Source organism: Siphateles boraxobius, unplaced genomic scaffold, assembly GCF_051911475.1.
Source record: "Siphateles boraxobius isolate OS27281-9 unplaced genomic scaffold, OSU_SipBor_1 22, whole genome shotgun sequence".
NCBI classification, from domain to species: domain Eukaryota; kingdom Metazoa; phylum Chordata; class Actinopteri; order Cypriniformes; family Leuciscidae; genus Siphateles; species Siphateles boraxobius.
Genome location: NW_027508833.1, coordinates 21,965,207 through 22,037,295, shown reverse-complemented (window position 1 = coordinate 22,037,295; position 72,089 = coordinate 21,965,207).

Here is a 72,089-nt window from a genome sequence, read left to right as displayed (position 1 = left end):
ACTTTTAGGCATAGTAATTTTAGTTATATTATTAACATTAACATTATTTACATAATTGTATGTTTTTTTGGCATATTTTTGCTGTCATTCATCTTGATTTCATATGATTCAATGAGTCACATTCAATTATCTTCGAATTGAATTTTGTAATGTCAATAATAATGTAATCATGAATGATGTAGTCATATTTATTAATTATACCCCATTATTTTGGTAACACTTTATAATAACTGCATGCTATTAATCATTAGTTAAGCATTAGTAAACAGTTAATTAATAATTTATAAAGCATTAATAGACATTAATAAGCAGTTTACAAAATACAGCTATAAATGCTTTATTCTTGATTTATAAGCATATCTAAAATGTATTTTCATACTTTGTTAATGATCAATTTATAAATTCTAAATGAAGTATTGCATTATTTACAAACCAGTTATTTGGGAGTTGATAAGTGATTCATAAGATCACTTAGAAAGTGTGAGTAAATGTAATAAATTCAGGTAGTTATAAAGACATCTTATAAAAACATTATTTAGACATATAGTAATAGTTACTTCGTGTGTTAGTAAATGCTTTATTAACATGTATTTAAACTGTAATTCAGGGTTAATTCTGGTAGTTATAAAGCATTTAGTAGTGCTCAGTTAACTATTTTTGTGAGCTCATCTAAAGTGAGGACTAGTTATGCCCTGTAAAGCATTTACAAAGGAGATTTAAAGACCTCACTTTAGATGAGCTCACAAAAATAGTTAACTGACCACTACTAAATGCTTTATAACAACTTGAATTAACCCTGAATTACAGTAGAAATACATGTAAATAAAGCATTTACTAACACACTAAGTAACTATTACTATATGTCTAAATCATATGTATGAATGTACATTTTAATGGTTTTTTAATAATTTACATACACTTTCTAAGTGATCTTATGAACCACTGACAGTTCCTACATAACTGGTTTGTAAATAATGCAATACTTCATTTAGAAATGATAAATTGATAAATAATAAAGTATGAAAATACAATTATTAAACATTATAGATATGCTTTTAAATCAAGAATAAAGCATTTATAGCTGTATTTATAAAATATGTTAATGTTTTATCACAAAATGTATGAAATGCTGTTGCATTTAAGTGTTGGCTGAATTAATCTATTTACACAAAAAAAATGTTGATTGAGACGTTTTTAACGATTTAAAAAAAGTTTTAGTATTTCTTACTTTGTATCAAGTTTGAGTGTTGGAAAGAAAAATGATACCGAGGCTGGTTTTCATGGTAATCCTGAACAATATTGCAGAATGTCCTTCCGTCTAACAGTATGTCATTCTGGCTAACAATGACACAGGAAATTAATTTAACCCGTATTTGTGTGTAAGATCACACAATTCAGTTGTTTTGTTGAGTTAAGGATAAAATAAGTCTTATTTACTTTATTGGAAAACATTTTTAAACATTTCCCAGCTTTTTTTTTTTAATTTGGTTCTGAATTTTGAGTTATCAGCAGCCAAAAATGAGCCCATGTCTATATGAAATCCCAAATTGATTATATTAATTATTATTAAAATGTGGTTTTCCGAGCACTAATTGTTTGTTGAGCTACAATTATGGATATCAGTACATTTGTATATGCCAACAATGGTAGCAATGTAATTAATTTAAAAATTCATTACGTTACCCAGGAATGACATTTTCATGGGGGAAAATATCTGATTCACCAAAAAAAAAAAGGTTAATTACATTCTTGAAATGTGTACATGTCATTGCATTACATACACAACACCCTAATAAGTATAGAAAGTCCTAAAATGTAAATTTTTTGCCAGATTTTTTTTCCCCACATTTTAAATCCTTATCCGTCATTCACCCTTTTATTTGAAATGTAGATCTTTTGTAAGATTATAAATGGGTTTACTGTCAATTTGATTGATTCCTGTCATTCCAATTCAACATCCAGTGGGGTATTCAATTCAAATGTATACTCATGGTTTGAAAGAAAGCCATTTCTTAAATTCTGAATTTCACCCAGTCATGCCCAATGTGCATTGCATTGAAGCTGACACTCTATTATATGTGACTGATGTGAATAAAAGATTACAACACGACCACGTCTCTGATGCAGACAGTATAGAGCTGAGACTGTACAGGGATCTTGAACTGTCATCGTCTCCCATCTGCTGTCCCACGATGCTGCAGGCAAATTAGAAAACCCTTCCCTCTCCGTATTGACTTTCTATACAGCTATACAAATGAGATACTTAATGAGATTGTAGGGAAGGGTTGATTGTTGAAATCAGATTCTGGGTGAAAGGATGTGTGGAGAGGTTATGTATACTAATTATAAAATCATTACGATAGGAATAATTGAACTATTGGATGTTTAACACACATAGCACACAAAGATGTTTTGGGAACACAGAAGTGTTTGCCAGTAACCTTTTTGCTTTAGTAAGTTCTGGCACTCCACAGATGGGATCAAACAATTAGCATAAATGTCAGTGCAGCAGGTGAACCGGTGCTTTCGTCACTGTGCTGTGTGTTCTCTACAGCTCTCAGTGTGTGTTGCTGTTTTCACATTATAGGCACTTTAAAGGCTTCCTTTTTCAAGAAAGCACAGAACACAGATTGATGCAGCATGCACGTGTACCTGCCTTTTGTATAGGCCTACTGAAGTTTTTTATAGAAATGTCAAGTTCCTTAATTAATTGTGCAGCTTTATCAATTTGTATTTTATCAACAAACCTAAAAAGGTTCAGTAATATAGCTTAATTTTTCATTTTCTAAAACAATGTGCGTGGTGCTTTCCATCTCTTGGATATGCAGTTATGAGAATGTTGTCAGTCCATTGCAATGCGGTTGCTATAGGGTGTTTTGGGCAGTCACCAGGATGTAGCTAAGTGGTTGCTTAGATTTTAGGGTTGTTGACACTGATCTATATAAATGACTGGATTTCTCATTGTGTTCTAACTTGCCAGCAGGTGGCTCCCACCGAGAGAGGGTATTGATTTACAGCCAAAACATTGAGGTAAAACCCCCCAGATTTGCTGTGTATCAGTCGCACATGAATAGTTTTTAAGCTACATGTATGTACATTCATTGATAGTTTGAACGCTATCTGTAATGTTTATAGTCTTTTTGGGCAGGATAAGAAATCATTAAGATGAGTTTGTCTACTGCACACTGCCAATACAGGTAACTGAACTAACACAAAATAGATTTCTTTATGTAGCCTATGTAATTATGCAGGAAATATTAAGCATGAACAGATATATGGGATTGTTAACTTATTAACAGAAATGTATTTGAATATACATTAAATATGACAAAAGGCTACCTTCAATCCCCCATTACTAAATTGCATTATAGGCTAAATTAAAAAGGTTTACCATGCACCATTTTGCTCGGAGCAAATGCTTGAAAATAGAGCTTCATTCCTTTAAATCCATACATTTAGATCCATCAGCATCATTTCTCTGAATAAGTTGTGAAGCGTGTATATTATTTTCCAATTTCTTTTTGTTGACCAACATCCACTTCAGACTCCAGGAGATCTTGGCAATTAATTGTTAAAAAGCCACAAGTCAGCTCAAATTCTATGGCTTTTTACTGGCATGACAGTTTGCATATGAATTAAGTGTTGTTTTTCATATATTGTAGAGGTAATAATTCATGTAACCAACATCTAAGTCGTTATCTTTACTGCTTCAAAATACATGCTGTTAACGAAAACACAGTTTAATCATTTACAGTTACTGTAATAAAAACAGTATTATATTACACAACATAAATACATAATCACAGTGAATAACTGTATGTGATGAATTAAGTTATAAATCTGTATTCAGATTTCAGAAGAATCATTTTGACATTTGTAATACAAATGATGAGGTATCAGCTGATCTGATATTCGTCACTGTAATGAAGATTAACGTTTTAATAAGCAGGGGAAATTCCTGACTTAACAAATGATTATTTAAATGTTCAGGACGTTTGCATTGCAAGAATATAAAGGGAGACTTCAGATATAAAAACACATTACTTAAAAGACTAAAAAATCTGATGATTTCCTATTAATACAATAGAATGTGAGGGGGAATACTAATACCAATATGGTGATGCGGCGGATTTACTTTTTATGATGTCATGAGCAATCCAGTCATTTATATAAATCAGTGGTTGTTGGAATGGCAAAGCTAAGGGGTGTGAGAGTGTTTTGGATAAGGGTAGTTCCTTACTAGTCCAAAGTCAATATTCTATTGATAATAATAATAATAATAATAATAATAATAATAATAATAATAATAATAATAATAATAATAATAATAATAATAATAATCTTTATTTTATATAGTGCCTTTAAAAGTTGCATCTCAAAGCACTTTACATAAAAACAATGAGGTTAAAAGACACACACAACAGTCCAGGCAGTGAACATAAGTCTTGATATGAAACGACTTCTTTTGGTGACGTATGTCGTACTTCTCCAATCATTTCGTCCGCAAAGACAAATAACAGTCCCCCTCCTACATTTTTTCTTTTCTGTTAATACGTTTCACTAGGTTGTAGGTCACAATAGGGATAATAATGTCGCTTGCAGCCATAGTAAATAAAAAGAGTGTCAGGATCCAGTGTATGGCATGCATCAGCATGTCAAATTGCTAATTTGTTTTTCATGAATGAACTACTTCATGTGAAACCATTGCACAGTTTGCTTGAGGCTTCTATCAGGAGAAAGAAGTAACCCTTGTAGACTTGTTTACCTGCTTCTGTTTCAGATGCATGCCATGTGCAAATGTGGTTCTGAGTAAGTTAGACATACACAAGGCTGTCTTTATGACATCAGACACTACAATAATCACGAGTTCCGCTTTCCGCAGTCACCGGGAATGGCTATGTGGGCTTTGCTGTTTGCTACCAGATATGCTGTTCACTTGATACATTATTGAGCCTCTTTCTAGAAATGGGGCCTGCATAATGCATGATGTAGTAATAAATACCACACTTCACATAAACTGCAGATTCCTTGCTGAAGAGACACTCTAGTCCGTGGGGAATGGCGAGTCATTTTGTGATCTGTTTGGTGAAAGAGAACGAGAGATGTCGACCAGGGAAAGAGTGATTGTGAATGATGGGAGTGAGACGACACGTGAATGAGTGGACAGATTGGGGAGTGAGGGATTGACACAAAGCTTTGTGTGCGTTTCGAAATGGCAGAAGCTTGAATGGAAAACCCCCCTGCTGGCAAGAGAGGCTCCCAAATTGTAATTGGTGCTGGAAGTCTCTGTGTGCCTGTTGCCAGTCTAACCCAAGCACCAGAGGTAATACATCATCATGTCTCTCGCTCGGATAGCAGAGCTTATGTGTGTAAGAGCCTTTTGTCCGATGTCCCGTCTGATCAGAGCTGGATTCGTCCCTTCGGCCAAGTCCTACTTCACCTTCCTGGAGAAGACCACAGGACTTTGACATATACCACAAAATCACAACTCAATTTAGTCCTTAACGAGTTTGTTTGACACGCTTTTCTTCACGGTGTATGGTCGAGATTTATGAAACGTCGTGTATAAGTGAGGAAGTACTTGCTGACAGTGAGGTTTTGCCAACTAGTGTTAGTACAGCAGCTAAATCAGCCATGTTTTAGGACTTTTTCTGTCAGGACACCCTGTCACCCAGAGGCACAGTAAATGACCCGCTCTGGGAAGAAAGAACAAAGTTGTCTTCCTCTTTGAACACACTTTGTGCGCTCACCTTACCTTGACCACATTCTGCGCCGGTCTTATTTGCTGATGCTTGCTCTTCGGTGGCCCAAAAAACACATTTATCACGTTGCAGATGGTCTCCCTTGCCAGATAAAAAACAACAACTGTTCTGTTGTCCTTAGAATTTCCGTGCTAGAGAACTCCTCAAATCAAGGGAGTCTTTACCTTGGACTTGTGTTCATCTGTTTGTTTTTTTCCCCCAGCATTTTGATGGACAGCAAAGTACACCAAACTCCAAGCGGCATGTTAATGTCATCTTGTGGGTAACGTAAAATCAGCACCAATTGATTTTCCGTCCTTCTGAGAGCAGACCTTGAATACACCTGGTTGTCAGAGCTCAACTAACAATGGTCGAATGACTGGAGAGACAGCACATATAGGCCATAATCAATGTCTTACACTTTTGTATCTGCGCAACTGAAAGCCTGTTACAAGCAAACAATGGCGTTCTGAGGGAAAAGCTTGGGCCATCAAAAGTGAACTGTCAAGCTAGTTGTCCTCAGGAGCGTAGCCATAACAGTTCTGCCAAGTCTAATCCTGTTTGTGTTTACCTGTTATACAGCCAAGTGTGCAGCTGCTGTCTGATTGCGCTAATAGCCTCACAGAACAACTGCACAGCCTGAGAGACTGAAAGAGAATGAGAGAGCGATTGTGTTCGAGAGAGAGGGAGAGGTTTTAAAGGGTGGCAGAGAAAGCAGATCAAATCCTGTTCGTTTAAAGCCTCTGTACACGTTCTTACCTTCGGTCCACCGTGTGCTCTTAAAAATCGATCGTCTACCTGATTCCAGACCTACAAATCCACCTAAAATGAATTCCTTTTGTCATTCTCAGAGTTGCCATTTTGTGTTGAAAGGAAATGAAGAAAATAATTGTTCACATATAGGGGTTTCATGTGGGAGTTTTGACCGTGATGTGCGTGAAACCAAAGGTTTATCAGGAACTAATGGCCTCGATATGCCTCCCCATCGTTTTATTACATTTGGCGCCACAATACATGAAAGGTAACTGTATGGAACCATTTTCAAAGGAACAACCACATTATATTTACCCTCACGTGGCTGGGTTGGTTAAGTGAGAAGATATTGTGTTGGCTTGAAGCATTTTCACTGTATTTTGTTGAGGAGTCTAAAATGTATCATGTTTTGTAAGACTTTTTATATATCATTGTTTGTGAAAATAGATATTTCAGTCATCACATGATGTATAATATAATATTTTATTGCGTTTCTATACTATCATTCGAAAGTTTGGGGTCAGGAAAATATTTACTTTTATTCAGCTAGTGACAATATAAGACATTTATAATGTTACAAAACATTTCAGTCACACTTTAGATTAGGGTCCAATTTTCACTATTAACTAACTATTAACTACGACTTTTGCCTCAGTAAACGCCTAATTACTGCTAATAGTTAGTAAGGTAGTTGTTATGTTTAGGTATAGGGTAGAACTAGGGATATCGAATATGGTCATGCAGAATGAGGCATTAATAGGTGCTTTATAAGTATTAATAAACAGCCAATAGTAATATGCATGCTAATAAGTGTTTAATAATTAACTAGTTAATAGTGAAAATTGGACCCTAAAGTGTTACCAAGATTTCTATTCCAAATAAATAATAATAAAATAATAATTCAGTACATTTATATATAGCTCTTTTCTGGGTACTCAAAGCGCTTGACATGGAAGGGGGAATCTCCTCAACAACCACCAATGTGCAGCATCCACCTGGATGATGTGACGGCAGCCATATTGCATCAGAACGCCCTCCACACACCAGCTTACTGGTGGAGAGGAGACAGTGATGAAGCCAATCAGTATATGGTGATGATTAGGAGGCCATGATGGACAGAGGCCAAGGGGCAAATTTGGCCAGGGTGCCGGGGTTACTCTTTTTGGAAGGACATCATGGGATTTTTAATGACCACAGAGAGTCAGGACCTTGGTTTAACGTCTCATCCGAAGGACTGTGCTTTTTGACAGTATAGTGTCCCCATAACTATACTGAGGAATTAGGACCCACACAGACCTCAGGGTGAGCGCCCCCTGCTGGCCTCACTAACAACTCACAAACAGCAGCAACCTGTTTTTCTCAGGAGTTCCAGGTACTAACCACAACCAGTCTTGGGCTACAGGGTGATATGGCTGGGCTACCAGCAGGCATAAATGTTGTTCTACTCTTCAAAGAATCATTTAAAGATGTATCATGGTTTCCACAAAAATATTAAGCTCAACAGCGTTCAACATTGATCATAATAGGACATTTTACTAAGCACAAAATCAGCATATTCAACGCGCCGGCTGTTACACAATCCAGCTGTGAAATCAGATGGTTGCTTGCAAAATATCCACATTTGCCCACCAGCTAAAATTGCCTGAGTAAATGGAGATGAATTTCCCTCTCGTAAGATTAATTATCCATCTTTCTTTATAACAGCTGATCCAATGTGGGGAAAAACAAAAATCAGAACTGCAGGGGTGCATCAGTACAAATGCAGAGAGTGCCGCATGATTTTACCATGAACAGTCTTTGTAGACCTCTGCATTTTACGATTTACATGATGATAATCTGTTGTCAGTGAAGTCACCAGAAAGTAATGCTTGTTATATCTGAGCCTATACATTTCAGATAGTTCTTCCTGAAACATTTCTCAAACCTGCTTAACTGAGTTTGTGTTGGCTGCTATTTCCTCTCTTGGTTATGGACCAGGTTTTTATTAGATTTTTCCCTCAAAAGGTCCTCACCAGTGCAGCATTAGATTTGAAACCTTAACTCTGAGTGTCTCCGAAGACACAACCTGTGGAGAATGTAGATGAAAAAGCTCAGTGCTGCAGCTGCACATGAAATAAAAGATGTGCTTTTACAATCATTTTGGCAGTGTATTCAGTACACTCTACGGGTAGATTGGTAACACCTCTGGGTAACTATTTTCTGTGTAGGTGTGGTTGTACAAGTACAAATCCTATGTACTTGAATGGATAAAGATGGAAGTCTAGAAAACAGCTCGCCAAAATTGTGTTTTGATAAAAAAGTAGTTTAGCCTCTTGAGAGCTCAAATCATGTTGCAAAACAGATTATTTTTGATGGCCTGTACATTCAGTACATTCAATAACAATTTGTTTTTCACACATTTGTTCTCAGTGTCCTTAAAAAAATGTTTTTATTCAATGATATTTTCTTTATAAGTAAATCAATACCTTAAACATACTGACCTCAGTGGGATATTGACTATGAGCTGGACTTTATATCCCGTAATGAACAGAAACTTCTATATGTTGCACATTTTTACTTTGCTTCTGTCTAAACTTGCCCAAATCATCCTTCTCCCAGCAAGAACCTATCATGCACTCCATGGAGTTCTGCTTAACCTGGAGAAACAATGGCCTCTTTGTTTACCCAACAGTAACAATTCTGTTAACATAGGTTCCCAGGGTAATGGTGAGCCGGTTTACAACATGTTGGCTCTTTGACCCAGGCTGAAACTAGATTGGACTTTATTCTCAAAAATATATGGTAATGAATAATGATGTGGATTTTTGGTATTGGTAATTGCATGAAAAACTTTGGCAATCGTTCATTAGCATGCATATTTCAAAATACCCTTAGTTCTGTCTTCTGATACCACCACTTTTTTTTTGGTAAGGGCCACATGCACAGATAAAATGAGCTATTACTCAAGTTAAATACTTGTTGATGTTTACTTATGAAAGAATATTCATCACCGCCATATGCAGTCTGTAACATCCCTCCTCCGTGTAGTTTGGTTTAGAATACTGTTATTCATATGGAACATGAGCTGACTCAGGTTAGGGGTAATTCTACCACATGGGGGCAGAAGAACATTAATTAATAGTGTGCGAGTGTGTGTGATGGTGGAAAGCTTTAGAGATGAAATCTTTCTTTCTGGAGATCTGTTACGGTTTTCTAAAGAAGGGAAACTCTGTTTTGTTTCAGGACATCATTATGGGATCTTCTACAATAACCATACTTAATTCCAGAAAGTGTAATCATATTTAACTTTGTTTGGACGGTACATGGCAATAGAGCAAAGACCATTTTTATGTGTCTGACTAGTCTTTCTTTAAACTGCCTGAGTACAAATAACAATGTGTGCAAAATTAATCTGGCAATATCTGCTGTGGTGCATAAGGAGGTATAATATAACAATATTAAGAGTTGAGAGTTTTGCTAATTGCATTTTGTACAGATGAACAAAACATCTGACAGGCGGTGTTAGCATCTGCTAAGAAGATGTTTGCCTCTGTGCGATGTTGACAGGAACTAATTTTCTGCTTGTGTCCTGTTGTCACGAACAGTGTACATTTTACACGTATGTAAAATGATGAGGTACCATTAAGAATTGCTGACAGGGAAATCCATCAGGTCGAATGACATGATGGTAGCAGAAAGGTGTCAAGGTTTATTTCAGAGTGTGAGTCAGGGATGTAAAGGCTGTCAGTGTGCTTGAATGAAAATCTGATTTACCAGTATTAGCTGATCTTACATCTTCATGAAAGTTTTTGTCTTTCAGTTTGTGTTAAATGGCTTTGATGCAGTTCTGTGCGGATGTTCTTGCTGTACCGGTGCTTAGGTGACTCTAGTAGCTGACTTTTCATGTCATCTGAGTCCCTGAGCTTCATCTCGGCCCCCAGCTGTGCTGACGGGGGCCTGTGGTTAAAAGCCTAGGCCCGCCAGTGCTGAATAATGAATAGATAATACAGTGTCACCGAACACCTGTGTTGAGCCTGGGAGATGCCACCTTGTCACTCTGAGAAAGATGGCTGATGGCCGTTCTGATTTACTCTGCCATGGCAGTAGGATAGAAACGGGTATGTGTGTTTTGTGTGTGAGGAGGACACAAACTTTTGACCATAACTGCCAACCTCATGCTGGCACAACATGTGGCAAATGGTTTACCATCTCATCACATGTCTATATAGTAAGTTTAGTTTAGTTTATTTTTCCTTCCAGTGTTGCTTTTGACTTAATACTTAATGCTTATTTTTTCATTACTTGTAATCATCCAAAATTATGGAAGAAATAGCATAATATATAGAGTGGGGTCCGAAAGTCTCAGACCACATTAAGTAACCATTTAAACATAAAAATAAATCCAGTTTTTGGTTCAAAAAATGTAAAACATAAAACTAATGACAGAACATAAAAAAGTAATAATTAATTTACTTGTAATTATTTTATTTATTTGTTTTGTAATTAATTGCTTGTATGTATTTGTTTTTATTTATTCACATCACATTGAAATTATTATTTTTTTAAAATTAATTTCTCATGTTTGAAATGATTAAAAATGAAAATTATTTAATGTGCTGGGAGGGAACGCAAAAAAGTTTGCGAGCGAACACAAAGTTTCTCGGGAGAATGCAAAACATTTGCAAGAGAACGCGAAAGCATTGACTTATTATTTTTCCTCCTATATCATATCCCCCCACCATGTGATCCTAGAGGGTTCGTAGTTTAAATTAGTTTAAAATAAATAATTTTTTTGTTGTTATTTATTTACTTGTTTTTAATGTTTATTAATTTTTTTAATGATTTTTTTATTTCAATTTATTTTCTACTTTGCATTTTTATGAAATAAAATTTGCATTACAATTAGCGATTTCAAACTTTTGGATCCCACTGTACAAAAAAAGTTTTAAAGTACAATAAGTTTGTGTATCATTACGCCTGTTTGATTCTGCAATAACCATTTTTCTAAAAACTTTTCAACACTACTTATTGCCTATGATATCATATTCCCTTTAATAGTTGAGTTTTTTTGTTCTCTGTTTTGATCAGTAAATCCTGTGTTGTGTTGACTCAAAGCAACCCTCTTGTATTTGGCTTCCTGTTGATGTTTGTTTATGCACGTCTTAGCTTGTGAAACAGCATAAAGGTGTTGAGAAGTTATTTGGCCATGAGGGTAAATACAAAACCAGTAGTGGAAATGTTTGCCACATAAAGCCACTGGTCTCGTGTGAGAGGACATGTATATCCGTCAGGACATAAATTGTTTATTCAAACCTGTTTGTGGCCTTTCAATCATACCTCATGCAGAAGAGCATCACTTTGAAGCTCTTGGGGTTCAGAAACAGTAACATTGAAATCCACAGGCAGTACGACACATTACAGAAAAAGACAGAAAGCCTGGCACATCCAAAGCAAAAGTTTGTGACTTCCATTTGATTTGCCAAGCTTCCCATGAGGAAAAGCAGCCCACATGATCTGTAGTCATCTATTTATCCGTCTGTGGGAAGTGAGAGGTAGACTCATTAAATCCTACGCTGCTGGATGTTCTAATTCCGTTCTATCATTTAAGTCGATGACTCAAATTTTGGACAGACTTCAAAAAGTGGATCTGTAAATGTGGCAGTTGGGAGGCTATTAGTTGTACTGGAGTAACAATCCCTTGCAAACAATAGCCCTCAATTCTTCTTCTTTTAAAGAAGCACACACATTAGAAACATAATAATTTTAGGTGCACAATATCTATTAATATAAAAAAGATCTCACTGCTATACACAAATGACTCATCTTGGATTGTATTAAATGTATTTTATGAGCAGTATTGCACTGCTTGCTTGAGCACTTATTATTTGTTCATGTTGGAATGGCGTATCTGTGGGTGGACGCTGCAAATTGTCCTATTCTAAATCAGATATTAACTGAAAAACAAGACAAAGATAGTACATATATTTAAAACTAGATAAATCTACCAACAAAGGAATTAAGACTTGTTTTCAGAGAATGTGTCTTGGATAATAATGATAAAAATAATTTTTTGGCATGTGAGAAATATTGAGGGGTGGCATAATTCTGGGTCACTGAACTTCAAGATGAAAAAATGTGAATTCAAGAAATTTGAACAAAGAGGATGATTTTTTTTAACCTTAATAAATCAATAAATATATTTGTAACTGGTTCTACTTGACCCGCTTCAAGCAGGATTCGAACCATTCTCTCCAGCATGGGAGACAAGCACGCTAACAAGGACGCTAAAGACTGCAGTCTCTAGTGTGCTCCTTGAGGCCAGGGGAGTGAGGTTTACTCTTACTAGCTTGCCCCAATTACACTCAACCCCTAAACATCACTCCCATCAGGGTCACGGCACCAAATATAACCCCTCCAGTTCTACTTGCACCACTCTGAGCGGAATTGAAACCAGCAGTGTCTCAGCATGGGAGGCGGGCGCGCTAACAAGATTGCTAAAGTCTAAAGCTTATGGAGTACCCTGGTCGACTAAAATATCTCCTCATCCTATGATAAACTGAATAGTAGGGATGGGCATTCGATTACATTTTCTTAGTCGATCGTCGGGAGAATTAATGATTAACTATCGATTAATCATTAATATTTTTATATTAAAATTCATTATTTAACTTTTTATAAATTAAAAATGCAATGAAAATTCAAAAATACAGCGTGTTTTTCCTTGATGAGATATTTTTATTACAAGATGATCAACTTGTGGCAGTTAAACTGGATGTTCGGTTAGGCTAAACTTGAAGATATATGTGCTGCGGTGCTCTAAAACAATGTAACCTGCAGCTGCAAGTTGGCTTTCTTAAACAGAGACTCGTTTGTTCCAAAATAATAAATAATAAAAATTTTTTTTTAAATCATGTTAAACAATAACTTAATACATAAAGCATAATAATACTTAGATCTGACAGGTTTTGTCAAAATGTAACTCAAAACTCTCCAAGGCACGGAGTCGAGAAAGAGGGTGAGAGAGATTAGCCTACCTGACTTAATTAGGCTACTTAACAAATTAGGCTACTTAACAAAGCCTCATAAAAAAATACTAGTATCTTACATACAACTTCTTCAACAGTTTACTGATTTTTGTTGTGAAAGATAAGCATGTTGAGATGATCTGGGGTCAGACGCAACCACAACCTGGTGACCATCAGTCCAGCCGCTGAAAACACCCGCTCTGAGGGGACTGACGTTGCCGGGATGCACAGGTACCTCTGCGCTAACTTGGCCTAGTAGATAAAACATTCTTCATTAATTGTGAGGCAATACCAACACTTCTGAGAAGCCAGTGAAGAGTCTTGTGAGATGGTACGATGGGGATCTAAAGGACACAGTTCGAGTGGGAGAAGTTAGACGACAAGCAGTGGAAGGGTTGAAGAGCATAAACAGCTGTGCTCTACCAGGCAAACTAAAACTCTGGCACAAGGCAGGCCCAGCTCAAAGGTGGATGCTGGTAGTCAACGAGGTGCGAAAGCAGGAGGAGAGGATGAGATGTATAAAGGCCATTTCCCAGGCCCAGCAGGGAGAGTGGATGAGATGGGAGAGTGTGTAACAACGCAAAATGGGCTGGCAAGACCTTTGGTCAATGGAAGAGAGTAGGATCAGTTTCCTTATTAGGTCAACATATGATGTTCTCCCATCACCGCAGAACCTAAAGCTCTGGGTAGGAGAGGATCCCTCTTTTCCTTTGTGTTCATCACCTGCCACATTAAGGCACATTTTGACAGGATGTAAGGTGGCTCTTAGCCAAGGTCGATTTACTTGGCGCCATGACCAAGTTTTGCGATGTTTGACTTTAGCATTGGAAGGCAAGCGTAGTATGACCAATCAGTTGCCGCCTGTTCTAGCAAAACACTACACGCAGAAAACAATATTCCTCCGCCCAGGCGAGCAACCACCAAGAAAAGGTGCTAACACCAATTCTCGCCCAGGACAACTGGAAGCTGCTAGTAGGAACTGGAAGATGCTGGCTGATCTTGATCAACGGCTTATTTTTCCACCTGAGGTTGCCACCACTAACCGACGACCAGATATTGTTTTGTGGTCTGGATCAGCACGCATTGTTCAACTGATAGAGTTAACAGTGCCATGGGAGGATGCGGTAGATGAGGCATATGAGAGGAAGAAACTGCGGTATGCTCATCTGGCCACTTAAGCAGAACAGCAAGGATGGAGAGTCCAGGTTTATCCAGTGGAAGTGGGTTGTCGAGGTTTTGTGGCACACTCTACAACCCGGTTCCTCAGAGACGTCGGATTCAGTTGCCAAGAGTTGCGTCGCAGATTAAAGAACTTATCTGAAGCAGCAGAAAGAAGCAGCAACTGGCTGTGGTTGAGACGGAAAGATTCTAGCTGGCTGTGTACAGGCCGCCATGCTACGGTTTCGTAGAATTCTTGAAAACTTGAAGAGTCTGTTGGTTTATTTGTATAGGTTGTATAGTATTTACAGTCATTACGTTCCTGTGTATATTGCGTGAATGACGGGTGGTTGGGCAGATATTGTGTTTTGCGGTAGGTGGTATGCCATACAAAACCGTTGCCACTGAAACTGCATATTAACGCACCAGTGGGGCTCGACAGCCTTAGTCAAACGGGTTGGCGCGTATGGTTGGGTTGCGGAGAGATTGTGAGATTGTTGTTAGGTCTCAGCAACAGGAGGGATGTAGAGGTCAGTAAGCTGGGCTGAGTTCAGTGGGGGACGGAGGGGGGTGACTCTGGGACGCCAGAGTCACTGTCGAGCCCTCTTGAGGTGTCGTGGGCAAGTCGACGAAACACTGAGGACAGAAGGTGCCCACTTGAAGACCCTAGAGATGTGCCCTACGCAGCTCAATCCAGACGGTTGTCATGGGGGGACCGCACTGTGGTTGCAGCCGTTGTGTGTGCTGACGCGTGTTAACACTAGACAGAAGGAGATTTACATCACCATATGGAAAGAAGCGTAAATGGATGGAGAAGCATAGGTTACTGTAAAGCTATGTCTTAGTTGGTGCTTATCTTGGCGAAAGCCGAGTACAAATCAGCATGAAGTTTTAACATCTACTCTCGTGTAATGGAAATCATGATAATAATAAGAAATGTTTCTTGAGCACCAAATCAGCATATTCTAATGATTTCTGAAGGATCATGTGACACTGAAGACTGGAGTAATGATGCTGAATATTCAGCTTTGTCATCACAAGAATAAATAGCAATACTAAATACTAAAACGCAATTTTTTAATGGTTGTGTATAATTTGTATTGCTGTAATTTTTCACTTGTGTTATTACATAGCAATTACGTTTCCTATTTACATTTTCTTACAGTGCACAATGTGGATGTTTCATGCTTATAGAAATTAGGTCTCCATCAGAAAGACACATTAAGGTCTCACGGCTATATTAGAACCTGTACCATGTGCATGTGTAATGACCGTTCCCTTTATATGACATGAAACCCCTGTGCATTTATTCCAATATATTAATTGCTGAAGTATAAAATGCTTAAACTCCTCACAATAGTCTCCAAAGGATAACCGACTCCTTTGTATTTGTAAAACTATTAATGAAAAATTGCTCACAGTAGTGTTTAGTGATATGAACTGCGTCGTCCTCTTGGATAATGAAACAATGAAACAATGAGCTCTCCAGATATCCAGGAGACCCAGCCCTACTCCTTGGCTTTGTGTCTAAGGAACAATGCAGAGAAGTTCTTTGCCATACAGCCATTGAGAACCCTATTGCCTCTTGATGGATGACTTTCTCCATCAAAATCCTCAGGAGAGCTGAGAATATGAGATAGCCCCCCCCCCCCCCTCCAATTACAGTGAATGGAGATCATTGAGTTAGTGAGTTGAACTTGAGAATTAGATGAGTAGTTCATTTATGAATGAATTGGTTCACCGAACTGAATCAATTGAATAACTGAAAAGATCTGACTTAAAAGTTATATTTGTACAGTGTTTTTTTAATCTTTATGTTGCCTTCCCTTTCATTAGAATGAAAACTAGTCAGGATATTCATTTAACTTTTTTAACCACAGAATGTATTTTTAATGACATTAGAGATTCCATTTTTGGGTGCGCTATCACTTTAAGTCTTAAGTCCCTTTGTTTTATCAAATATGAAATGTTAATTTTGAGATTATGAAAGGCACGCGGGTTAAGAAATAAAGTGAATCAAGAATTGTGTGTAATTAAGGTTAAATGTGTTTTTGTCTCTTTAAAATGAATGACTAACATTAAATGGGCCACTCACAGATGTGTGCTTGTTAAAGATAGCATCCTTTGAATGATTCATTTCATGATTCACACTGTTTTAATGCCAGTTGGGATCCGGCCACAAGCTGCATTCATACCTAAAGTTTGCAAATATGCACACACACAGACACCCATTATCACAGGAAGATTACAAATCAGAGGCTGTTTTGCTCATTTAGTTTAGATAAGAAGACAATGCTCTGTAGAAGGTCTAAGTGTGCTGATGAAAATATTATATTGAAGTATGAGTAATTTTATATCATGGTAATGATATATAACACAATACTTGTGTTTACTTTTGGAAATTCAACTAAAACTTTTTTTTATATATAATAATCATATAGTAATATAACCCATTTTAGGACAATCCAATGACATATAGATATCCAATATATAGGCTACTGTATTATTGTTTGTGCTCAGCACTGCTAATTATGGCCTTACCTTTCTGCATCATAGATACTGTATCATGACTTCAGTTTGTGACCGTATTGATTTTATCATGTTCCTCTGCAACAGTCCCCACAAAATATACTTTATGAATGTGATTACATTTTACTGTTACTATGAGACTGTCAAAGCACTAGTTGGCAAAAGTAGCTTTACACCTCGGTGTATTTTCCCATGAGCCTCCAAACAATAGAGGATGAGTAGGAGGGACAAACATTATAATGACGATGGTGCTAATCTAATTGTGCTGGCTGGCAGGAACTGCTGCAGGAGACAGTATAAGTAACGGGCTCATTTTTTCACAGGGTTTGCCCAGACAGTGTCTGAAGTGGCTGTAGTAAACAATGACTAAGACACATTTAGAGATGAGAACATAAGCTACCATTGTCCTTTACAGGGTACTGCTAAATGTCTTTGTTTGTAACTAGGCCTATACGAGATCTGGGAGAACCAAGGAGGTCTCTAATAACTTCATACTTTCATAGATTCTCCATAAGTGCACAATGTGATTGTCATCTTTGGTCTTGAGCACTCAGTTCTGGACAAAAATGTATCCAATCAGCTGACCCATAAATGCTGTAATGTTAGTATACTTTGACTAACATGAGCTGTGACATAAGACAGCAGAAATTTTACACTACCCTATAAAAATACCACTGATATAGCATTATACATGTAGTCTAATATAACAAAGTTCTGTCTGTCTAAATGAATGAATGCACGAACAAACACACACACGCATGAATGAATGAATGCATGAATGAATGAATGAATGAATGAATGCTTGGAAGAAGATGCTCAATGGAAAAAAGATGCTTTTTGCTCAGTAAATGGTCACTAAATGGTCACTTTTTGCTCACTAAAATAAGAAAATAATCCTATACTTTCGGTCTACTTTTGATGTACTTCTCAGAAATATGCTTTATGTACTTCTCAGAAATATACTTATAATTGCAGTGTACTTGAGTACACTGTACTTGACTATTCTTGACTTATACTGACAGAAAAGTCTAAGTATATTTGGCCTATACTTGTACTCAATCTTTTGTGTTTACTCTTTTTATTGAGTATTTTATTGAAAAGTATTTTATTAAATACTTTTCACATAGTTTTATATAATGTCTTATAAACTTACATTTTTTGAAAATATTGATTTATAAAAGAAAAGAGATATTCCTAATTCTGAGTTTGTGAACTGGTAGTTTTCTGAGTAAACTTCAAAGCGTACTTTCATAAACAAAAAACAAAAAAAAGTGCTACAAGTATTTAACTACTATACCTATAAGTTAACTTGTAGTATAGCAGAACAAACCAAAAACATAGTTGTAAACTAGTTTTGTGCTCAAAGTTTAGTACTGTTATGTTTACAGTTCTTTAAACTTAAACTTTTATACACTAAAAAGTTGTCCAATTTAGTCCCGAGTACATGGGGCCCAAACACATCACATAAAAGGGGTCACAATATGGATTATTTCAATATAGGTACCTTATGCTTTACTTATAATCTTAAACTTTTTTTAAAAGTAAATTTTATCAGGAAATCCATTGCATAGGAAAAGGTATCAATTGTTTTGAGCTTTTGAAAATATATTATTAATCAGAATTTGCAGACAAATCGTGAGCTTAGAATTATACAGTTCTATCTCCATTTAGGGTAGTTCTGAGATATTGAGCATCAAAGTTTTTAAATCCCTGCTGTTTTGTGAGATGGAACCTTTTTATTTTATTAATAACTACTAACAAAATATTTTTTTTTACAAAAATAACACCACACAGGCATTAATAAACACCTAATGGATAAGATTATGTCAAAACTCAATTTCGACCAAAAGTGGAGATAGAACCATATAATTCTTAGCTCACGAAATCATTATGAAATTATTTGTTTACATTTCGCAATCTACCTGCTGTCAGATCCAATATAGTTGGCAACTGTGTGACGTCACAGATCCCAGAATATCCAAACAAAACAATTTTGGTTAAATAAAAGCTTTGTTTATAATGAGGAGGACTTTCTAAGCTATGAAACTTGTTGGATGTTTTAATAGTACAAAAACCTCTTATACGTCAAAAGTCTATCCATTTCGAGAATATAAAACGAGCCAATGACAAGAAAATGCCATGTGTCTACGGAATTTGCATAGCGTAACTCCGCCCCACCTCGTGGGTATATAACGAAGGACGCTGGCAACAAGCAGTTATGTTTTCGCTTCGGAGCCAAGAGCATTCTTCACTCCACAAAGTTCTGAGATCATCCTCTCTTCACTTTTAGAGACGAGCTTCTCTCCAGGTGTTGGTGTGACGGCGATTCCCAGCGAGTTTCACATTGCCTGCTGATCCGTCCAGTGATTTGCCAGTCGTGTGTTTCTCGCTGGTCGCTTCAGCATCTGCAGAGTTTTCCCTCTCACAAAAGAACTTGCGCGTGGCCAGGGCTGGACTTGGACTAAAAATCGGCCCGGGCATTTTGGCCCAGACTGGCCCACTACATATAATCACAAACACAACCGATCTTTTCACGCCCCTGAATATGTATACTAACTCCTATTAAAACCACTAATGCCATGTAGCCTAATGAGTGAGTAGGAATGAGTAAGAGTTAATAGATGAAATAACTACTAATTGTAAAATACAATCGAACTTCTCCACAATGATGAATCCTAAAATAGCTATAAGCTGCATTGGCATAGCAATACCAGTGTTTGACACAGGATTTTTGGTAAATTTGTGGTGGGTGGACCTCTGTCCCTTTAGGGGGGTTCGGGGGAGCCCCCCCGTAAGAAAAATGTGGGCTTTTTAATGTTAAATTCATCAATCTGGTGCACTTTGAGAGTTAAAAATTAAGTGCTCCAACCTATAATCAGTGTGAAAATTCAATAATGAAAAACTCCAAACTCTTTTAGCTGTGATATAGTGTCTGTCTGCGTTACACTACTACATAATAATAGTTATAATATTAATTCCATGACAGTAATAGCCATTTATTGCAAAACAAATGCACTCATAAATAAAAGCAACTTTCATAATTAGTTTTGTACTAATTTCTATGCTTGAAAGAGATAAACACATGATCTTTTATTTTGGCGGAAAACATGGTTTACAAACGCGTCTCATTAAAATTCTAGTAAAATGAGTATGGTCAACTATGCAGATGTGTAAATAATGCGTAACTGGGTAATGGGTTCCTACAGTCATCGCTTTAGTGTTCTGAAAGTAGCCTAGTTTTGCTTACCACAGATCTCTACTCCCACTCATTCTCTCCTGATCCTCCTCAATATCCCCATCAGACACTTGAAGGGCCCATTTCTTTTTTTCACGCTATTTCTCTGCACATTCCTTGCGTTTCTTCTCCATCTCTAACTATTTTGACAGATTCATGGGCCGGTCTGTTAAAAAAAAAAAAACCTACGCTGACTTTTTTTGTCCAATGCATTACACCAGCACAAAGATCCCAGCCCCGCCAATTAAGCAAAACGAAACGAATGGGACGCCGATGTACGAGTATTATGGGCCGTTTAGACAAAAAAATTGTTTTTATATATTTTTTTAAGAATGATCTGTATCGGCCCAAAAAGCACGTCGCCCCACCGGGCAAATGCCCGGTATGCCCAATGGCAAGTCCAGCCCTGCGCGTGGCACGTCTTTTTAAAGATGTCACACCCGTGCACTTCTGGTTGCGGTCGAACTGTTTCTCAGTTTCATGGGCACAAACGCTGCCTTGCGTGTTTGGGCTTAGATCACGCTAATGTAGCTTTTGTGGATGGTTCATGTTCTCATTGCGGGAACATGATCATCGCGACACTGCGGTCGAGACTCGATGACCTCACTAAAGCGAGAGTCCCCTCATTCACACCCCGATCTACCCCCTCCATGAGATTGGTACTTCGGCTGGTGGCCAGGGTCACCTGAGGGGTACGGTGTGGAACAAAACGCCCACACCCCCCTCTTGCGTGCCGCAACCGGCGAGCGCTCCGATTGAGCCCATGGGACCGTCTTCATATGCTCCCCATGTTTCTTTTGAAGTGAAAGAAACATGGGGATGCACTCCTCATGCACTTTCTTCCCAGAAGTGCATGAGGAGGTCATGAGGTCCTGGAATGCTCCATTGTCTTCCCGTGATCGCTCGGCGACCTCCTATGCCTTTCCTTCCCTCAATGGGGCTGCGGCCAAAGGGTAAACTGGGGTTCCCCCGGTGCAACGTTCTGTTGCGATGCAGAGCCCCTCCAAAGCCTGTAGGTTCTCGTCGACACATGTTTGCAAAATCCTATAGAGCTGAGGGGCAGGCCACCGCCTCTTTGCATGCCATGGCCATCCTGCAAGTATATCAAGCACGGAGGCTCAGGGACATGGACGAGGGCGGGACTGACCCAGGGCTCTTTGATGAGCTGCTCTGCCACTACCGAACTCGCTCTCAGGGTGACAAAGGTGACCACAAGCTCCCTGGGCCAGGTGATGTCCACTAACATGGTCCAGGAGAGACATTTGTGGCTCAACCTGGCTGATATGAGAGATGCCGAGCTAACCCGTTTCCTCGACACTTCCATATCCCAGGCTGGCCTCTTCGGCGGAGCGGTCGAGGACTTCTCACAGTTCTCGACCGCCCAGAAGCAGACTGAGGCTATAAAACACATTCTGCCCAACAGCCTGCTGCTTCCTCCTCCCAGCTCCACGTCACGGCCCGGGTAAAGGCTGCTGCTGGAAGCTTCCTTCTTCTCAACTCCAAATGGTCATTGGGGAAAGAAGGGATAGAAAACAGTAAAGCAAATGTCTTTGTTCATTTCTAATATCTTGGATTATTTTCAATCCTACAAATTCCCCCCTTGGCACCGTTGGCCACTCACATGGAGTCCAAAGGTGGCACAGGCCTATAAAAACATGCTTTCTGTTGTGTGTAGATGTCATCTTCAGACTTTTCGTCCAGACTTGTTGCAATAGCAGTTGGTCAGTCTTCAGTCTTTGTTCTCCTTTCAGCTCTGCATGAGGAGGCTCCATCAAATGTGTTGCACCGTTCATAGATATGCAAATCATCCATCGAATACTTCACACCTCCACGAGAACAGACACTGAATCTGGGAGCAAACGAGTGAGACAGTGGGACAATATATAGAAAATAGCAGAGTTTTCCACTAAGGAGACAAACAAATTCAACATAGACACACATGCAACTTGAAATTGCTATGCAATTTTAATTCTACAATAATTCCAGTTTACACAAGATACATGGCCTAGAATGCATAGCATCTACAACATTTAAACCTAAGTGTTTCATACAAAACTTACAGTAAAGCATGTTTTTTAAAGAATAAATGTAATTAGACCATGTGCACATGTAGTAGCACAAACAACTATAAAGTGTGTTCTATGAGCACAATGTGTTACGCACAATTACAAATTTAAAAATACAAACAGGATCATTGCAATTCGGATATTAAACTTGTAGCTGTTGGGCTATTAACCCACTAGCAAGTGAAGTTAATAGCTATAGGCCTTGCATGAACAAAGCAGTTAACTCACTATTTTTCTGAAAATAAGGAGGAGGTCTACCCCTAGCCAGTGACCAGCATTTTCCCTCTTTATGGCCTATTTTCTGACAGGAACTGCAAAACTTGCTTTCTTTACCATAGGGTTTATTGCCATGTTCTCCTGGAGTTTGAGGATTTTCATGACTCTATTATGCTTGTACACCATGCGTTCTGGTACATGACTCTGTGCTATTACGGTGTTGCATCACCTTAAGAACTGAAATAGGCACACTTTCTTGAGCAGTTGCACATGCATTTTCTGAACTAAATGTTTCAGATTCATTAGAGCAAGTCACCTCCTCTAAGAAGTGAACGTCTCTGGTTACGTATGTAACCCTAGTTCCCTGAAGGGAACGAGACGCTGCGTGAAACCCTGTGGGAACACCCCTGCGTGAGTGCGTCATGAAGCACGTATGAAATCAATCCAATGGCGAGACGGAACGTCATAGGCGGGTGACGTCATCGACCAGGAAACTATAAAGCACTCCCAAAACACAAGCGCGTCAGCTTCTGATAGACTGAGGCAAGTGATCTCGGGCATGCCGGGAGTATGGCATAGACACTCAGCATCTCGTTCCCTTCAGTGAACTATGGTTACATACGTAACCAGAGACGTTCCCTATCAGGGAACTCGAGCTGCGTGAAACGCTGTGGGAACGCCAATACCGACGTGGCCATACGAGCAAGTGTCCGCCGTGTGAAGTCAGGGCGCACATTCAGACGAAAGCACCTGCGCCCCTGGAGTGGAGCTGAAGTCAAGATGGTAAAATCTGACGAATGTATGCAGTGAGGACCAGCCTGCCGCATCACAAACGTCCTGAAGAGAGACTCCTGACAAAAGAGCTTTGTGGACGTAAGCATCTAAAGCCCTAACTGGGCAGAGCAGATTAAGCTTCTCCTGGTCCGACGTCAGAAAAGGAGGAGGACAGAAGGCTTGCAGTACAGTAGGCCTAACCATATTAGTTGGGACCTTAGGAACATAGCCCGGTCTAGGATGGAGAAAAGCTTTTACCATGCCGGGCGAGAATTCCAAGCACGAGGGAGCAACCGAGAGAGCTTGAATATCCCCGATTCTTTTTAAAGAAGAAATAGCAAGCAGAAAGATAGTTTTGAGAGTAATACATTTCTCGGAAACCTCTTCAATGGGCTCGAAAGGAGCAAGGGAGAGACCTTCTAGAACGATGGCTAGGTCCCAAGTCGGCACCCTCGTGCGAACTGCTGGCCTCAGCCTCGAAGTGCAACGAAGGAAACAAGATATAAGTGGGTGTCTCCCCAGAGAGACTCCACTCAAAGGGACATCGTAAGCAGATAAGGCCGCCACGTACACCTTTAGTGTGGAGGGGGATAACCCTGTGGAGAAACGCTCCTGCAGGAATTCCAGCACTGCACCCACCGGGCAGTTAACTGGGTCCAACCGGTGCTCTCCACACCATGATGAGAAAAGTTTCCACCTTCAAAGCATATAATTTCCTAGTGGCCGGAGCTCTGGATTGGAGGATGGTCTCAACAACCTCAGTCGAGAGACCAGATTCTATAAGCTGGGCCCCCTCAGAGGCCAAGCCCACAGTTTCCAAAGTTCTGGGCGGGGTTGAAGGATCGACCCACTCGCCTGAGAGAGAAGGTCCCTCCTGATCAGAATCTCCAGAGGAGAGCCAATGAGGAGTGACACCAGGTCCGCAAACCATACTCGGGCCGGCCAGTGTGGGGCTACCAACAGTAGACTGACCCCGTCCCGGCGAACCCTTTCCAGAATTCCTGGGAGCAGAGCAATCGGGGGAAATGCGTACAGACGTGACCTCGGCCACGCCTGTACCATAGCGTCCAACCCCAGAGGGGCTGGATGGCTTAGAGAGAACCACATTGGACAGTGTGATGTCTCCTTGGATGCAAACAGGTCTACCTCGGCAAGACCGAAATGTTTCCATAGGAGCTCCACCACCTCGGGGTGGAGTCTCCATTCCCCGGGCCTCGGCCCCTGCCTCGACATGATGTCTGCCCCCTGATTTAGATACCCTGGGATATAGATCGCCCTCAATGAAAGAAGCTTCCCCTGGGACCATAGAAGGATCTGGCGAGCCAGCCTGTATAACGGGCGCGAACGCAGACCTCCCTGGTGATTTATGTAGGAGACCACCGATGTGTTATCTGATCGGACAAGAACATGATGACCTCTCAGGTCTGGGAGGAAGTGATTCAGAGCCTGAAACACTGCCAACATTTCTAGACAATTTATATGCCACGAGAGATGATGGTCCTGCAACAGACCCTGCCACAGATCCTGCCACTCATGATCACCCCCCAGCCCGTGAGGGAGGCATCCGTCGTTAGCGTTACACGACGACAGAGAGCTCCCAGCACGGGCCCATGGGATAGGAACCAAGGTTCTTTCCACATGGCCAGGGCGCGAAGACAACGTTGCGTAACCCTGATCATGCGGAGCGGGTTTCCCCTCGGGGAGAACCCCTTGGCCTTGAGCAACCACTGCAACGGTCTCATATACAACAGGCCGCAAGGAATAACGTTGGACGCTGCTGCCATCAGACCTAACAATCTCTGTAACTGTTTGACAGTGAGTGACTGGCCTAGCTTTGCTTGTTTGATGGCCGTGAGGATCGAAGCGATACGAGCAGGAGACAGGCGTGCCTGCATCGTCGTCGAATCCCAGATTACACCCAGAAAAGTGGTCCTCTGTAGTGGAGATAGAACACTTTTCTTGGCATTGAGCCTCAACCCCAGTTTCTTGATATGAGCGAGAACGACATCTCGATGCCGAGCCGCCTGATGCTCCGATTGAGCTAGAATCAACCAATCGTCGATATAATTCAAAATGCGGATGCCCTTGAGTTGCAGAGGAGCCAGAGCAGCATCCATACATTTCGTGAATGTTCGGGGAGAAAGAGCTAGGCCGAACGGAAGAACCTGATACGCCCCCGAAAGCGAACCTCAGGAACTTCCTGTGTTGTAGAAGGATAGACACATGGAAGTAAGCGTCCTTTAGATCTATCGTGACAAACCAGTCCTCGGATCTGATTTGTGACATGATCTGTTTGAGAGTAAGAATCTTGAACCTGAGCTTACCCTACTGTACGATTTAACAGGCGCAGATCTAAAATTGGACGTAACCCCCATCCTTTTTCGGAACGATGAAGTACCGGCTGTAATAACCTGACTCCCTCCTGGGAGGAATAACTCGCTCTATAGCCTCCTTCAGCAGAAGAGTTTTAACCTCCTATTCCATAACCATAGCCTGCTCGGGGCCCACCACTGTAGGCAGGACCCCCCTGAATCGAGGCGGAAGACCTGAACTGAATAGCGTAACCTTTTCCGATAGTCTGCAGGACCCAATGAGATACATTTGGAAGGCTTTTCCACTCTGAAAAAAATCTACTAAGGGTACCAGCCTCTCGAGGCTGGCCTCCGGAACATTTGGAACTGCAGACACAGTGCCCTGTAACGATGCACCGGCAGGGAACAACTGGTCTGACAGCTCTGGATCCCTCCTCAGAGGGAGCGAGCGCCCCTCGGGGAAACACTCGCTGGTGACCATCTATGCCCCGGCACGAAGGCGGGGTTGGCAGAACGGACCCCTGAGGGCACCGAGAGAGAATGGGCACCTTGTAGTGAGGTGAACTCCTTTCTCTCGCGGTGGAGACTACCCTCAGCATCCTGACACCAGCGGCGTCAGGACTTCTTGGACGAAGCCTTCTTGGCGATAATGACTGTCCTCAGATCAGCCCTACCCCTCGAAGACCTCGTCTGAGAGCGCCGCATCTCGTCCCAGTTTTGCTGAGGAGGTACACGAGACGCGCATTCTGTTTCTGTTGTGTTCGGTGGGAGGAGCTAGTCGACGGCCGGGGCTGCCCCCGCCCAGCAGCCCCAGAGACGTGAGCCCAAAGGGCAAGGCACAGGAAGGCAAAAATCTCTCATCTAATTTACTTTTTGATTTAGACTCCTGCCTGTCAGCTGGCCACTCAATACTTAATTTTTCAACAGTTCGAGTGAGCACCTCCATAAGCTCCTCACTAGCGGGAGACTGAAGGGACGAGTCCCCAGTCTCTACTGTCTCAACACTTTCAACATCCAGCTCCTCAGAGCTGGATAGATGAAGAACAGGTGCCTCAGCCTGGGGGGAAGAAACCGCAGCGCGCGCTTCCACACCCGGGACTGAGGCACTGGATCTAGCAGGTAAAAGTTGAGATAAGGCAGAGCCCGTCTGGTAGATAACCCAAACCCCTCTGTGATATAACGAGAGCAGGGGAAAACACACTTCCTAAGATGTTGCTCGCTCGCCATAATGATAAATGTTTATATACATATATATATATATACATATATATATATATGTATGAGATATATAAGTGAAAAACTCCTGCCTAGTATCAACTAAGGACAGACAAAAACACAGTATTGTCACAGTATACACATAGCTTGCTGAAGTAACAGCGCTTGTGTTTTGGGAGTCCTTTATAGTTTCCTGGTCGATGACATCACCCGCCTATGACGTTCCGTCTCGCCATTGGATTGATTTCATATGTGCTTCATGACGCACTCACGCAGGGGCGTTCCCACAGCGTTTCACGCAGCTCGAGTTCCCTGATAAGGAACATGCTTTTTAGTCCCATCGCTGTTAAGTATTTTGGGAGACATGGACTTTTTAGCATTTATCTTAGCCTTGAGATCTGCAATGGTCTCTTTGTGATTTTAACACTTTTCAGTCAGGTCTAACTGCTCAGGTAGTATCTAGATGTGATCTTGAATCTTTGCCCTCACACTTTTGTGCCTCTGCATTTTTAGATTGCACTTCTTTATATTTAACATCTATACTTGAAGATAGACACGTTGTTAACTCACTTATGAACTTATGAAGTTTAAAGCCTCAATTATTTCACCATGTTTTGATTTCTTTTGACGTTTGCCAATTATGTCCCACCATTGGAGCATTTCCTCATCTGGACATTTAATCCCAATGTACTCTTTCTTGAGTTTACACAAGGTAGGCTCAACTTTTTTGCTCCATAATGCAAACAATACGTCACTGTTATCAGAATTTTTCCCTTCCATCCCTGAGGAGATCTGAATATTCACGGATTGTACAGTAATGGGACTATTGAAGCTATAACCTTCTAAATTCTTTTTCATTCAATTCATGCAAATGAAGCATACCATTAAACAATGAAAACAGACTTACCCATTCCATGGTCAGAAGGTCAGCTTTAATCCATTCACAAAATCAACTGTGAAAAAATGTCCTCATTCTGATGACCTGAGTCTCGGATCCTCAGCATCAAAACATAACTGCATGTTACGCTATGTAAATTCTGCAGACCCATGGCATTTTCTTGCCATTGGCTCGTTTTATATTCTCGAAGTGGATAGGCTTTCTAAGCGAAACCCCATTCATCGTCAAGGTAACGTCTACATTCCCCACTCAGGGAATGAGGGTTATACGTAACCATGATGTTACTATTTTAATGTTTTCAAAGGACAAATGTTCGTTATTCATAAATATAGTTCTTTTTTTATTTGCTTACTCAATTATTTAAGTTACCTTAACTTGTTCAATTCAGTTTATAATTTATATTTCAAATTTACTCAGTCTTTTCTTTCCATTGAGCAGGCCTCTTTTCTTTGTAAATGTATATGAGAGTCATCAGTCTTTTGGAACCACAGCCAGGGCCACTCATTTGTTTGTGTATACCAGAGTAAGGCATTATTTTACTCTGTGTTCGAAAAGAGGTTGCTTTTGGTGGCATGACATGTGAGAAGCTGAGGGTCGGAATCATAATGTCGAAGATGAATAAGCAAATGCGTAAATCGATGAACTCGGGCCGTGGTTCTCTTTATGAAGCTTGTCTTAAAGCCATCATTTAGGATTTGTGTTGGCATAAACAACCTGTCTTCGCTTTTTATGGGAGGTATGGAGGAATTTCAAAGCGCCTATATTACCGAGACAATTTTGCGGATGACCTTTAGTTTAGTGGATGCCAATTTATCCTGCTGAGTGAAACAGCGAAAAGGAAAAAAATGTACGAGCAAATGTGCTCTGACAAGGCCGGTTTTCAGAGCAATCCAGAACGTGTTTAGAGATATCGCTCATTTAGCCGAAGTAGCTGTTTCAGGTTATTGCTGATGGACTGACCTCTCTTGACTTTGCCTTTCAACACTATTCTCAGGGGGGACCAGCACATTATTATTACAAATTTTGAGTGTGGTTTGCAAGAATGGGGGAAAAATGTCAAAGTTGCATCTATATTGATATTTTTGCTCCCTATCAGGTTTCTTTTCAGTTTTGCCATTGCAAAATAGGCTCATTGAGAGGGTGCGCACTTTTCCCGTAGCATAGCTGATGGAGAGACAGACATTTATGGACCCCCAGGCCACTGTTAGTCCTGGGAATTATGAAACTCATAAACCAGCTCGACTACAGGAGGAAGACATAATGAAAGTAGGGCCTTGAGACAGAGAAATCACCAGTCCGAGTTTGGAAATGTCACCCAGACTTACGAGATGATCAAGAGGACTGTCTCTGGTGCCCAAGGTGTCCTCTAAACTGAGCACTCTGCATACAGAATGCCATGATAAGACAATGACCGATAGAGACGTTTAACGTTTCTATACACTCCAATTTGTGCTTAGTCATCAGAAATAGCTAATTCATCCAAATACATTCTCTCATTATTCATTCACCCTCATGTTGATTTGTATAGCCTTCTTCCTTAGATCACAGAAAGAGAAATTTGGAGATTAAAGTAATTATGCTTGTTGCTCCCCCAAACCCCCAATTATAAGTATGTTGCATATTTTTGAAGGTTCAAAAAGCTTGCAAAAGTATCACAAAAGTAGTTCATTTGAGTCATTCAACATTTTTATGTGATGGACATTGAAATAGATGTTATCAAAATGCTGACATACATTGGCCTCCTTGGTCGCAATGAACGATTTGTTCTGTTGAGTCAGATCTTTCAAATTAATCAGTTGATCCAATTCACAAAATCGTTTTCAATTTCAAGTACAACTCACTAACTCAATGACTCTGTTAAGCAGTTCACTAGAGGGGAAGATTATCAGTGAATTTCAGTCTGTTTCTCATACAATACTATTGTAGTAGCCTTCAGAAGACTGAAATACAGCACAGACAATTTTATGATAATTTTATGGTATTTTGTTTTGTTTATGATGCTTGAAGTCTCCATTCATTGTAATTGCATGAAAAAAGAAAACGAAAAAAGAGACCACCACACTCTTTCGAATACGTCCTTTTGTGTCTCTCAAAAAGTAAGAAAGTAAGAAAGTGACACTGGTTTGGAACAACATGATTGCTAGTGAACGATTGCAGATTTTTTTCTATTTCTTTAAAATCTACTCTTGTAATTTTACTCTTATTAAGAAGATAAGAAGACTATTAAGATTAAGAAGACTAGATAGATGTATGAATGTAATTTTTCTAGCTGTATATTGTCTTAAATCTTGCTGCAGACTCATAATTAGATTAGCAATTATCACTATCATTATATTGATGGTGATGAGCCCCTCATCACCATCAAACACTCACTAAAGCACTTCAGCGAACAGGCCTTTTTAACAGATCTTGCCCAGGTACCCTGGAAGGACATTGACCTGATACCATATGTGAAGATGCCTGGTTCTTTTTTAAGGATGCTTTTACTTCTATACTGAATAAGCATGCTCCTTTTAAAAAGTTCAGAACTAAAAACAGATATAGTCTGTAGGTTTACTCCAGAATTGACTGCCATCAGCAAGCACAAAAACATTTTATGGCGGACTGCACTTGACTCAATTAGTCTATAAACATAAATTTGCTTCTTGCAGTACCAATTCTAAAAAGTTTTGGGACACAGTCAAATCAATGGAAAACAAGAACATCTCCATCCAACTGCCCACAGCTTTAAAGCTAGGAGACATCGTCACCACCAACAAGTCCACTATAATAGAGGGATTCAATAAGCACTTCACTATGGCTGGCCATGCATTCCACCTGGCAGCATCTACCTGGCCCAACTATACAGCACCTACGTTAGCATCCGGCTCTAACCACCCACAATTCTCCTTCGCTGAAATTCAAACTGAAGATGTCTTGAGAGAGCTACAAAACCTCAACCCATATAAATCAGCTGGACTTGACAATCTGGACCCCTTCTTTTTGAAGATGTCAGCTGCAATTATTGCCTTACCCATCACTAGCCTTTTTAAACTCTCACGTGTTTCATCAGAGATACCTAAAGACTGGAAAGTTGCTGCAGTTATCCCAAGGCACTGCAGACCCAAACTGTTACCGACCCATCTCCGTCCTGTCCTGCCTTTCAAAAGTCTTTGAAAGTCAAATCAACAAACAGATAATAGGTCATCTTGAGTCACATCATTTCCTCTCTGACATGCAATCTGGCTTCAGAGCTGGTCACAGGTGCACCTCAGCAACACTAAAGGTCCTAAACAATGTTATAACAGCTCTCGACCAAAAACAACACTGTGCTGCTGTTTTTATTGACTTGGCCAAACTTTCGATTCTGTCAATCACAGTATTCTTATTGGAAAACTTAAGGCCCTGGGTCTCTAAAATACGTGCCTTTCCAGGTTTTCTAATTATTTTACTGACAGATTTCAGTGTGTTAAGTCTGAGGGCCTGCTCTCTGAGCCTTTGGCTGTAACTATGGGGGTGCCCCAGGGCTTGATTCTCGGCCCGATGTTATTCTCTGTATATATTAATGATGTCAGTCGTGCTGCGGGCAACTCTCTTATTCATCTTTACGCCGACGACACCATTCTGTACACTTCAGGCTCAACACTGGAAAAGGTTTTAGAAAAAATTCAAAAGAGTTTTGAAGACATTCAATTAGCCTTCTGTGATCTTCAGTTGTCTCTAAACTCTATTAAAACAAAATGCATGATTATTAATCGTACACATTCTGTATCTTCGTGCCCAATAAACATCACCACCCTGAATGGGTCTAAGCTGGAATATGTGGAGTAATACAAATACCTAGGGGTCGATCTGGCTAGACCCCTCACTTTCCTTTCAAAGCCACATAGACCATCTGTCAAAGATCAAGTCCAGGATCAGGTATCTATTTCGAAATAAAGCTTCATTTACTCTTCCTGCAAAACAGGCCCTTGTGAAAATGACCATCATCCCAATGCGTGACTTTAGTGATGTTGTCTACAGAACTGCTTCTAATTCTTTACTCAAGAAATTGGACGTTGTTTACCACAGTGCTATTCGCTTTATTACTAAAGCCCCATATAATACCCACCACTGCACTCTTCACTAGTTGGATGGCCTTCGTTACACAATCGGCGCCTAAATCACTGGTATCAATTAATTTACAAGTCCATACTAGGCAAAACACCATCCTACCTAAGTACTTTAATAACCATATCAGTGCCTTTATTTAACCTGCGTTCGAGTAAATATATCTTTTTAGACTCTACTAAAGCCCGCACCTCTTTTGGCTGCTCTTTTTTTAAAATTTCAGCTGCAAATGATTGGAACACTTTACAAAAGTCTCTCAAATTAGAATCCACTGTTTCGATCGCTACTTTTAAAGTTTTACTGTCAAATTTATTGAGGACCACTGTACATGTTGACGTTGATGCTCTTTGCGAACAAAGACTTATGTATTTTTGCACATATTCAACTACATGGCTGTCACAGCATTTATTAGCACATTATCAATTTACCCATGTTGGACTGTACTATTATCCGACTGCTATTTCTTTTGCACTGCCATTTTACATTTTTAAACGATCAGGTTGTTCCATTTTTATTTTTATATATTGTCCAGTACCTTTTAACTGAATCTGAATGTTTTATATATACATGACTGTGTAATTGTATGTTGGTATGTCATGTGTAATTTTATGTCGCCTTGTATCCTGCGCCTTATCTTGGCCAGATCGGGGTTGCAAATGAGAACCTGTTCTTAACCGATTAACCTGGTTAAATAAAGTTAAAATAAATAAATAAAATAAAAGCAACCTTTGATTTAATAGAGGATACTAAAAAGTGATACAGAAAAGAATCGCATTAAAAAAAAAAACAAATCAAATTTATTATTACAATTCTGGCATGTATTAATTGAGAGCTGCACATAAGTACTGGCACAGGATGGTTAGCAGATGTATATATTTTTTTTCAAACAGTTTGTCAGGCAAGTGACAAGTGTTATAACATTGAAGCATACAGTTTAGTCCTGGAGGGCCACTGTCCTGCAGAGTTAAGTGGCTCTAAAGACACTTTAAATTTTTGTTTTTGTTATAATACTATCTTACATACTAACTTAATACAACAATTCCTCGGTTGATTCCTTGAAAAAAATCTTATACATATGTGCATTGTTCATTGTGTTTGAACCAGACCATCCTGATACAGCATTGTTAAATTCTGCTTTTTTATTTTGTTTTATTTTATTTTATTTTATTTTAAAAGTCATGTATACATTGTGATTTGAGCAGGGTCTCCTTGAGAGTAATGAAACTTATGCCACTAGATCACACATCTTCCCCTAGGGCACCAAGTGAGTCTAGACTGCCACTGAAATGACTGGTGATTATTTTACGAAGGTAAAAATTGTGTTGTGATGATTAAATTTAGCATTACAAGTGAACACTGTGGTAGAAAATCTAGGCCAAGCTAATTGCCTCTAGTACTTTTGGGCCCTGTGCAGTAGTTGGCAAAAAAAGAGGTTTACATTGGAAATATCAATTTATAAGATAAAAGGCTTTTGCGGATTTGATCGGAAAAGAGAAAATAAATTTTATGCTTTTCATCTTGTAAGCGGAAACTGGCAATGGACAGATGGGCATTCCCATTGAAGTTGGGAAAGAGCTCAGTTTTAGTGTAATTGAAGTTTTAATGACAGGTCCATGATCTTTGATCTGAAAGCCAGACCCCTGGAAGAGTTCAAGGCTGAAGAGATCAAGGTAAATTCAGTGGAGAGTGAGGATTCTCTGAGATCACCAATACCGTGCGAGAACAGAAAGAATCATTAAATCACCCAGCTGTTAACAGGATGGAAAAGAAAAGTCAACTCCAATAACAATCATCCTTCTGACACTTAACACCAGTGTTTACACCCAGCCCAGCAGCAGGATGTAATGAATGATATGTGTTGTGGCATATGTGTCAAATTCTCTGGCTTTCCCTGGTGTATTTTTGGAGAATAGACTTAAAACAAATCCGTCACCCTCTCCTGTGGACAGATGAGAAAGAAAGAAACAAATAGGTGATGGCTTCCAAAAGAAGATCGATTTTAAACTGATGCACTAATTCATCTCTAGCTTGCCACGAGGAATTGCCTGAGCATACGAGTGGGTATTGGTGAAGACTTTATGAGCATATCAGTCATTTGAGATTGGATAATTAGGGCCCAAGCACCCAGCGTTTCTTTTTTCTGCTTATTCCAACTAGCAGCACCTCGAACCATATGGCAATCTAATTTGAGCTCAAACGTTTTCTAATGTGTACCTTAACCAAATTTGTTCTTGAGACAATGCTTTATAAAAGTTATGTAGCAACCAAATGTCAAGTGCACCAAAAATGAGCTCTTTGACACACTTCACTGCATTAATGTGTAAAATATTAATAAATAAAACATGAATGATTTGAATGTGAATAAAGACTAGAGTCATGCTATTTTGCTTGATATGTGTCTAGAAAACGTCTCAGGTTACGTATGTAACCCTTGTTCCCTGAGAGGGCAACCTATCTTAGGTGACCCGAAGCAGACTGATATACGCCACTGAGCAGCTCTGTGGACATACGCATCCAAAGCCCGGACAGGGCGTAACAGATTAAGTTTTTCCTGATCTGGGGTATTAAAGGTGGAGGACAGAAGGCCTGCTGCACAAATGACCTGCACATTTAGTAAAGACCTAGAAATACAACCCGACTTGGGGTGAAGAAATACTATCAACATAGGAGGTGCAAATCCAAGTACGTGCAGGCCTCAGCCTCATGTACCACGGAGAAGACGAAATTAAGGATCTCTCCTCAGAGATAACCCAGCAAAGAAACATTCATTACATAAATCAAGTACTGTACCCACGGGGCAGAAACAAGATTCAGAAGCCGTTCTCTGCACCAGGCAGAGAACAGCATATTTAGTCTTCTCGTGGAGGAAGCTCTAGACTGGAGTATGGTCTCCAAGACCTCGGTCTAGAGACCTAAATCCATGAGCTGGGCCCCCTCAGAGGCTGAGCCCACAGTATCCACAACTCCAGAGCTCCCAGGAGCAAAGATATCGGGAAAAGCGTATAGGTGTAGCGGCAACCACACCTATTACATCACATCCAGTCCAAGTGGAGCTGGATGCGTGAGGGAGAACCACAAGGGCAATGCATTGTACAAGCGATGCGAAAGGTCGACTTTTAGTTTGACCGAAGTTCTCCCTAAGAAGCTCCACCACCTCGGGGTGAAGTCTCCATTCCCCGGGCCACAGCCCCTGCCTCAACAGGATATCTGCTCTGATATACGAGACCATCAGTGTGTTGTCCGGACCCTTCGCCGAGCAACCACTCATGATTGCCCCCGACTTGTGAGGGAAGCATCCGTCGATAGCATTATGCGTCGACAAGAAGCCCCCAACACTGGGCCTGGGCGAGGAACCACGGTTCTTCCACATGACCGAGGCACGAAGGCATAGCCGCTTGACCTTGATCATGTGAAAACGGATTTCCCCTCGGAGAAAACCCCTTGGTCCTGAGCCACCACAGCAGGGGTCTCATGTACAGAAGGCCAAAAGTAACTACGTTGGACGCAACTGCTATGAGCCCCAGCCAAAGACCTTTCACCAAGCGGCCACTCATGACCACCCCCCATCCTGTTAGGGGAGCATCCGTCGATAGCGTGACGCGTCGACAAGAAGCCCCCAGCACTGGGCACTGGGCGAGGAACCAAGGTTTCTTCCACATGACCGAGGCACGAAGGCATAGCCGTGTGACCTTGATCATGCAAAAACGGATTTCCCCTCGGAGAAAACCCCTTGGTCCCGAGCCACCACTGCAGGGGTCTCATGTACAGAAGGCCAAAAGTAACTACGTTGGACGCAACTACCATGAGCCCCAACAGTCTCAGAGACTGTTTTGCAGTGAGTGACTGACCTAGTTTTACATTCTTTACGGCTGTGAGAATCGCAGAAATACGTGCAGGACACAGACGTGCTTGCATTGTTGTCGAATCCCATAATACACCTAGAAAAGTGGTCCTCTGAGCTGGAAGGAGTACACTCTTTTTGGTGTTGAGCCGCAACCCCAACCCCCTTATGTGGGACAGAACGACATCTCGATGTTGAACTGCCAAAAGGCCGGACTGAGCTAAAATCAACCAATCGTCGATATAATTTAATACGCGAATGCCCTGGAATCTCAGAGGAGCCAGAGCTGCATCCACGCATATTGTAAAAGGTGTGGGGTGATAACCTAGGCCAGGGCTATTCAATTAGCTTCATTCGAGGGCCGGATTATTAAATCGAAAAGTTGAGGTGGGCCGATGGGTTAAGCTTATTTATTGAAACATAACAGTATCAATAGGTATACATAAAAGTATTGTATTTACTTGGAAATGTGGAACCCAACAGTATGCAGATTTATCAGACCATAATACATAACTTATTTACACCCATGTACAAATATATGAATTATACAAGATCATAGCTATTGGTAATAATTATTTTATTAATAATTATTATAGGCTTAAATTAAAATATTCTGACAGTGAGATCATAGGTAAAACCATGCATGGCTACTCACTCACACTGTATAATAAATTCCTAAACAGGTAAAAACTATACCCACAATTAATTATATATTTCTCTAGCCCCCTAATAAATCTAATGCAATATAAATGACTATAACATGGTATTCAATATAAATATTCCACATTTCTGCCCAAACCATGGTAAATTACTAGTACATTCATGGTAAATGTTTGTAAGGGTGGTGATTAGGGATTTAGTCTTCTAACTTCGTTCATGGCACAATGTTTCTGCTATTTACCTCATCAGTCGTGTTGGGAATGTTGAGGCTGTTTCATCCGATTTAAAACTAGTTAAAATCATTGAGTGATTTGTGGTTTGTAACAGAGAGATGTGTCAGACTGAAACGCTTCTCACTGGATGTCGCAACGCTGTTTAATAATAGTGTCCGGGACCGGGAGTAAACGCAACTCCTTTAAGCTTGATTCTGTTATCCACTGGGCCGCGCTGCGTAGTTCAAAGTAAACTAGTGAAACAACGGAAAACAGCAATATTTGTTCTCTATTTGTTGTTACTGACCGAGAAACCGCTTCAGATGATTCAGTGACAGAATGGTCCGAACGAATCCGAATCGTTTCAGACCGTTATGCAAGCGCGGCCAATTCATGGAAAGGAAATTATCAAACCAAAGAATGATTAATTCAGGAATGATTGATATCGCTGGTTCAGTCGACAGAAATACGGGACACACACATAATAACTGCTGAAATATTTGGACTGAAAACGTTTCTCAGGTCAGTCGGAGCGCTCATGGTACACACACAGTGCGTATAGCCGTACAGCTGCAGGCGCAACTGCGGCCACGCGCATATTTAACCAAATTTAGCCACACCGCCAGGAAAAGAAGAGGAGGGAGGTTGGGCTGCCCTCGGGCCGGATGGAGATGATTGGCGGGCCGGACCTGGCCCGCGGGCCGCCAATTGAATAGCCCAGACCTAGGCCGAAAGGAATAACCCGATACTGGTATGCCTCGCCCGTGAAAGCAAACCTCAGGAACCTCCTGTGATGAGGATGGATAGATAAGTAAGCGTCCTTTAAGTCTATTGTGACAAACCAGTCCTCAGACTGAGTCTGTGAACAATCATATTTAGCGTAAGCATACTTTGAACTTAAGATTTTGAAACCTGCTGTTTAATTGACGCAGGTCTAGAGTAGGACGCAACCCCTCATCCTCTTTTGGAACAATGAAGTAATGGCAGTAAAACCCTGACTGTCTGCCGGGAGGAGGAACCCCTTCTACAGCTCCTCTTGCAGAAGTGTCAGTACTTCCTGCTCCATAACCAAAGCCTGCTCGGGGTCCACCACAGTGGGGAGGACCCCTAGAAATCTGGGCGGACAAGAACCAAATTCTGAACCCTTTTCTATAGTGTGCAGGACCCACCGAGAAATATGTGGCAGTAGTTTCCACGGTGCCAGAAATTCTACTAGGGGAACCAGTCTCTCAAGACTGGCCTCTGGATTTGGTTGAACAGTCACTACGGTGCCCTGAAGCGGCGAACCGGCAGGGAAAAACCGAACTGACCGTTCTACGACTCTCCTCGGAGGATCGTATGGGGACGCTGACACCTCGGTGCCCTGAACGGCGAACCGGCAGGGAACAACCAAACTGCCAGCGCTGCGACCCTCCTCAGAGAGTTGCACCCCAGAGGGCGCCGAGGAGAAACGATTTCTCAAAACCATCCCTACCCTGGAGGGGACCACCCTTTAGAAGCCTGATTGCCTCGGCGTCAGGGCTTCCTATTTGTCCAAGCTTTTTTAGAGATAAAATAGTCCTCAGATCTTTCATATCTCTAACTGGCTAGACTGCTACCGCCACCCAAGTCCCCCTCGATTGTGGAGGACCCAAATGGTGATGCTCGTTTTGCACTCTGTGCTGCGAGGAGCTTAGTAGACCAAGACTGCTCTGCCCAGCAGTCTCAGGAACATTAGTTAGATTGGTGAGGAAGAAACCTCTGGAACGCCGCCGAATGGTTTATTTCTTAGTTTTTTGAAAGCGGAGCGTCCAGAAGAACAGACATAATCTTATCTTATTTTTCTTTATTTTTAAATCAGAAAAACGTATGTGTATATATATATATATATATATATATATATATATATCACTCCGTGGCCACCAGCAGGAAAACAACCGAACTGGCCATGCTGCGACCCTCCTCAGAGAGTCGCCCCCCAGAGGACGCAGAGGAGAAACGATTTCTCGAAACCGTCCCTCTCCAGTATAGTTTATCTGTTTTTGCACGACGCAATTCTCGAAAAGCGCCAGTGCTGACAACCTCACATTCATCCATGTCTTTATAATTCACCCACCAGCGCTGCCTAATACAATTTTTCTTTATTTATTTAAGATGGCTGGTGGGTAACGTCGGGGTTAAAAATTATGACGCTGACTCGGGAGAGAGAAAGCTAGCAAGCGTCTCTTTAACCCAGGCAGTGTCATACCATAATACTTAATACCCATAGCATTACTATAGTTAGACGTTTGGGCATTAAACACATAAAATAGAAACCGGCTTATTCCACGTTCTCGACACCTCAGTGTGGTGTGGAGATAGGGAAAAAACGGCAGTCCCCGACGAGGAGGCTGAGATACAGAGTTTCTCTGTTTTTAGATATTTTTCATCTAATAGGCTCTCTTTTTCACTCTCATAATGTTCAGCTGGCCAGAAAATATTTAACTAGCAACAGCACTAGATAAACCTCCTTTTAAAGCTCCTCTTTATTCAACAGAGTTATGAGCTGACTTATTTATTCATTTATTGAAAACTCAAACATCTGTCTTTTTCTTAATATCTTTATTTGTTTTTTTCTCTCTTTTTAAAAAAACACTAACGATACCAATTCCTCGGAACTGGAATCGCCAGCACTAAATCTGGCAGGTGAGATAGGGCGGGGCCCGTCCCAACCCCCGCTGTCAGATCCGTTTGCGAACCCCAAAATGCGAGTCTCCGCCGTGCATCGGCAACAGCGGGACCCACGTGGGGAGCGCGAACCGAACCGTCCTCCTCGAAGAACGCCCGGCGGGAGCGGAGCGTCCTCACGGACAGTGATGCTCACAATGCTCGCAATGCTCACAGTCAGCCCACTCGAGGACTGACTGTGGCATGCTCCACTCCCAAATAGTACCAGAAAGCTGATGTGTGTGTCCCCACCCGTGATATAACGTGGGCAGGGAACAACACGAAGCTGCTTGCTCTCTTTTGCCATAATATATATATATATATATATATATATATATATTGCAACTTGACAGACAACAATAAATATGACAAGGACAGAATACACAGATCGCTTGCTGAAGGCACAGAAGCGTTCGCGGTCTGTTTTCAGGTGTGCTGTATAGCTTCCTGGTCTATGACGTCACCCGCCTATGACGTCTAGCTCTTCCATTGGACTGATTATACACGTGCCTCACAACGCAATCACGCAGAGCGTTCCCACCGCGTCCCAACCGCGTTCCCACCGGTTCCCACCGCGGCTCCCTGAAAGGGAACTGTAGAATACTGATTCATTTTGTGTGATTTTTTCCTCTCAAAATTCTTTCCACCATTTCAAATCAATTCACATTTTTTTGCTGCTCCCTCTTAAAGGGCATCTTGCAGGTAAAAAAAAATCTAAATTAATACATAACCTTGTATGAAAATACCATATGAAAAGTTAATGCAGGATTTAAAACAACATAAGGGCACCAATTTAGTAGATAAAGTGAGCGTTTCTTTGACTGCTCGTAAAAAACGCTTTTTTTCAGCATCGCGTCATTTTACGTCACACGAGGGAGTTGTATGTGTGCTCTGCGTCAGCTCAATGCTGAGTAGGTTGGTGTTCAGTAAGAGCGGTCGTGAGTCAGTGTTTTCGGTAGTTTTTGTATTTTAATTTATCATCGTCATGGTAAATTCCTGCCTGAAGTGTGTGTATGCTATGTGTAGCACAAACGGATTCAGGCAGCATGCCTCAAATCCAGGATGCTGCATAGGCACCTTACATCTGCTGGCCGCGGGGGAGGTCCTTGACCACCGACAAAAACGCGCTCACCTCCCTACAACACAAGCTCTCCACCACAGTTTCCATGGGATGACACCGCTCACACAGACACCTGCCAAACACAGCGACACAGACGCTTACTACTCATTCCCTCTCCCGGTAAGCCTGACGGTGTCAATGACTATCAATCACAAGGAAAACTAGTTGGCACAATCAACAATAATCACACTGAAGACATGACCAGCCTACTCGGCGTCTGCTACGTTTGCAAACAACATTTTCACCAGAGAAAAAGGTAAAAGCTTAGAAATAAACACTAGGGGTTCACAGGTGGGACTGTCAAGCTAGCCCATAGCTAGCACAACAACATAATCACTGTCACTAGATATAAAGAAAACGTTGACTCTCACTCGATGCTATTCACTGACAGTAAAAAAAAAGTTGTTATTGTATGCACTGCTGTTCATAGACTACTAGCTCCAGCGGTCATTGCTGTGTTTCTAAATGGTAGCAACTCACCAGGACACTCCACCAACTCTCCAGTCATTCTCCTCTGAACATGCATTTATTTTTTAATTATATGGCTATGGGCCATCATAAATGTTAACTGTGGGTCTTGCCACCTCTTCCTCATCCCAGTTAGACGCCATAGTCAGTGGTAGAACTAGTTCTAGTAGCTGAGTGTAACCCTACTGTTAAAAACGCGTAAAGCAGCAAGACCTGGGCTCCAGCAATTGATGGTGAGTTGGCTGGATTTTCTCTGGTATTTCTACAGAAACTATAATTTATCACGGTGCCTCCAAAAATGAAACCTAAGCTATACACAAAGGGAAAAAATTATTTGTGTAAACAATTATCCTTGGTTACATAAAACGCTACTTCACTATTTGTTATGGGCTTATGGATTGTTTCCTTCCTACAACAATACTGTAGTGAAATTACTGGATGACCATATAGAATGAAACAAATACAAAAGTAGTAACAAATAGTGACTTATTAATTTTACCCAAAACAAAAAGAAACCACCCTTTTCTTTTTTTCATGGTGTCAGTAAATTAGGCCTATAGCATGAACACCGAGCAAGGGGAAACAAACAGTCTCAGGTGGATAATACCAGTTATTAGTTACAGTTGTATACCTGTATGAATTCAAAAACTTAAATCACATATTCATCCTTTACATTGCTGAAAGGTCCATAAACCCAGCGCTTGGATCTCGTTGGGGCCCAAATTCGGTGGTGCACATAAGGACAGTCACGAACGAAAGACACAGTTCTTCTCAAAGTACACAGTCAACCTGGTTACTCAATCAGTTACTCGACTCAGTTACAGCGAAACTCTCCAACTGGCGCAGAGAAGTGGTTACGTGAAGCTTTTGTCCTCGTCTCCTTGACAAAAACAGAAAAAACTGTCCAACGCTAAAATAATTAAGTGATGCGTCACACCCCAGAAAATGGCCGATGGATCAACCACACGAAAACGGGCGTTCTCTCTCCTTTAACACGTTGAAATGTCTATTTTAAGTATACAACCCCCCTGAAAATACTCCGGTGCTGTTTGACTCTTTTCTAGGTCCTTCAATCCAGAGAAATAATAGAGAAACACTATAGTCCGTTCAGGCGAAACAGAAAACAACGATCAGAGCAGACTTAACGCATTTAGACTCTAAACACACACCGAAAATGTTCCCGATGTCACAATATATATATTAATATATCTAAATGTGATCTAGGACACAAACACTGTTGCTGGATATATTTTAACTGCCTGTCCTCACGTTTTCTGTCTTACTCCGGACAAAAACAAACGCACTGCTCCTCTCCGTGCTCCAATTTTTTCCCTCCTCTCATTGGCTGATAGTCAACACACCAAACTAAATGGAACAACTCATTGGTTAGCATTCGAAATACTTCAGAATACAATTGTATAATTGTATTATACAAATGCAAAAAAATAAAAAATAAAAAAATTAAAATAAATGTGTACAAATATTCAAAGTGTTACATCCTCCCCCCACCAAATTCCAGCATGCCGCCATGTCTGAACTTAAAAGAACACAAAAGGGGAAAGAAACATAAATAAGTATCCTTAAACCTTGCATTTGAATTAGTAATTCTAGGTTCACACTCTTGGAACTGGGCAAGGAAAAGTTTTTGTATTTCTCATGCACATATTACTTAATGCTTGAGAATTACACTACCACACATGTTTGTTTTGACCATGTTCACAAAAACATAAAGAGTCAGTTCCATGACCAACAATCCCACAGCAATGGGAAACAACCAGTGTCTCTTTAACAGGTATTCCCAGCTCAGGATAAGTAAACCTCTCAGGGGGTTTTCTTTGCCTCTCAGATCTTCTCACTTTAGAATTATCAAGCACATTAGACGGTTCTACCACTGAAGTCACAGGAACAATGAACTCAGGTAGGTCATTGGTATGCTCAAGCAGCTGTTGATTTGTACCTTCACCAACTACTATTTCTGTGTCAACATTTTCAGTTGACCCACCTCCTCCACTCTGGGGAAATCACAGACATCTTATATCCAACTTATAGACAGGCAAGTTAGACAACTGACTCTCTACCACATTATGGTATGGAATGCCACCGATCTGCAAGTTTGTGCCTTCCTTTTAACCCAAGGTTCCGAATAAGCACCCTGTCTCCAGGATTCAGACTCTGAGGATGCACTTTCTTATCATACCTCAGTTTGTTTTCTTGGTTTGCACGTGCAGATGTAGTTGTTGCCAACTCATATGCTTCCTTCAATTTTTGCCTCATTCCCTCAACATATTTCCCATAGGAAACTGGCGAATCTTCATCAGATCGAACCCCGAGAGACACATCCACCAGTAACTTAGGCTCTCTTCCAAACATAAGGAAGTACGTATACCCGGTCACATCATTTTGGGTAGAATTGTACGAATGAACTAACTGGGCAATATGCTGGCTCCACCTTGATTTTTGTTGTGCATTCAACGTGCCAAGCATATTGAGAAGTGTCCTGTTAAACCTCTCTGGTTGTGGATCCTCTTGTGGATGGTATGGAGAAGTGCGGGATTTCTTTACCCCCAACATAGCCAACATCTCCTTGATCAAATGGCTCTCAAAATCCCGCCCCTGATCAGAGTGTATTCTATTTGGCAGGCCGTAGTGAGCAAAATACTTCTCCCACAAGGTTCTCGCAACCGTCAAAGCTTTCTGATCTATGCAAGGAAAAGCCTGAGCATACCGAGTAAAATGATCGGTAATGACCAACACATTACTGACATTTCGGGTGTCTGGCTCAATTGATAGAAAGTCAATACAAACTAAATCCAGAGGACCAGAACTGTGCATATGTGACATAGGCGCACTTCTCTGAGGTAGAGTCTTCCTTATGATACAGCGATCAAAATTTTTACAGTAAGCTTCGACTTCTGCTTTCATCCTAGGCCAGAAAAAATGGTCTCTCACAAGCGCATACGTTCTCTAAAAACCTAAATGTCAATTTTTGTCATGCAAAGACTCCAAGACAGAACTCCGGAGAGCAGTGGGGAGCACAAGCTGCCGGTATCTTTCATTATTTTTCCTCTCTACCACCCGGTTTAACAGACCTTGATCCACTTCCAGACTTTTCCATTTTTTCTTCAAGGCTTTGTGGTCAACATGGTCCAATTGAACACTTCCAGATAATTGCTTCTGACTAACTGCTAGCCTCACTTTAATCAGGCAAGGGTCATTCCCCTGAGCCTCCCTCAACTCATTGGAGTTTGCTGATGCACAGCTGACTCAATGGCACCTTGCACTTGATCCTTTGCTTCCACAGATTTGCAGATAGTACGTACTCTGGAAGCTGGAACTTCCTCCCATGTTTCTTCACTCCAGGACTAAAATGAGGCCGTCTTGACAGATAGTCTGCATCGATGTTTATCAACCCCCGTCGATATCTTAAGTTGAACTGGTAAGTTGACAGAGCTGCTAGCCATCTGTGACCCGTAGCGTCTAACTTAGCCGAAGTCAGAATGTAAGTCAGGGGATTGTTGTCCGTTCTGACTTCGAAAGTTACTCCATACAGAAAATCTGTCATGACGTTTAAGCACAACATGAAGCAATAGCAGGTTACTCAGGTTTATTATAGGACGAACACAGAACAGATGATAAACACGGGCGTGGACAGACAACGCAGGGACTTTGATGGCCAGTGTGAGAAGTCCGTGAAGTGCGAGTCCGTGAAGTGCGAGTCCGTGAAGAGCGAGTCCGTGAAGTGCGAGTCCGTGAAGTGGTAATCCGTGAAGTGGAGTCCGTGAAGAGAAGACACGAAACGACGATCCACAACAAGACGATGAAACCACGGGAACACGATGACAGGAGAGGCAGGAAGACTAGACAGGAACACCAAACGAGACATCAACCAAAACGATCTGACAAAGAGGATGAGAAGGTGGTGAGTATATATAGTGAGATGAGATCTGCTGCAGCTGGTGGTGAGATAATGAACAGCTGGAGCGGATCAAGGAATGTCACACCCACTACACACGTGCTTTCATACAACAACATAAACACGAGACGAGAAGGAACCAATAGATTTGTATACCGTGACAGTACCCCCTCTCCTAGGAACGCCTCCTGGCGTTCCCAGACACCCTTACCTGTCGATTGTAGTCATCGATCAGAGAGTGATCCCGGATGTCTCTAGCAGGTACCCAACTTCTCTCCTCCGGACCGTAACCCTCCCAGTCCACCCAAGTACTGAAATCCACGCCCCCTCCGCCTTGAATCCAGAATGCGATTTACCGAATAGGTGGTATCCCCATCTACGAGACGCGGCGGGGGGGGAACCGGGACTTGCGGGTTAATGCGAGCATGAAACACGGGCTTAATCTTTGAAACATGAAACACGGGGTGAACCCTCCTGTACGCTGGAGGTAAATTAAGGCGGACTGCCACCGGACTAATGATCTTGGTGACAGTGAACGGGCCAATAAATTTGGGAGCAAGTTTATTGGAGACGGATCGGAGAGGAATGTTTTTAGTAGAAAGCCACACTTTTTGACCAACGACGTAAACGGGAGGCTTTGACCGGTGGCGATCGGCCTTAGCCTTGGTGCGCGCCCCCACCTGGAGTAGAGTCTCATGGGCTCTAGTCCAATTGCGGTGACACCTCTGAATTAAGGCGTGGGCGGAGGGGACCGCCACCTCGGATTCCAGACTGGGAAAAATAGGTGGCTGGTAACCTAAACTACACTCAAACGGAGATAGGCCCGTAGCCGACACTGGCAATGTGTTGTGGGCATACTCCACCATAGACAGTTGTTGGCTCCATGAGGAAGGATTCTTGGAGACCAAACATCGTAACACTCTCTCCAGATCTTGGTTGGCTCTCTCGGTTTGACCATTGCTCTGGGGATGAAACCCTTAAGACAGACTAACCGTCGCTCCCAGTAATTTACAAAACTCTCTCCAAAATTTGGACACAAACTGGGGTCCTCTGTCGGAGACCACGTCCATCGGGAGGCCATGTAAGCGAAACACGTGGTCAACGACTGTCAACGCTGTCTCCTTAGCTGAGGGTAATTGGGGTAAGGGAATAAAGTGAGCCGCCTTCGAGAACCGGTCCACCACGGTCAAAACGACTGTGTTACCCTGAGAGGGTGGGAGGGCGGTGACAAAATCTAGAGCGATATGGGACCAGGGTCTCGAAGGGACAGGCAGCGGTTGAAGGAGCCCATCTGGAGGTCGATTGGAAGTCTTACCAGTGGCACAAACCGAGCAAGTCAAAACAAAATTGTGAATGTCACGAGCCATAAGTGGCCACCAAAATCGTTGCTTTACCAAAAACTTAGTACGATTAACTCCTGGATGACAAGCCACGTTGGAGCCATGACCCCATTGGATAACAACAGACCGTAATCCCTCCGGCACAAATAAACGATTCGGTGGACAACCGGGCGGAGGCATTACCCCTTCTAAGGCCGTCTTGACCTTCGATTCGACCTCCCATACGAGTGTGGAAACAAATAGGGTCTCCGGTAAAATGCACTCGGGAGTAGACGGGCCTTCGGAACAATCAAAAATGCGAGATAAAGAGTCGGGTTTGATGTTCTTGGAACCCGGGCGGTACGAGAGAGAAAAATCAAAACGACCGAAAAAAAGTGCCCACCGAGCCTGCCTGGAGTTCAGTCTTTTAGCGGTTCTGATGTACTCCAGATTCTTATGATCGGTCCAGACGATAAAAGGTACCCCCGGACGCTCCAACCAATGATGCCATTCCTCCAACGCTAACTTGACTGCCAACAACTCTCTATTACCAATGTCGTAATTGCGTTCAGCTGGGGACAAACGATGGGAAAAAAACGCGCAGGGATGCATCTTGTCGTCTGCGGAAGAGCGTTGGGACAGAACTGCTCCTACCCCCACCTCTGACGCATCGACCTCCACCACGAACTGACGTGAAGAATCAGGGGCAACGAGGATGGGAGCTGAAACAAAGCGGCTCTTGAGTTTGGCAAACACAGCCTCGGCTGTATCTGACCACCTGAACGGAGTTCTGGGGGAGGTCAAGGCAGTCAGAGGCGCGGCTAGTTGGCTGAAATTGCGAATAAAACGCAGATAGAAATTGGCGAATCCCAGAAACCTCTGTAGGGCCTTACGGGAATCTGGACTTGGCCACTCTACCACAGCCTTAACCTTCTCAAGGTCCACGCGCATTCCTTCAGACGAAATGATGTACCCTAGGAAAGGAACAGACTGTGCATGAAAATCGCATTTCTCCGCTTTGACAAAAAGCCCATTCTCTAACAACCTCTGAAGCACTCGTCGGACGTGTTGCACATGTTCCTGGAGAGACGAAGAAAATATCAATATGTCATCCAGGTAGACATATAACATAACATGACATAACACGTCAATGATAAGTGCCTGGAAGACTGCTGGGGAGTTGGACAGCCCGAAAGGCATGACCAAGTATTCAAAGTGCCCCCTGGGGGTATTAAAAGCAGTCTTCCACTCATCCCCCTCCCTAATGCGAACCAAATGATAAGCGTTACGCAAGTCCAATTTCGTGAAGATGGATGCTCCCTGCAACCTCTCGAAGGCTGAAGACATCAACGGCAAAGGATAAGTATTCTTTACCGTGATGTTATTCAACCCCCGGTAATCAATACAAGGTCGCAGAGACCAATCCTTCTTCCCCACAAAAAAGAACCCCGCCCCCGCTGCAGAAGAGGAAGGACGGATGAACTTGGTTGCTAGAGAATCAGAAATATATTTCTCCATGGCCTCCCTCTCTGGGACAGAAAGCGAGTATAAGCGAGTTCTTGATGTTCTCCTTTCCCTGGCGTTTTTGTGGATAACCCTTAAGCAACTGATTGAGGGGTCTGCACAGACTAGAGTACCCTTTCAAAAACCGTCGATAGTAGCCACAAAAACCCAGAAAGGATCTCAATTGGGTAACTGTCTGCGGTCTGGGCCAATTCACAACTGCTTCCACCTTAGACGGATCAGTGGTGATTCCATCTTGTGACACTATGTGCCCAACATAAGTCACAGAAGTCCGGCAAAATGGCATTTGTCCAGAGACAACTTTAAACCCTCCGATCCAGAACTTGGAGCAAACGTTGATTGTGCTCTTCAAGGGTTTTGCCAAAAACAATCAAGTCGTCCAGATAAACCAACACTTCCAGAAAATTCATATCGCCCACTGTCTTGTCCATAACTCTCTGAAAGGTTGCAGGGGTCCCACTAATCCCCTGAGGCATGCATTCAAACTGATAAAATCCTAGTGGGCAAATAAACGCAGTCTTTTCTTTATCAGCTTCCTCCATGGGAATCTGATAATACCCACTTCGCAAATCAAGTACACTGAACCATCTGCTCCCAGCCAAACTATGGAGTGCATCTTCAACCCTAGGGACAGTGCATTGATCAGGTTTAGTACGTCTGTTCAAGGTCCTGTAGTCAACACACATTCGCACTTTGCCTTATTTCTTACGCACTACCACAATAGGAGAGGCATAAGGGCTTCTGGACTCAGAGATGATACCACATTTCTGCAATTCCATCAGATGGTCTCGCACATCTTGCAAATCAGCAGGAGGCAAACGGCGAGAACGTTCACGAAGCGGAGTTGAATCAGTAAGCCGTATTTCATGCTTAGTACTCTTTGAATGTCCAACATTCCATTCGTGACAAGAAAATACATCACGCCTTTCCATCAATTTTTCACACAACCGCTGCTTTGTATCCTCAGGTAAAGGGGAACTTCCAAAGTCGAATGAGGCAGGAGTTAGTGTATTGGACGACTGACTTTCGGCTAATGCGGGCTGAGGTACAATATCGACAGGATAAAGATAAGCAATTGGCGTGCCACGTTTCAGATGCACATCTTTAGTGGACATGTTCCTCACAGTAACAGTCATGATGTGACTAGATACCACAGACACAGACACAGACAGCACTTCGGGTCTCACTAGCAAATCATCTGAAACACTAGTGTCATCAGGCTGGTCTATCAGGACATGCCCGTCTGTAGGTTTAAAAAGAAAATTTGGTTTACCCTGGATTTGACATGACTCTCCAGGCCCTACAACAATTGGTTTATGTTGCATTAACCAAACAGTACCATGCCTCTCACAATCATCAGGTGAGCCATCAGACTTCTGAATATTCTCATAGACTTCTCGAACTACAGGATGTATGGACAAGGTATGCAAGAAGTGAACACCCAGCTTCTGTCTACAAGCCTCAAACAACCGTCTCACTATATTGGTGTTAGTCCCCACCAGAATGCCAATTCTATTCTCTGGCTGAGAATCTGGGCAAACAAGTGCAAGAGTATCAACAGCTTGTGGTAGTCCTACCACATTTTCAGTGAATTCAAGCTTAATGGGAAGATAGCCGTCGTATGGGTATTTGTGTGAACTCAAACCCCATATTTCAAGATTTTTAATGTTTTAATGTCAAGATGTTTTAAGTACACATCATAAAAGCTTCGATAAAGGATGGTGACTTGAGAGCCACTATCAAGTAAAGCTTTTGCATACACTCCTTCAATTTGGACTGGTACTTCAGACGTTGGACAAACTAAGCCAGATGGAATTCCAGAAGAACAAGCCATTTCCACTCCAGAAAGAAAAGTGGAACGGGATGGAAAAGGAGTCCTGTGCCGTTCCTCCACGGAGCTCCCTAGAAGTTTCCAGAGAACCTGCTCTGACTGATCAACTTTTGATTTACTTTCCTCAGGTTTTCAGTTCCCCGACACTCTCTTTTTGTGTGGCCATCCTCACCACACTTGTAACAGAAAACTCCAGGCCGAGTAAACTTGGATGTGCTCTTCTTGCTGGAAACTTCTGTAGCGCTAGCATCCACCACTTGACACACAGGGCCAGTTGCCTTGGAAGAATCCTCAGGAACAGGGTCAGGTGCAGCTGCTTTCAACAGCTTGGACATCTGAGTTGTAAGTGCACTCACCTCTTGCTTTGTACTGCTCAATACAGACACCAAAGAGGCCTGTGGAACAGAGGCAGCTGCCACTACTACTTTTCCACCATCTCTAGCCCTGATCCAATCCTCTTCTTCCCTTACGTCCCGTAACAAATGCGAGAAACTAGCAGGATCGCGCAAAGTGTGGGTCATTCTTAGTCGTAGTGCTACCATATCAGTAGTACGAGCTCCCTTAACCACTTGCTCCATGCGCATGCGATTTAAATCAGCGACTACAACTCCTCCTTTTACAAGCATGCGATGCAGGAGCTTGTCCAGCCTATAGAGAAAATCAGAAAAATGTTCACTTTATCCTTGGTAAGTGCTCCTGAACTTTGCAAGAAGATCGGAATTACTTTCAGTATTTCCATAGGCAGTTTCCAGAGCAACCAAATAATCAGTAGCTGTGGCAGCTGGATTACTAACCTTCAGAAACCGGACTATGTCTGAAGCGTCTCCCCGCAAACTCTCAACAATACGCTGCCTTTTCACAGAATCAACACACTGCCACTCGCTGATCATTTGAACAGCCTGCTCCATCCAGGGGTCATATTCGTCCTCCCCAGCAGGTACTGGTTTCACACCTGAAAATACTCTTAATCTCCTGTAACCCACAGTGTCATTGGGCACATGGATACACTTTTCCACAAGGCGATCAATAGCATTCACCAAATCAAGATTAACATTTGCCTCAGATGACTGACCTTGCTCCAACATAACCTTCACATCCTCCAGTGACTTTCCTTCCTGCTGCAACAAAGACAACAACTTATCCTGAAAAACAGCATCTCCCACAGAAGGATCTGTCACCATTTTTCCAGGTACATGTACCCTCCATGGTCCCGCCTCACCAGATATCCCTATCTCTGGTGGTACAGTATCTGGATCAATGTCATTACTGGTTTCAAGTAACAAGAACAACTTAGTTCCTGTAGGATCTCCCCGTTTACCATGAATCTTGGTACGGCCGAATACCTTCACTGTATTAAGCACATCTGCAATAGTCTCATCCCTCACATCTATTGGGACATCACTGAGTATTAGACAGCAAGATGGCTTAATTTGCACTTGACGGATCCATTAGCCAGCCTTAGAAATATCCATGTCTCACAATGCTTCACAACACAAATAAAATATTTTTAATACATTTTTAATTAAAAATATTTTTTTAATAAAATATACGCATTTAGACTCTAAACACACACCGAAAATGTAATATATATATATATATATATATATATATATATATATATATATATATATATATATATTAATATATCTAAATGTGATCTAGGACACAAACATTGTTGCTGGATATATTTAACAGCCTGTCCTCACGTTTTCTGTCTTACTCCGGACAAAAACAAACCCGCTGCTCCTCTCCGTGCTCCAATTTTTTCCCTCCTCTCATTGGCTGATAGTCAACACACCAAACTAAATGGAACATCTCATTGGTTAGCATTCGAAATACTTCAGAATACAATTGTATAATTGTATTATGCAAATGCAAAAAAATAAAAATACAATAAATTGAAATAAATGTGTACAAATATTCACAGTGTTACATGAGAAAGGCTGAGGCTATCCACCACGTCTACCTCATGTGACGTCATCGCCGAGTTGCGTAAAAAATAACCGTCACTTACCAAAAACTACAAAAACTGGACTTTAACACCATTTTGGAGACCTTTCTAACTTTATATACATATCTTGACTGCTTTATGTACCCATTAATTGACAGTGGTGTTTAACCTGCAAGATGCCCTTTAAACCCTATATACTTACAACAAAGTTATTTTACGTTCTTCACTTAGGGGTAAAACGTTTTACTCCTTTGCATTCATATACTTTGGCTAATATTCTGACGCAGCCCACAGATATCCCATCTGCATGGGCCAGGAGCCTTTCCACTATTCATACATCAGTGTCCAATAATGCTTAAATTATTACTAACACTTAAATTATTAATCAAGTTTAATTAAGCATCTTCTGTCAATTAGGGGAATTCAAGTTCATCTGGAAAATTGTTCTGCTCTTCTGATATCCAAACATTCGGAACGTCCTGGTTGCGTATGCAACCCACCGTTCCCTGAAGGAGGGAACGGAGGACGTAGTCGACGGTCGACTGAATTGGGATCTCGCTAGAGAGCCTATCCTCTTCGAGTACTATTGAACGAGCCAATGTAATTGGCATGCGTGATTCGCATCACACACTCCGCCCCCGCGGCGCGGGTATAAATACGGAAGTGGATGCACGCACTAGTTGCTTTTCGCTGAGGAGCCGAGAGTAACCCGGGGTCAGCGGTGGTCCAGCGGTAGTGGCAAGGGGACTACGTCCTCCGTTCCCTCCTTCAGGGAACGGTGGGTTGCATATGCAACCAGGACGTTCCCTTTCAGTCGATAACGTCAGACGTAGTCGACGGTCGACTGAATTGGGATAACCTTTGAAAACGCCACTAACGCTGCCACCTTCCAGTGCCTAAACCAAAGCCTCCTGATGCCCCTGCGGGCAAATTAAAGGCGGGGAAGGACAGGGCTTAGGCCAGGGAAGTCACTGCTGTTCCTACAGGACCACTGGGAAAGCATTCCCCGTACATTGGAAGGAAGGGACGCTGCGGAAGCCACATCCAACCCAGAGGGAGGTAACGTGGAGAATACACATATGAACTGGGCGGAAACGGGCAGTCTAACATATGGAATGTCACTGGGGTGGCTCCAGCCTAAGACGGGGGGAGACACACCGGACAGTGACGGCAGAGAGACTCTGCCGAGGGAAGACACGGGCTCACTGCAGGGAGCCGTATCGTGGAAGAATACACATATGGGGTCGCCGTAGGGACCGCAACATATGGACCCAGCCTAGCACAGGTTCCACACTGCTTACGAGTGGTAGGCCTAACATCAGACGTTCCGCACGTCCGACGTCGGAGGGGTGTGGAGGAACTCAACAGGGTTCAATTTTGAGGGAACTCAACTGGAGTAGAAAGGCGCACGTATCCAGTCCATAGGAGGGGAACGGCGCAGCAAGCCGACACTTGAACCGGGCTCACGGTGAAACTGGCTTCATGAGAAGGGAGCCCACGGGAAGCAGCGGTTCAACTAGGTGTCGTCCAGCCCCCAACTCTAGAATCTGTTTAGCAAAGCATATCGTCAACGCCCAGGCGGGGCACTTTACACTCATCATAGAGGAGCTCAACACCTAAGTGGACATGTTGCATCTCGGATTTTTACCGAAATGAAGGCAAGCACTAAGTGCAACTTTGCATGGAAACAGCCTTCCCTCTCTGCTGAGTTCCAACAGATATTTGTAGAGCTGGTCTGAGGTCTATGGCTTGCATTCTTTACACGTCCAAGCGAACGGACAGAGAAGCCAGGGCTGGATCTGCCTCCTCCAGGGCAGCGCTTGCAGGCTCACCACCTGCTCCTATTACGGGAGAGGTAGGAACCTTGGGCACAATCTGAGCCGGGGTCTCAGCTTGTGAGAGTTAGCCGGCCCAGACTCCAGGCACAATACGTTGACCGAAAGCGAGCAAGTCCCTACCCTCTAGAAGAGACCACGTGAGCAGGAGAAATGATATAACAGAATTTTTAACTCACTGCCTGCAGTGGCCCAGGGGCGGTCTCTGCAGTGCAGTCGCACCAGGGACAAGGCCCAAGAGGATAAAGAGGGACGCAAGGATTTACAAGACCTTGCTCCTCAGGAACCTGACGATCAGAACGTGCGTCTGCACACTTCTGCAACACGATGAGCGTCGTTTAAACACCGAGGCAACATCATTTTGAGGGTGAAGGAAAACAGCCTACTCCCACCCATTTTGCAGGAAAGAGAGCACTGAAGTGATCGAAAGCTTTCAGGATCTCCTCTGGAGAGAAGACGCACTCAACTACTAGGTTCCACTTCTAAAGGCGTAAGCACGCTACCCATTTCTAGGGGGTGCTCGCAGAAGTGATGGTAACTATCACATGTCCCTGTGATAGCCACCTAAACCTCCGCGTTCAGATGTAAGACCGCCCGGAATCTCCGGGGGAAGAACGCGGGTGCCATCGTGCCCCGTCCCTGAAAGAGTTTTCAGGGGAAGTCAGGAAGGCTGTCGATGGGAACCAGTTCTAGTTGGGCCAATAAGGGGCAACTATGAAGACCTGTTCCTCTCCTGACTTGGCACGTAGGTGCAAGCGACGGGCGCAAAAAGACAGGAGCATTGCTCAACACAACATGTGAAGATCACTGGGCTTCCGGAGCATTTTCTGCTCAGCACTTGAGTGTGATAAGTTCACTGAGCTTCAGGAGCATTCCTGCTCAACACCTGAGTGTGATAAACTCACTGAGCTTCAGGAGCATTTCTGCTCAACCCTCGAGTGCGAAGAACTTCACTGAGCACCAGGAGCATTTCTGCTCAGCACTGCGTGTGATGAATTCACTGAGCTACAGGAGCATTTCTGCTCAACACCTGAGTGTGATGAACTCACTGAGCTACAGGAGCATTGCTGCTCAACACCTGAGTGCGATGAACTTCACTGAGTTTCAGGAGCATTTCTGCTCAACATGAAGTGTGATGAATTCACTGACTTGAGCAGGCGCAAGGCGACCATGAGTCGCAGTCGCTTTTAGAAGGCTCACTGGGGTTAAATGCATTTCTGCGGGCCCCTGGGGCAGCTGAGAGCCAGTGTTTGTCCAAGGGTAGTCCGCTCGGTTTGTACAAACACTGGCAGGAAGACGAAACCGGAGGGGCAACTGAGCGGCCCCGGAATGGTCATGACCCAGCTGGACCCAGGGGATGGAGTCTCCACTTGACCTGGCTATAACTGTAATGAGACTCGATGGCGCCACGATTGATATGAGCGGGAAGAGTGGAACAAAGCATCCTCAGAAGCTTCTGACTCCAAGGAGAAGGTGACGGGTGAGTTGCGACATGCAAGGGAAGCTTGCGCAACGGTCGCAATGTCTAACAACTCGAGGCACGAATGCCCGTGTAGTCGAGGGTCGCCAATGCCCCCGTTAAAACACGCCCTTTGTAGATGGCCCCTCTGTTGAAGAGGGTTTGGCAGCAGACCGGGATGAACTTTAGTCACACAGGGTGAGCTGCTCTGCCACAGTCACCTCGGGACTCGATCATGAAGCTAGCGCTGAAGCGATCACATATGGAGGAAGCAAATGGCTGCAACTACCATATATCCCAGGAGCCTCTGAAAGTTCTTTCAGTGGGACCCTTTCTCACTTCAAACACCAGCTGAACACATTCTCATTGGAGAGACGTGTTAGACAGAGTCCATCATGGAGAGTCGTGTTAGGCAGGATGTGCCGGATGACCTCCGTCTGCGCTTGAGCGGCAGAGAACTGTTGCATGCAGTTCTCCACCGCGTCGCCGACCAGCCCAACCTGGGAAATTGGGGAGACAGGGAACGAACCTTGTCCGCATCCGCCATACCAACCAGGCTGAGCCAACGAAGGCGCTACTGGACCACCTAGGTGGACATCGCCAGACCGATCACGCACGCTACGACACTCATGCCCCGGAGGGTGAGGTCGGATGCAGTGCGGTGCTCACCTATGAGCGCACGGTCTGGATTACCCTCGTGCATGCCATGGGTGCCCTAGCCTGCAGCAACGCCATGGCACGCAAGAGGAGGCGGCTTGCCCACAGGCTTTGTAAGCTCTGCCCGTCGGAAAGGACGAAAAGTCACAGGCCTTAGGGGGGAGACGAAGATCCCCCCAAAAGGCAGCGGCCGCCGGACACAGGTGCACCTGTGTCGACAGACCGCTCCAATGGAGGGACACCTCGCAACCCTTCACCGTTCCTCCATCAAGGGTAATGAGGGGGAAAAGCTATTCAGGCAGTTTCTGGCAGAGAAAGATGCTGTTCACCACCTGATAAGCTCTCCATGCATTTCGGGAAAGAAAGGCACTGGTGCGGCGAGCTGAGAACCAGCGCGGCCCGTCCCAAGATACCAAACTCCAGATTCCAACCGAGACTGAACGGGACACGGTGGAGGTTCCACTCGAGCCCGGCAGCCTCGGCGGCCCGTTTCAGCATAGCTGATAATTCTGGATCCGGCTCGGGCAACATTGAACTCCCGGAGGGAGGCAATGCAGCCAAGTCATCATCTCTAGAAGTCAGCTCACCCTCCGACGCTGCAATCGGCGTCCTGTCCTCCAGGGGAGCCCCGAGTGAAACCGCTGGCCCACCCATTACAGATGGACCAGCAGACAACACAGGAGGCTCCAGTGGTTGCAGTGGAAGGGAGGAGTGAGGAGCCCACAGGGAATGGTTACCGGGCGGGACATCCAACACTATCCTCCGGTCACCCATCCCACACAGCACCCGAGGGTGGGGCATGGTAATGGGGTCTCGCTCTCCGCGAACGAAGGCGAGTCTCGCCTTCAACACTGCGACATTCATGTTCCCACAGTGAAAACATGAGCTGTCCACAAAAGTTGTCTCAGCGTGCTGTAAGCCCAAACACGTGACACAACAGTTGTGACCATCAGAGAGAGACAGGGAACGACCGCACCCAGAAACGCACGGGCGGAATGACATCTTGAAAAAGACGCAAACGCACCCGTGTTGCTCTTTCAGAAAATAGGACCTTCACCAGTGCCGGAGCACACAGGAGAATGACCGCGGCAACACTGAACAGAGAACTAAAACAGTGAAGCACTCACTTTTCCGCCCTCTAACCAGCCATCAACACACACAAACATTTAGAAATTTGTTGCTGTTAAAACAGCAGTTGAGAGCTCAAAGCTCGAGATCACCGCTGCACTCGCGCTGTAGAACACTAGCACTGGGAGAGTCTTCCTGAAGAACACCGACACACTCGCTCGTTGTAGACAACAGCACTCTCAGAGACATCAAACGATCGGCTCCGAAGCGAAAGGCAACTAGTGCGTGCATCCACTTCCGTATTTATACCCGCGCCGCGGGGGCGGAGTGTGTGATGCGAATCACGCACGCCAATTTCATTGGCTCGTTCAATAGTACTCGAAGAGGATAGGCTCTCTAGCGAGATCCCAATTCAGTTGACCGTCGACTACGTCTGACGTTATCGACTGAAAGGGAACTATATAAGTTTTCACAGTATAGGCTAATTTTAAAGCATTATTAATTTCCACTTGGTCAGTCAAAGTTTGTCCATTATCTAACGTTATAGAGTTTATAGCTGTAACATTTCTGGGCTGTAGAAAGCACACGACGAAGGATATGCAGAAAAACAAGGTATTTAATAGTAAACTCAGGAGTAACATACACGTTCACACAAACAATAACTGACAAGGGATAGAACAGAACAGGGAGTATAAATACACAGTGTGAAATCAGGAAACTAACTAGACACAGGTGGAGGAAGATTAACTAATGAGGGATTAACAAGAACAGGTGCAGACAAGACAGAACACAATTGTGACAATTGCTCTTTTCATTTGTATCTTTTTTATTCTCCATGCCAATACTTTCCCAGGTTTTAACCTTGATCATAGTATGATTGTTTTAACCCCACCAATTTTTTAGCGATTTTATTACTAGTTAGTTTGTTATACTGAGCTTTTAATAAAATAAGTTTCCTGGGATCATCTGTAAAGAGTTTTAGTTCCATTTCTTTAATTTGCTGATCAAGATTTCCCAACTGTTTATAGTATTCTTTGGATTTAAATCTTGTGCTTCTTATTTCACCTCTTATATAGGCCTTAACCCTTTTAACTGCCCCCCCCCCCCTTTTATCGCATAGACATGAAAATCACTATCTAAACTTAAATGGTTGTATTTCAAGAATGCTTTCGAATATAGACCTATGGTTGGTCTTGTTTTAAAGAAGACATATGCCAGATTATTATAGAAATGAAATACATTATGAAAGTGAAACAGACAAAAAATTATATAAGTTTGACTTTATGAAAATGTACAATGTAAAAATATAATTATTTATATTTTATATAAAATATATTTATATTAAAAAATACATTTTAATCTAAAACTGCAAGAAAATAAAAGCCAAAAATCTGATCAAGTTGTGATCCAAATTTTAGGTTGATATCTCAAAAAATGAGCTTTCAGTAAGATTTTATTTGGGCGCAGTACCAAACTTTTTCACTAGATGGACAGCCAAGGTTCCTTACTGACCATATAAGGGCGCCTCTATTTTCATATAGCCTATGTTTTGAGTGATCTGAACCATGTATTTCCATAATTTTCATACAATCAATGAAGTAGACATCCTATTCAGAAGTAGTATGGGTGTTTTGGCAGTATTTGATTTGAATTCAACCTCTAATAAACACCTAAAAAGAGCACATATGTGCTTTATAGCTCGCAGCCACATCACAAAACGAGAATCCATAATATTTATCTTTTTCTTAAAACATTTTCAGACCTTTTTTCTCATAAAATTTAATTGGTGTTATCTTTTGAACTCTTGGCATGAAAATAAACTGAAGTTTCTACAAAATTTTCATGTTTATTGCTATTTCAAAATAAAGGCCTTGTCACATGTCTGTCCTGTCTTGGTTATGAACATGTGTGTTTTGTTATGTTGGGCCATGTGCTCTTGTTATTGTCTGGTCCCTCCCACCTGTTATCCTCGTTACCCTCCTTATTTGCCTTCCTATTTAGTCTTCCTATTTTTGCTGTCCTGTGCTTGTTCGTTGTATTTGTTACATATGTTGTTGCGTTTAGTTCCGTGCCTGTCTTGCCCTGTCTTGTTTGTTTCTGGATTTAGTTAGTATGATCGTGGTTTTCTTTTGTTGATTTGTTTATTTTATTTTTTGTCTTCATTAAAATACTTATTCACTCCGCACCTGAGTCCACGGATTTATTCCCACTACCCACTGTGACAGGCCTAAACCCGTTTAATGAATATGAAATATTCTTGTTGCAAATTGATTAATTACTGATCCTCTGTAGAAAACAGCCACCAAATATGAAACCTAGAGATTGTAAGCTTTCAAATGATATATAGTTTGTCAATATTTCTTTAGGTTTTTACTAAGATATTATTATTTTAAAAATATAATGGCAACCGTCCCACCTAGGCTTCTCACCTCGTTGAAGCACTTGTCTGGTCTGAATATACTCATCATTTTTTTTATCTAAAAATTGTACCAAATCGGAATTTTGAAGCCAACTTGCTTTAAATCCAAATCTAAATGAAGCGGGGTTTAAACTACTTATCCATTATTGGAGCATGATCGGTTAGCAGGATGCGATGATATCAAAGTACTAGAGATTAGGGGTTAGTCAATGCTTGAATAAGTTTTATGGGTATATTCACTAAAATTAGTACTAAATTTTATTAGGATTAAGTATGTCTCCAAATCTCTGTTAAATTTAGATTGTTTATATCTTTTTAAATCTTTTTAAATTATTTTCCTTGACTGGTGGTGAGTATTATCTATACATGTGGAGCGATCAAGCTGAATGTCCAATACACAATTAAAGTCACCTCCAATTATGTATTTGACAGGATATGATGTAAAATAAATTTTGATAGAAAGATTGATCATCTTCATTGGGAGCGTATAAATTTGTTAGATTAATTTGAGTATTCACAATCAAACCATTAAGGATTAAATCTACCCTGTGGATCTATATGCTGTCTATGCAGCTGAAATGGGACTGAGTATCATACCACCCCTATAAGAGGTGTAGGGGAAAGAAAAAACCTGCCCTGGCAACCTCTTTGACACTCGGTTTGTGTCATCCTTTAGCAGATGAGTCTCCTGTAGAAATATATATGTTATATGTTAGCTTTCATCTGTTTAAGCCTATCCATTACCTGTTTGAGTTTAAGTTTATCCCCTTACATTCCAACTACAGATCTTTAATCTAAAAAATTATGTGGATTGAGGAATTCCTTGCATCTGTTGATGTGACAGTTTGTTTGAGCTAAAAAAAAAAACACCAACCCCATCAATATAAACAATAATGCATTTCCCCAAACGAGATGCATGAGTAACCCAAATTACAAACTAAGGCTATGAAAAAATGTTGATCCACATTATGGAGCAACATAGTGTGACCTCGTAAACATTACTCAGTTTCCAACGCGCTACAACCATAAACTTTACCCATATATGAAAAAATAAAATAAAAAATTCGACATCTTATTTTTGCATAATTGCCATATCTAGGTTTTTACATTAACTGTAACTGTATTTACAGTTTTAAATTAAGGCTTTGAGATTGCGATTTCAACTGTTTCTCAGATTTTATATTCTTTGGTGGCATAGTCTCTCGTAGATCACATTCCTTAACTTTAAACACCTATGGGTAGACCTTGGTCTTTTACAGGGTTCTTTTTGAGAGAAAGTTAGCGACGGCTCAAAACAGCACGGCTTATCGGCTACACGTCATAACCGAAAGTCGAGCACTTTCATCTTAATAATAAAATAAATGCAAGACAAAGATATCAACAGTCAGTTTCTACTATACAGCAGCTCTCCAGTGTGTTCATGTCTTTACTCATGGACATCTGACCTTGACAGACTGAACAGAGGAAATGAACCGGAGAAGATTTCCACATCAAGGAAGGTGGAGCCTCAGAGCCACACCCACCTAATTATGTAATCGCCACAGACCAATGATAGTTTGAAGGTGTTTACGGTAACACTTTCAAAGAAGCCTATATTTATAATGTATTGTGAGGGTATTCTTAATGCATTATAATACATGCATTTATAGTAATAGTAGGCTAACCATGGCGACAGATGTGGACAACAGCGTTACGTCTAGCGGCACACTCACGCTGTTGTTGTTTTTTCGTTCAAACATTATTGACCATGGAAAGCAGACTTTGGGACAAAAGGAGAACTAAAACGAGGATCAATGTCAGTGTGGCGATTTCGAGATGCAAAAAGCTCCACGTCCGTGACTAACTTGGACTTGACAGAGACGCCACTCTTGCATGTACTTTATTAGACAGGTGAGCAAATGTAAATAAAACTAATCAATGTTATATAGCTCAACATGATGAAATGTTAGAATATGATGTATGTTATTCTAATGTTGATCTAGCTTACTGCTAGTCTTATACAGATAAACTAACACATAGAATACATTATAACTTTCAACACACTCAAATGCAGTTTAGTGTGATAGTGAGTTTAGTGTGATCAAGTGAAACAGCTCTGTGTTACCTCATTAGTTTCATTCGTCTAATAAACTGACCTATGTGAGTATTAATTCATCACTTGCTGTTAGTTCGGTAGAATGAAATGTTATTTTTCCTTTATATCCGCGGGACTCGAGTGTGGCGCAGATATCTGTCTCTTATTAGCAATCGTGCCCTCCTTCATACCACAGTCATGTTAAAAACATCAATATACTCTCTCATCCATAAACATTATTAGATCCATCAGCATGACGACAAATTCATAATTCCGTTGGAATTATGCAACATCAACCTACGCCTTTGTTATTGTAAGAGGTTAGCGACCCCTAGCGGAGAAAAAAATTACATATTGTAGCTTTAAGCATATCATGATTTATGATCATAAATCAGTTCTATGAACTGGAAGTTCATAGAACTTGTAACTGTGTTTACTAGCTGGAGTGAACTTTTCCGAAAAGCTGTTTCGAACTCCAGAAATGTACTCCAAATGAACTTTTTTGGGCTGATTTTGTTCAACATGACATTCATTCTTTGAGATGCAACAAAACTAAACTGCTCCCATTAAAGTCAATGAAGCTGTGTACATGACGAACATCGGGCTCTTACGGTGTGGATTGTTTTGTTTTTTAATGGTAGGAGCGTGTCGATGCATCACTTTCAGTGTAGATAACCATTTCCCAATAATTAATATTGCATTACAGCAAATTAATGTGTAAATATAACTTTGATACCAAATATTTCTTTCTAAAGCATATGAGGTAGGGGATCAACTTAGGTGCCCAATCCAATAAGTGCTAGACGTCAGGTACATCACTTCATTGCTGTAAGTCAAGATGATGTGGTCTGTACTATAGCAGGCAAACGCAAAGATGTACTTGACATTTAAGCTGTAGTTGTAGGTTTAATAGCTTCTCAAAAGTGTGGTAGGTGAGTTTGATGTCCAGACTGCCATGTTTGAGGACATGTAAGTGATAAAGGCCATGTTTCTCAGAAGTGCTCTCGGGCATGATAACATCTCTTATTTAGACTTGATTCAGAGAACAGTCATTCATGGATGAATCATATGGCACAAAGAAGTCAAGCTAGTTGTATTTTTCTGTTAAGCTGCAAAAGTGTTATTGTAAAGCCAAAGCCTATATTCTGTAACTCCAGTCTTATTTTCGTTGTGACTTCATTGAACATTTCTACAGTTTTTTCTCAAGATAAAAACAAATTTGTAAATTCTTTGTAATTTGTAAGTAAATGCTATATACTATTATACTATTTATTAATATTCTGAATGACCTTTTTATATTTTCCATTTTAATTTTAGTAATTTTATTTTAATGTTTTTGTCATTTTTAGTTTTTTTATGTTTGCATTTAGCTTCAATTTATTTTTATTTCAGTTTTAGCAATTTTAGTACTCCAAAGTAAATTTATATAATAATTTCTGATTTGTTTGACCGACATTTTTACGTTTTCATCTAATATTCTATTCTATTTTATTTAATTTTTTATTTTATTTCAATTACTGAAAATGAGATTTAATAATTTTAATTAACAATAACAACACCGGTTTGGAGGACAAAATTGATCAATTATATTTTAATATTTTTAAAGTTTTACCTAGCTAGGATTTGCAACCAACATATAATTTCACTGCTAAAGTAAACACACAATTTTGAAATTTGACTTCTGACTCAAAACCATATAGTTACTGACACAACCTGAGTGACAACTAGCCTCAGTCCCCTCAACAACTAAAGGTGATGTTTGCATGTATACTTATTACATTTTTCATAATTTTTTTTTATTATGAATATTGATATCACAGAATTGAAGGCTTTGCATTCAGACATTCTAGTCTTTTGAAACAACCATCAGCAGCCAGGATTTTTTTTTTTATCACATTCCTGTTTGTTCAAGTCCTCCCCTGTGGCGTGTGGAAATGTAGATACCGGTCATGCTGACAGATGAGTTGTGTTTTACTCACGGAATGGCTGTGATTTAAAAATCTACTGAAATTTTTGAGGTATAGACAGACAAAGTGCCATTTGATATTGGCCTTCCACTCGCTCACCTCTAATTACAAGTACTCTCCATTGCTTATTAATTCAATACCCTTAGCAGGGGAAAAGAGAACTACGATACTTTGAGAAACCAACTCCATTACTGCACTTGACCCATTTTTCATCATGAAAGTGGTTTACAGGTTTGAAAAATGCATGCTTTTATTGCTGCAGAAAAGTGCATCTTTCTGTGGAAGGTAAAAAGCAACAAAACAAAGGCTGATTCTAAAATAATGGCTTTTGTGTTTCTATAAAAAGACATAAGGGCGGAAAGGCTGATGACCCATTTATCAAGGGTTGGATGGCTTGTGTTTACTGCATATGTTGGAGGGTACCAGCGTCCCTGTCAGAAAGGGAGCACTACGATGAATTGCTTCGATAAAACTCTCTCTCTTCTTAAAGCGAATGAAGGAGGATCTTTTAAAGCCTCTGATGGTGAGGATTTTCCTCACTCTAAAGAGACTGATCGCTCTGGAATGAATGGTGTTGGGGAGAGATAAGCCAACCTGGCTTTTGATGGATATCTTTTGGCATGAAAAGCTGTAGAGGTGCGAGTTTCCAAAACTGATGTCAATGACCTTTTAAGGCGCATTAGGTCAAGAGTAAAATGCGTCCCACTCAAATTCATTTTTGTGTGATGTGAGACGTTATTACTGTGAGTCAGTATAATCGTAGTCAGTACTACCACAGTAGGCAAACACAAAGACATACTTGACATTTAAGCTTTAGTACTATGTTTAATGGTTTTACTAAAGTGTGAAAGATGAGTTCGATGTCTAGACAACTGTATTTGGGGACAGGCGAGTTCTAAAAGCCATGGCATTATAGTGCTTTTCGTGGATACCATGGACTCTGACTTCCATGAAATGGAACCGTTTCCTCCGAGGAGGCAAGGGAGGTAGTGCCTCCGTAAAAAATTTGATAAGAAAATAATCCATATTACAAAAATAAAACAATGCAAATATTAGTGACATTAAAAGTGTATAAATAACTTGTTTTTTAAAGTAACACTGTCCAACAGCGAGAGTGTAACAGAAAATTACAGCGTGATGCCGCTTCTCTCTTGCCTCCCCTGAGCCCTCCTTGAGAATCAATGGGGGGAAAGTCACTTGACAGGAGGCAATGCCTCCATCGTGCTAAGATTGGATGTGATTGGTTTGTGCGATAAATCCCGCCGCTTGTTTTCGTACGCGTTTGTGAATCGGTCTGAATGAACAACATTGTTGCCGTTAATGGGAATACTATTAAAAAGTAAGCAAACAAACTCACCCACTTAGATTTTTTGTGCTTTCAACAATCAGCTTGGTGAAACGATAGTTAGGCCTAGTGTCTGTGACCTGTCAGTGTTTACTGAGCTTGATGACTGAATGGAAGGTAAAGTTGAGTGCATTGCATTGTGGAATATGTTACTCAATGTAGTTTGCTTTTAGTCAATTATACTTCACTCTTGAATAGATATAGTAGGGTAGTATGGTGTTCTGAACATAGCTGAAAGGTAAGGTAAGCAACAGACGCTTTACTGTATTGGCATCATTGTGTATGACAGTAAATGCTGTCTTTAGCATTTTCAGAAATCAGATTTTACTGTTTGTAAAAATGGGTTTTCACACTATTTGCTACAAAGCAACTAAACAGATCCAAAACACAGATTTGAGTTGCAATAAAATGAAATTTGTCAGTCTGTCTGAATGCAGCCATTATGAGGTTATAATACCTCAGAAATAAAACACGTTCAATTAGTAAAACGTTACTGAGGTGATTATGTCCTCTGTTGAGAAATGCAAGTGCCCTTAACTAGCCTGGCTCTATTTTAAGTCTAGTTCTTCCAAATGAGTAATGATGCCTGTGCCAAAACTAGACATTGTGCTGTTTTGTATGAGCTTCCTGTGTTCCTTTGGGGCCTCTATGTTGTAACGTAAAGTTGCTCAGCCAGCACAAACCCAAGCCCGGCTGCCTCACCTCTACGGCCAGCTCTGCACAGATGCCACTGCACCCTGGAGAACCCACGGTCAGCATCTTGGACAGTGCATCTTCATTCTCGTGCACGTATGGATCACACTGCTAAAAAAAATCGAGGTCCGCAATCGAAGAAGCAGAAAGGCCTGCGTAATATCGACATGGCCATAACGCATCATGGTATGGTGTTGTTTAAGATTGATCTATCATTTATGTGAATTGCAGGTCTGTCGGTACCAACACACAGCGTTCTTCATCCTCTTTGATTGCTTTACAGTTTAATTGGCCAAGATGGGTTCTGATGGCTTTTTAAATGAACTGCAAAATATCTCCATCCTCGTTACCCCTGGAGGTTCAACATGACGAATGACGAATAAGTTCTTGAAGTGGAAGAAGGCATCCCCCAAACTGCAGTTTTCATCCATCAGAACGTGCTCTGCTGGATTCTCTTCAAAAACGGACAGCCGCAGTTGCTGCATTGATCTGTCTGTGTCTCCACTCAACACTGTGTATCGATTGCGAGCAGAACGGCTGAGATATGAGTTTCCTTTGTACCGCTGCAATGCAATAGCTGCTCAGCAGCATAAGCTAGAAATCAAAGGCAGGGTTATTATATTTATCTGCATGGGGAGTATGTTGTCGTTAAAATACTCAAGGCTTATGTGGACAATAACTTAAGTCAGAAGTTTTCAAAGGACCCCCGATTATGACGATCCCCTAGTGAGGGACCCTATTCCTAAATTACAAAGGGAGCTATATATTTTCACATAAATCAACATATTTATCCATAAATGCATTTGATATTGGCATTTGTTTAATTGTCTTTAAATATATGTGTAATAAATTGATCAATATTGATCAATATACATAATATATAATTTTTCTCCCAAATATGCAGAAAAAACACTCCAGCACAATATTATATTATGCATATTTGAGAAGAAAAAACATCTAAATATGTATTAAAAATGTTTTGTACCCATGTAAGATATATGCATATACTTACTATTTAAATATAAAAGTTTTTGTTCAAAAGCTTAAGATACAATTTTTTTCTATCAAAAGTGACCGTAAAGACTTTTTAAAGTTAAAAATCTTTTTTTTTTTTTTTACTTTACATTCATCAAAGAATCCTGAGGGGGTAAAAATGCATCATGGTTTCCTCAAAAGCATCAAGCAGCACAACAGTTTTCAATATGGACAATAATAAGAAATCTTTCTTGAGCAGCAAATCAGCATATTAGAATGATTTCTGAATATTTTAAAATATATTAATATGTAAAAGTTATTTAAAAAGTCTTAATGTTTTACATTATTTTACTGTATTTTGATCAAATAAATGCAGCTTTGGAGAGCATAACAGATTTCCTTCAAAAACATAAATATATGAACGGTAGTGTACATGTTTTTTCTTATCTTTTCAAATTTTGAAAAGATAAGAACAGGAAGTACGGGGTTTAGAGGCCAGCACTTTTAGTTAGACTCAAATGTCACCATTTCCTGCAGTCTAATATGAGAAAAGTGCACCATGGACAATTTATAGCAGCATACTATGTACTTACTCAGGCAAGGACGTTCTCTAATTAACTCTCCAGTTATGTAGCAGACGAACAGACAATTTATTATGAGGTGTCTGTATACTAGACCATATGATGACACCTCAGGCTGTGCTTTTCACAAGGATGATATTTCTTATAAATTAAGGTAATTCTTCTGCTGCTCCTCACTACAGGTCTGAGCTAATGTGCTAAGATAAGGCAAAAGGTTATTCATGAATCAGATATAGATCACTTCACATCTAATTAAGATTAAATGGGGCGGCAGTGGCTCAGTGGTTCATGTAGGTTATCTACAAACCGAAAGGTTGGTGGTTCAATCCCCGGTTCCACCTGACCAAGTGTCGAGGTGTCCATGAGCAAGACACCTAACCCCAACTGCTCCTGACGAGCTGGGTGGCGCCTTGCATGGCTGACACCGCCGTCGGTGTATGAATGGGTGAATGTGAGGCAACTATGTAAAGCGCTTTGGTGGCCATTCGGTCTGTGAAAGCGCTATATAAATGCAGTCCATTTACCATTTACCATTTTAAAGAACGTTATCTCTTCTAAATGCAATTAAACAATATTTACGCTGCATCTTTATGTTAGCTCCTTTGCATTATACATGAGTATTACGAAAACTGAAATTGATGCTATGAAAAAGTAAAAACCACGGCAAGAATATAGTGGGTTTTTTTTAGCTGCTTTGATGCATTTGCACAATTTCAAGCTGTACGTACACTACATACGTTTCTGTAATCTGCTTTTCTTTTTCACAACCAGGTAATTATTCCAATGGCTCAAAATAATTCAGATGATATCTGTAACTTCTTCGGGTGGATGAAGAAGATGAAGGTAGGCGTAGATACAAAATAGCAAAGGCTTTATTCCAAATCGTAAATACTCAAACAAACAGAAGAGTGTGCTAGTGCACAAACAATAACCAGCAATGAAAAGGAGTGAGAGGGGAACTAAAATACACAGATAATGACAAGGACAAGAGATGACGGTAATGATGATGAGGGTGATGAGGCGCAGGTGCAGGTGATGATGACAGGGGATTCTGGGAAGTGTAGTGAAGACACAGACGAAGAAGGCGGTGAATGTGACATAACATGTGACGTCCCGCTAGGCGCGACCCGCGTCGTAAGAACAGAACACAGGAGGGGGGGGGGGGGGGGGGGGGGGGTGGGCATCCTGGAGTCCGTGATGATCAAACCGGGTGCAGCAGGATGGACTCCAGGATGGTCCAGGCGGCCATGGCGGAGCAGACTGGTCAGGGGGCGATGGCGGAGAAGGAGACCACCTCTTGGGCGCCACTGGTGGAGACAACCCCTCGGGCGGCAAGGGAGGAGCAGGCCGAGCAGACTGCCAGGGCGGAGCATACCCTACAGGCGACCACAGAGTGAATTTATTGCCCCCCCAAAAAATTTTCTTGGGGAGGTTAACGGGCTGATGAAAGGAGAAGTCCAGCGGCGGAGGCATGTCAGGGCTGGACAGGACCAGCGGCGAAGAGGACTTTGAGCTGGGCAGGACCAGCGGCGAAGAGGGCTTTGAGCTGGGCAGGACCAGCGGCGAAGAGGGCTTTGAGCTGGGCAGGACCAGCGGCGAAGAGGGCTTTGAGCTGGGCAGGACCAGCGGCGAAGAGGGCTTTGAGCTGGGCAGGACCAGCGGCGAAGAGGGCTTTGAGCTGGGCAGGACCAGCGGCGAAGAGGGCTTTGAGCTGGGCAGGACCAGCGGCGAAGAGGGCTTTGAGCTGGGCAGGACCAGCGGCGAAGAGGGCTTTGAGCTGGGCAGGACCAGCGGCGAAGAGGGCTCTGGTGCAGGATCAACGGGCTCTGCCGCAGGATCAACGGGCTCTGCCACAGGATCAACGGGCTCTGGCAGGACCAGCGGCGAAGAGGGCTCTGGCGCAGGATCAAAGGGCTCTGGCGCAGGATCAACGGGCTCTGCCGCAGGATCAACGGGCTCTGGCGCAGGATCAACGGGCTCTGTGCTGGACGGGGCCAGCGGTGAGGGCTCTGTGCTGGACGGGGCCAGCGGTGAGAGCTCTGTGGTGTACGGGGCCAGCGGTGAGGGCTCTGTGCTGTACGGGGCCAGCGGTGAGAGCTCTGTGCTGTAAGGGGGCCAGCGGTGAAGGCTCTGGGCAGAAGGTGGAAGTAAGAGCTAGGACTGAGGACCGGAGAAGGGAAGCTGATTTCAATGCTGATCGCACAGATTTGAGCGCCGGATCCACCATTTTTGCCCCCAGGTCCCTACTGTCAGAAACCAGCTTCCGGGCTCGGGGCAACACGGGAGTCTCTGGCTGAACAGTTGGGAAGCGAGGAATCCCTGGGGCTGGCTCTGGCGGGCCGGCGACTGAATTCCGGATGATGACGGGTGGCGTGGTGAAGATGGCTGGTCTGTGTGATTGAGTGGTGATGTCATGCTCAACCACAACACGAGATCGAGGTAACTGGCGAAGGTTCCTGGAAAAGCTGCTGCTGGGGCTTGCTGGTACAGATGACTGTCCAAGCCCCACCAAAAGACAGATTTAAAGACATCATCTGACCAGCTTACCCCAGCAGAGAGTTCCAGGAATTCGGCGATGCAATCCTCAATAGAGAGTCCGTTTTGGAAAGTGGTGAGTAGAGAGTGAGCTGGGTTAACTGGGGTGAGAAGAATTCCCATGCTGATTCTTTGTTTGGCTGGTTATTCTATAACGTCTTCGGGTGGATGAAGAAGATGAAGGTAGGCGTAGATACAAAATAGCAAAGGCTTTATTCCAAATGGTAAATACTCAAACAAACGGAACAGATGTGACGGTGATGATGATGATGATGAGGCTGATGAGACGCAGGTGCAGGTGATGATGACAGGGGATTCTGGAAAGTGTAGTGAAGACACAGACGAAGAAGGCGGTGAATGTGACAGCATCTACCTGAAAGTGATTTGTGTCTTTTTTTTTACATTAAAATGATTTTTCTTATATTGTCTCAGTCTAAGCAAGCAGTTTTATATATATTTGTATGTACTTTTATCTAATTTGCTACAATTGAAGTTGCATTATTTATATATTGGCATTAAATCGGCCATATGCCACCCTATTATAAAATATAAATAATTATTATAAATATGAAATATAAATATAAAAATAAAATACAAAATTATAATAATTAATATTATAAAGTATAATATATAAAATAATTAAAATATATAATAATTAAAAAACAGTGTCGATTGACCACTAGGGAATTATTTGCTCCATATGAAGGAAAATTCCTAGTGAATGGGCTTTTCTGTTCTTTTTTTTTACTGCCAAATACTATTGCACAAAATGCTATATTTTTTAATTGACTGCATTAATATGACAACATATTACTCTGATTAGTTTTGCTTGCTTTTTAGAAAGACCCCCTGGCCATAAAATTAGGAACAGCCAACAGTCTCTGCATGCGGCTAATGTGTATTTGTGATCTAGAACCATTTGCTCTCCAGCATGAGATTTCTGTCCACAGTATTCAGTGCCAGTTTTTGATGTCAAAGCTCTGATGTATTTGGCCCTGATCTGACGGCTTTGGTTTGAAATATTCATCATATACTGTACAGTCATATTGGGTCTTTTAATGATGTTTGTCTCTCGGTTGGTCACACTTGCTGGTGACATTGAAGACACAGAGAGTAGAGGGCAGAGAAACTGGGAGGAATCATGGATTTTAAATGAGTCTACTGCAAATAACAAAAGGCAAATTTCAAAAGGTCTCATTGTGATTTTTCCAACAATGTCTTTGAAGAAATTACACACAGCAATGGAGAGCCAGTAATTGGCAGCAGGGGGACAGAAGAAAACATTTGAATTACCTCAAGATACTTTGAACTCTCTTGTTCCCTCGAGGGTTTGTATGTCTTCCCATCAGTAGCCTAAGATCTTTTGGGCTTGTGGACTGCAAAATCAGACTAGTGTGAATATGACTGTTCTGGATGACATTAATGAGCTATTCAAGATTAATTCCTTTACCGTTTGTGAATTCACCAATACATATGGATTGTAAATCATGTTTTGTTATGCACAGGGATTTTCAAACTGGGGACCGAACAGAAAAATAGAGAGACAATGTTTTAAAAATGGCAGAATGTGTTTTAACAGTAGTAATCTAGTTAAAATATTAGTATAATCTCAGGCAGAAGAAAAAAGATAGGCTATATGTTTACATGATAAAAGAAAAAAATATTTTGCAGGACATATTTTAATTTGTTTAGGCTTTTGTACTGTGTACAATGACAAACCAAAATTAATTATTTAATTTTGGTTTAAATGTTTTCTTTATAATAATATCATGCTTAATTATTTTTCACACAGAGTGCAAATTGGTCTTATGAAAATAACATGGCTTCATCACATAATTTTGGTATTTGAAAACCCCTGTTTTAATAAATTAAGGTTTAATGATTTTTGGTCCCTTAGAATACTAAAAAGATGTTAAAAAACTTTAGAGGAAATCTCATAATAATAATGAAAAACAAAATCTAAGAAACGTTTTTACATACAATAGGAAAGGTTGCAGATATTTATGTGTGGTTCACATAAGCAGATTTTAGTCTCTTATTTACACATCACACTAAGAGTTTTGTTTTGATAGAAGTCGCTTGGTTATTTAAAAACTGTCAGATTGCAAATATTTGATGCTGGGCAGGCCAGGCACACAGTGATAAATTAAGCTCTGAATGGAAAAACACTGCAGTATTCAAATTAGTTTTTATAGTGAGCCTGCTATCCAAGCCTGCTATAAGAGAGTGGTGCCAACTCAGTAGACCTCAAAATAATGCCCTAGAAATGTTGCACTAAAACAAACAGATGCTGTAAAACAAGCATGCTTTTATGGAGCATCTGCTTGGCCATGTGAAATTTTTTTTCAGTAGCTATAAAACGTTTCGTATATGGTATGCCGTTTCCAAACCTTTTGAAGAACTGTAAAGTGCTATTTACTCTAAATACAGTATATGGCATTGATGTGGATAAATCTCAGTGAAATGTGTAGTTTTATTGTTAAAGGGCCCCTACTATGGATTTTTGAAAATGACCTTTCATGTGTGTAACATAGCTCTAAGTGAAAAAAAAAACCCTCCAAAGTTTTAAATCTGAAAGTGCACCGTATATTAAGTTATTGTCTTTCAAATGTATGAGTCGACTCTGAGTCAATTAAATGAATCGTTTTTCAAACGTGTCATAAGCAGTTTCGTTGTGACGTCAAGACGAAATATTAGTATATTGCCCGCGCAGACACCAGGGAAACTTGAACCTCAAACCGGCAGCTGATTCCTGTACTGGATAGCATAATGTCGAGAAGACGGCGCTGTGCTCTATAATATGAAGGTAAAGCCAGTTTTTTTTCACTACCCAAGGACGAGCATGTGAAGAATCAGTGGTTAAAATTCATCTTTACCACAATATCACAGGAGTATAATCCAAAACTTTTGCTGTGTTCCCTTTATTTTACTGACGACTGCTTCTCAAATCTGGACTTAGAGAATACA